This window comes from Oryzias latipes, chromosome 13 (genome assembly GCF_002234675.1).
Source record: "Oryzias latipes chromosome 13, ASM223467v1".
Lineage (NCBI taxonomy): Eukaryota > Metazoa > Chordata > Actinopteri > Beloniformes > Adrianichthyidae > Oryzias > Oryzias latipes.
The window spans coordinates 30,891,550-30,963,638 of NC_019871.2; the positions used below are offsets into that span (position 1 = coordinate 30,891,550).

Sequence of the window (72,089 nt, forward strand, 5' to 3'; positions counted from 1 at the left end):
CTCTGTGAAATAATAGATAATTGTAAACTGATAGCGCTGGCGCAGATTTTTCTCTCTAAGCACCGCTACTACTGCGCGCCTCTGGCATCGCATCGCGCACGAGAAGGACTGGTCTAATGAAAAAAAAAAAGTATAATTAAAGATTTGTCTGCGAGCCACATGTGACCATCGAAAGAGCCATATATGGCTTGCGAGCCATAGGTTCCCGACCCCTGCTTTAGACAGACATTGGCGTCTAAATCCAACTCTCCTTAACGATCCTGTGTTTGTTAAATATTTAGAAGACCAGTGGAAGCTTCACATCTCCAAAAATGATATACCGGAGGTCGCAGGTAAAGAATTTCTTAGAGGTTCCATCATTTCTTATACGGCAGTAAAAATGAAAAAAAAAAATCCTGGCCAAACAGCTGGAATTTAAACAACTCATTGCTTCTGTAGAGAGGGATTTCAAACAGTCCCATGCCATCGCGGTGCTGGAAAAACCAGATGCTGCTAGATCAGCTTTGGACCAACTACTACCTCAGAATGCACATACGGCAATATTTTACGCAAAACACAGACTATTAGATTCAGGTAATAAGCCAGAATGCCTTCTTGCCCGACTGGCACAAGGGAAAAACAGATCCTATGTGATATCTTCCCTCAAAGACCAAAGAAAAAAAATTTGAAATCAAACAAATAAGTAAAAATTTTAATATTTTAACGAACTGTATTCCTCCGAATATCAAGCTGCCAGACCCTGGCAAGACTCTTGACTGTATTAATTTTCCAACAGTATCTGAACAATAAAGATCAGACCATTGTAGACCTATAAAGACTCAAGAGGTCATAGAAGCAATTAAATCTTTACAGGCTTGAAAGGCTGCTGGCCCAGATTGGGGGTGATTTTATAATTAAAAAAAAATGGCCAAACATATTGCACAACCATATGTATTTGGAATCCTTTAGGCTGGATTCACTCCCACCCATGCTGAATCTTGCCCACGTTGCCCTATTTCTGAAAGACAACAGACCTCCAGATTTATGTACCTCCTTTAGACCGATTAGTCTGCTTGGTGTTGACTAATATTTTATCCAAAATCTTGCCAAGGAGATTGGAAGGGGTTCTGCCAGCGTTGGTGAAGTATGACCAGACAGGATTTATAAAGGGCAGATACTCCCACTCAAATGTACGTTGCCTTTTAAATGTTCTGCAATTTTTTTACAAAACACAAACTACAGCGCTCTATCAATCTCACTAGATGCTGAGAAGGCGTTCAACCGGGTGGAATGGGAGTTTCTATTCAATGTTCTGGACAGGTTTGGTTTGGGTTCTGAATTTTGTTGGTGGGTGAAATTACTATACAGGGCACCCAGCTGCAAGGATACTAGTAATCGGTTCAGTCTCTGTTTTTCCTGGGCATGGGGACACGTCAGGGCTGTCAACTTTAGTATTTGCGCTTGCATCGGAACCATTAGCAGAAACCATAAGAAGCAATCTTAAAATTTCTGGGGTCACATTAGGAGTTACAGAGTACAAAATCTCCCTTTATGCTGATGACGTGCTATTATTTATTACTAACCCAGAGGCATCTATCCCAGTGTTAACTTCAATAATTGGTAGATTTGGTCAGTTCTCAGTGTATAACATTTATATTGATAAATGTGAAGCATTTGGTTTACCTATTTAGGTATCAGAGTTACTGCAAATACTGCTGAGCTGTACAACTTTAACTTTGGTCCAGTCCTGGCTTCGGTGAAAAGGGACCTTGATAGGTGGTTTGACCTCCCATTGTCATGGCTAGGTAGAATAAGTTTTATAAAAATGAATATCTTTCTTAGAATACTGTCCTATGCAAATGTTACCTCTTAAAATTAATAGGAAAACAATTTCAGAAATGGAAAAATGTTTGTCCAAGTTTTCTGGCATGGGAAGAAATCTAGACTGAAAATTAGGACTCTACAACTGCCATTCGACATGGGGGGTCAGGCCCTTCCTCCAATTTTTTATTTTATTACTGGCCTTGTCATACGCGAATAGTGTCAGGGTGGCTGCACTCCTTTTTACATTAGTGTGAGTTACCTAAGGACAGTTGGTGTTGTGACCCATGGTCACCTCTGAGTCTCTTATTCACGGATGTGGTTGGACTCCCAGTTGAGGTTAAAATCAATGTTATGCTCACTACAATTAAGGTGTGGCATGACATTATGACTTCCTGAGGGCAAAGAATATTATATATAGGCTTAAGTATATATGACCAATGGTACACTAATGGCTCAAGATTTGGAAATGACTTTTTTGAAAATTGTGATTTTATGTCTTTTAGACAAATTCAAAGTAAGTAGAATATCTGGCAGAAAAACGTTTTGGGTTTTCTCCAAGTGAGACACTTTGTAAAATCATCTCTCACCTTTCCAGCTGATCAACCTAAATTGAATTCCCTTGAAAACTTCCTTCTTAAATTTAATGACAATGCGACAACCAAAAGGAAATTCATTTCAATTTTTTATGAACAACTAATGCTGCTAAACCTCCTCTCAACTGGAGGGTCCAGGATTCTGTGGAGCCAGGATTTGGGAGTGAAGCTCCATAGAAAAACATGGCCTAAAGCTTTTGTATTTGCCAAGACAGTATTCACCTGCAACAGACTTAAAGAAAATCAATATAGAATTCTGCACAGACTTTAATATACTCCACAGCTTCTGCATAGACTTAATCCTCAATGTTCCCGTCTTTGTATAAAATGTAAAACTGGTTTAGGAACCTTCCATCACTGCATCTGTCAATGTCCTCTGATCACTAGATTCTGGAAAAATATTGTAACAGAACTCAGCTGTATTTTTCCCAAAGCAATCCCTCTGAGCCCAGCGTTGGTTCTTCTTGGCGTGTCTGTGGAGAGGCGGCCTCTGTCTGGTCAGTAGATGGTTTTATTACGTAAGCTTTTACACCTGGCAAGATGATGCATACTGCTGCTGTGGATTCTGGGACAACCTCCTTCTGACATACAGTGGTATAGGGAGGCATTCAGAGTTCTTCCTATGGAACGCCTCAGTGCCCTCTTAAAGGGCAATTTTGATACTTTTTATAAGCTATGGCAGCCTCTGCTTGATCACCTTCCTGGTGATCTAGTCAACATTCATTATAAAGGAGGTCCAAACCTTGTCCTCTAATTGAGCGGATAAGGATCTGCTTCTCCATGATATATGTTACGGCCCCTGGCCTTTTGGTGTGTATATGTGTGTGGGTCTTGTGTGTGTGTGTGTATGTATGTGTGTATGTATGCTTTGCAGAAGCCTCCACCACATTACTTGACTTCACCTCCTGCAGGAGATGATTGCGGCCTCCCTCCCTCCTCCAATCACCAAGCTGGGCGGGAAGCCTAAAAGCCTCAAGCATCCCTTGTTCCAGTGGCAGCTGAATTCCTGGGAGGAATCCGTTTAATCAGCTGGCCCCTGTTGTTGGACTTGGCATTAGAGCAGGGGTCGGGAACCTTTTTGGCCAAGAGAACCATAAACGCCACATATTTTGAAATGTAATTTCGAAAGAGCCATACAATAATGTAGTGTCCCTTCCCCACACTGAGGCACGGAGACTTAACCTCTTTTAAAGTTCTTTATTCCGATTACTACAGACCGCAACAAACGCCGTACAATTAATTCAGCAACTCCTGAATCTCTCCCGCCGAGACGAGAGCGAGCGCTTCTCCCAACTTTATATTCCCCTGCTCCCGCTGCAGCCCTCCCATTTCCCTTATTCGGCCCATAGCTGAACCCCATTGGTCCAAACTACCTAACAACAGGCTGAGCGACAGAACTGAGAGCCAATCAGATCTCTGCTTGACGCGTTCAATGAACTCCAGAACTTTTAACGCGGCCCAACAGCCATCCAACTCAGTCCGCGACAATTTGTTTAAAACTAAATATACAAATGAATGTGTGCATTTGATTTAATTTCAACATTTTTAAAGTACAATAAGTCTGTGGATTCTTTTTAATAACATTGTTATTTGTTGCTAATAAATGATGAGGATTTCTCGTGGTAGTTTTGCTGATTGTCTAGTCTGGTTATGTGGTGAGTTTCTGCTTCATGCAGACGTTGAGACTTTAAACGTGATCGTAGGTCTGAATGTTCTGTAGATGTGACAAAGACTGATCACATAAAGACGGGGAGCAAACACACTCACACGCTGCAGTGAGTGACGGGCAGCGGGCTTTACGTTTTTACAATCCCTGCGCGATTCACCTGCTGTCCCCCCACCCCCACCCTCTGCTTTCTCCCTCACACATCCCGTCCCCGCATCTGCGCGCTCTTTCTCAGAGACGGGAGCGCGCAGTTTTAGGCACGTCAATTCACAGGTTTCCAGCTGGTACAAACTCTGTGAAATAATAGATAATAGTAACTGATAGCGCTGGCGCAGATTTCTCTCTCTAAGCACTGCTACTACTGCGCGCCTCTGGCATCGCATCGCGCCCGAGAAGGACTGGTCTAATGAAAAAAAAAAACTATAATTAAAGATTTGTCTGCGAGCCACATGTGACCATCAAAAGAGCCATATATGGCTCGCGAGCCATAGGTTCCCGACCCCTGCATTAGAGCCTGTGGAAACTGCCTTGTTTTCACCTCTGCTTGTGATCTTTGTTTTCGGCTTATGCTTTGTGTTTTGTGTCTTGGTGACGTCCATCTATTTTAAGTTTCACTTTGGTTTTGTTATTTATTGCTTTAGTGCCTGAGCATTTAAGTTTGTTACCTTCTTTACTTTTGCAGCTGTCATTCAAATAAACGGCTGCACTGACAGCCTTTAACCCTTACCGGCTTAATATTATTTCTTTATGTTATTTTTTTTGCCTCCGTGCTGTGACTTTGTTCTGCTGGAAATTTTTATTTTGTTTTCGTTTTGCTCTTTGCTTTTCTCAATATAACAATAGAAAATGTTAAAACATAAGAGTCTAAAACTGAAACTATAGCCTAAACTATAAGTTCAGTTATTAAACAAGTTAAGTTTTAATCGTCAAAATTGTGCAAGGACCAACAGTTGGCACTTAGAATGAAGCAACTTTAGAAAGATTTGACAAGACAGTTTTACACCAGATGCGCCCTTTTCTGTGAAGTATCTTCATTTCTGTTTGAAGGTTCAATTTTAGGCCCACCACTTTCTAATCTATATATGCTGTATATACTGCCACTTGGTGAAGGTCATCAGGAGGCATGGCATTTGTTTTCTTGGCTATGCTGATGACACACAACTCTACATCGCTGCGTCTCCTGATGACGAAGAGTCAGTCAACATACTTTTAAATTGTATTTTAGACATTAAGTCATGGATAGCAGAGAACTTCCTACGGCTAAACCAGGACAAAACAGAGGTTTTCGTGATCGGCTCTGAAGACAAGAGAGACCTTGTTTGATTTAAACTAAAAAATTACAAACCTTCTCAGTGTGAGAAACCTGGGTGTTATTTTTGATTCTGAGATGAATTTTATCCCACAAATTAAAAATATAACAAACACAGGGTTTTATCATCTTAAAAATATTGCCAGTGTCCGCCCATTTCTCTCTATTGCCAGCACAGAGATGCTGATGCATGCTTTTATTTCCAGCATATTAGATTATTGTAATGCCTTGGTCTCTGGTCTTCCCAGAAGAAGGATATCGAACCTTCACCTGGTGCAGAATTCAGCCGCACGCGTGCTGATGAAGACCGGGGGGCAGGAACACAATACACCTATTTTAAAATTGCTGTATTGGCTTCCTGTGAGCTTCAGGATTGATTTTAAAGTTCTTTTATTGGTTTATAAATGTTTTCATGGTCTCGGGCCTTCATATTTATCTGATATGATTTCAAAGTATGAGCCCTCGTCGACCCTGAGGTCCTCTGGTGCTGGCCTTTATCAGAACTAAAACTTAAGGCGAGGCCCCATTCAGTTTTTAATGGACGTCACCTGTGGTACCGCCTCCCAGCATGCCTCAGGGAGGCAGAGACTGTTCATACTTTTAAAGGAAGGCTCAAGACCTTTTTTAAACTGCTTTTATTAACTTATTAGATTTTTTTTCTAACTTGTCCTGTCCAACAGCTGAGCAGACAGATGAGAGCTGAAAGCCTCTTATGTTGGACATATTTTTCTGCTACAATAGGGCTTATGAAACATTTGATACACTGGGTGTATATTTAAGTAAACCCCTTTTGTAATTTAGGCTAAACTTTATTGACCTTACTTATACCTGTAATAGTCTTTTGTTGGAGCGTGTTAGGTTGAGTGGAAGGATCCCAAAGCAGAGACTGAAGCCGAGGGCAGGTTGACAATTTATTCCTCAGGAACAAAAAGTAAATCAGACAGAATGCTGAATTCACGGAGCTAGACTGATATACAGGCCAGGTGCTAAGAGCTACTGAATAGTAATCATCTGGCAAGGAGAAAGGAGATGGGTGCAGGCTTTTAAAGACATGGTGATGAGGTGAGAATCAGGTGTGCAGTGTAGAGAGGCAACAGGGAAAAGCGCCTCCTGCTCCACACTCCACATAACATGTTATGTGCTCCACATAACATGGAAAAGAAAAGAAGGGAAGAGAGGGGGTGGAACGGTAGAACCGTAGAACCGGTGAAGCAGCATAAGGCAACAAGTTGCTGGATGTTTACAAGCATTACAGTCAGGTTTATAAGTAATATAAATCCAAAAGGGGGCTGGGCCTGTCCACACACCCACCCAAATGCCACAAACATACCTGGTCGATCTAAAAAAAAAGCCTTCATACAAACCATGTCAACATGGTCAAATCACAATACAACTAATGTTTGCACACACGCATACTTATGCTTTCGGACTAACACGTAAAATATTTCATTTTGTCACTCAAACTATTTGTGCAAAGGTAAGATAGCACCTGTGCTCAAGTGGATCTCTATGTTCTTCTACGGTGGATGATGGAATGTAAAAAGAAGGAGGGAGAGTGTCCAGTCACCCCCACACCAAGACACCCCTCCCCCCCAAAAAAAGACCCCCCCACCGCACGGTATCAGAATAAGATAGAGAACAACCGTCCGCCGGGCAGTCACATCTTCCACCCAGGCCAGGGCCAGCAGGTCCGCCATGGGGGCCCCCAGAGCCAAAGAGTGGGGAGGGACCTGGGGACAGAGAGTGCAAGCTCTAGCCCAAACAGAAGAGCAGCCCCACCCCCCCATCCCCCCTGCAGCGCCGGTAGTGCACAAATCGGGGCCCCACCGCAGGAGAGCACCCCTAGCTCCAGACAGGCAACCCACAGTCACCCAGGACTTCTAGGCATCCCCCCACCCCGACCCCGGGTATGGGCCAGGGCACCCCAAGGGAGAGCCGCACTACGGTCCAGACAACTGCCCACACAGTCCACGGTTGGCCCAGGTGAGAGCAAGGCACGGGCCGGCCACCTCTGCCCAGGAGGAAGACCCTTGGTGATGAGACAACCGCCCCCCCCCCCCCCCCAGCATTGGGCCCAGGTCTCCTCAGCCTAGGGGCCCCATCCCCCCAAAGCGCCCCAAGACCCCACACAAGGAGAGAGGAGCCAAGAGCCCCTGGGATAACTCTGGTCAGGTCTCGACGAGACAGAGGCTGCCAACTGGCTGTCCAACTGGACCCCCCCCCCCCCCCCCCCCAGGCAAACCCCTTCAACAGGGCCGACCAGCCTACCCGCCCACCCTTTTAGACCCTGTGGTCATGTGGGCATTACCCGGAGCGACTGCGGGGCTCCAAGGGAGTTGCGCCGCCTTGTCCCAGAGCCAGAGAGGGAGCGACCGCAACACCAGATGCAGATGGGAGTCCATCTGGCGCAGGCGGACCCCCCCAGGGCGGACCCCCCTCCAGCCCCCCCAGCACAGGCAAAAAGACCCCCCCCAAGCCATGCTGGATCGCCACCCAATCCCCCCGACCACACCCCCCCACCCCCAGGCCGGGAAATCCCACGGCAACCCCCGCCTGCAGGTACCAGACCCGAACCCCCTACCGACGGGGTCCCCACTGCCCCCCACCGCGCACCAGAAGGCCCTGACCCCACCCCTAAACCACGGCAGAAAGGCAAGGAGCAGGGACGACCAGGCCCCCCACCCCCTAAGTCATGGAGTTAGCTATGGGAGACCAGAGAGACTGAATTCTTTCAAAGTTACTTGAACTTTGGGCTGACATTTTTTCCAAGCTGATATGATAAAACAGCAGATTTCTGTATTGACTTACAGTAATATTTTTATTGTTTTTCCAGTTTATTAAAATTGTTTTTTAGCAATACAAAGAGATATGAAAATGATAGATAATAATCCTCCTTCTACATCGATGGCACTCATGTCAACAAGCACACAAAGTGATGGTAAAGCAGTGATTGAAACCTTAAGCCAGACTGATAGATCGGCACATACCTGCTGCCAGAGAGCCTGGACAGGTGTGCAGAACCACAGTGCGTGTATGTAACTGTCGGGTAGATTACTATCCGATGTCTGAGTTACTGAGACCAATCTTGAACATCCTTTGTCCAGTGTAGTAAATTCTGTGAAGAGTTTTGAATTGGATTAGCTGCAAGTTTGGACTTTTTTGTCAGTTTAAAGGTGTTTGGACAAAGTTCTGACTAGGAGCTTTCATCTGTGCTGATGCTCAAATCTGCGTCCCATTTTATTATCGGAAGTGAAATATTATTATCTAGGTTGCATAAGAGTTTGTATTTTTTGGAGAGAGTTTATTCATTGTAAAATAGGTAACTAGGTAAGAGGAAACTAGTTTTTTAGGTCATTGTCTTTGTATTTAAACTTTTTAGTAATTATACATTTAAGTTGCTGATATTCCAAGAAGTTATTTATTCCATGCTTGTCTTGTAGTCAAAGTGGCATTTATAGTAATACTTTGGAAACAATCCTGTTTTTTAACTGTTTGGATAATAAATGGTAGATATGACAGGTTGATCTTTCCACATAACACCTGTTCCAAGTCTAACCAAGAGTTGGTTTCTGGATTGTTTTGTAATCATTTTAAGATGTATTGATAATTGATATTTTTTGATCCCACAATGGGGAAATTTTTCTCCGCATTTTGACCCATCCTTTGGGGGAGCGGTGAGCTGCAGCTTAACCGTGCTAAGGCAGTAGCGTTAAGGGCCTTGCCTAAGGACCCTCACTGATGTTCATTGCTCGCCATTGATATGGTAATTGACCCAGTACCATTGTTTATCACCCTCCAGGAATCGAACCCTGGATTCCTGCATTGTAGCCTCTCACCTTACCAACCGAGCTACCCAGACGCTTGGTAATTCTAAGCCTCCATAGGTTTTTGCAGATTTTAACGTTTTTAGACTAATTCTTGCAGGTTTATTGTTCCATAAAAAGCTTAATATAGATGGGTCTAACGTATTGAATCATTGTAGTGCCGGCTTATTTGATATTTTAAATATTTATTTTCTCTCTATTTTTTTTTTTTACCAATTTGATATATGTGTATGTGTATCTATTTATTCTTTTTATTGTTCACATGTCTTTATTCACATTTTCAATTTTATATTTGTCTATTAAGGTTTATTTATATTCCTTTCATTGGTTATTCATCTATCGTAATTTTTATTTTCTTCCTTTTCCCTTTCATTGTAACTCCAGTGTTTTCTTCAGAGGGATCCTCCACATCGGTGACTGACCCGTCTCAGCAAACAGGGTCACTGCAGTGAGATCTCCCACTGTGGTAGTGGACTCTGTGAACTAGAGTGGGGGGTCACTGATGTGGACATGTCCCCAAAACATTGTTTCCCCACCTCAGTACAAAGCCTACATTGCATCATTCTTGTGTATGTGTATGTACGAGTGAGATCGCACTTCCACAGATGTCGGATCACTTAACCGCAGTGAAATTCTGGCTGTGGTCGGCTACAACTGCAGCTCCTAGCTGCCACATCTGGGCGGCGGACCTTCAGCTCCTGACTTTGTTTAATGTGAATGTGTGGCCACTATGGGGGGAACCCATAAAAACACACAATTTACTGTGCAAAAAAAGAAAAAGTTTTTTTTCCCTGTTGAAGTGTAGTGAACCTACATTCATACTTCAGAGGGAGAATACACACTTTTTTACAGGTTTCAGTCAAAAAAGTTGAACAGAATGCTGACCAAAACAAAAGATTTATGAATAAAATAGTTTGTGACAGATTAATGTGGCATATTTTGTGCACCACGAGTGAATTGCATGGAATTTTTCAGAAGAAATATAATTATTTTGCTGCCAAAGGCCACAAAATTTATATGGGTGGTTAATTCAGACTTCCTTTGATGTGCTTGTAATGTGACCATTTTCTTGTCTTTTCAGTTTCTTTATTCCAGCTCCAGGTTTCCCAGCCTGCCCCAGAAGCACCTGATTGAGGAGGGTTTAAAAGGCCCTTTTTGCCCCCCCCCTTCCCATGGCTGGCAGCCATACTAGCAGGATGACTTATGCTTGTCACAGCAGCCTTTTTCCCCTCCACAGATAACTGTTGTTAGTGTTTCCACGTTAGTGGGAATAAACCTGATTGCTTTGTACTGTAAGCCATTGGTTGTGTCTTTTATGTTGCACCCACTGAGCCTGGATATAACAGTGCTGTTGAGAAGCAAGTAATACTAATCAGAAATCAGAGTAGATTGGGTTTCAAGGTTCTGCTGAGATTTGGACTGAAGCCACTGGATTCAGAGTCCAGGGTGCTGACCACTACACCTTAGAACCCTAAACTTAATGAAGAAAGGATGCAGCTGGGAGTCAAACATGTGCCTAGTTTCTATGAGGTTATACTAAAGACTACATCCCTATGCAGCCTAAATTCCAAAAACTTTACGCAAGATGCAATTTGTTTCAGATAAAGAAATAAGTTTAGTTTCCTTTTTTACATTTCCCTCTTAAAATAGTGTAGCATTACAAACAAACACACTAATGCAGTCCCAATATCCTACAACATCCTAAAAACAATCCCCATTTAACTCCAATGTTATTTAAAAGATCTATAAAATTCCACATTACCAAAATGATATGGATGATATTAAAATAAATAAAATCCTAACAAACATAGATAGCTTATATCTTTTCTGATTATAACAGGTTTCCTCATTCCCATGCAGCAACATTTTAAAAATCTTTTTAAAGGCCTACTTATTTTCAAAATCATCTAAAAGATCTAGTCCTACTTTAAGTACTGATGCTGCTGCTGTTCCTACTACTAATGCTAATAATAAAATAAAAATCCTAACAAAAGAGTTTAATATCTTATTTTTTTATAGTTCCCCTTAAGTCCCATTAAGTCCTCCCCATGCAGCAAAACCTTTTTTTATCCTAATATATATCCAATATCAACAAAAAAATCTACAAAAATATCTTGATGTTCATCTACATCCATCTTGACAATCCTACTTTTTGTCCTTGATCTATCTTGCTAAATAGGATGAAATTGGTGCCACTTTACTCCCTGTTTGCCGCTCTTTTTGAGGGATAACAGGTAGGCGTAACGGGTTAGTCTTCTTCTCCGGATTCCTTTGCACTGGATCATTTCTTAAAAACCTGATGTTGATACTTGTTGGTGTAAGACTTTGTGAATACGGTGAGGGTATTGCAAGCCTGGTGTTCCTTAGTTTCTCTTTTTCTAGGACAGCTGGACTGTACATTTGGCTGTTTGTCCTCACTGACGTTTTTGGCACCTCACAAGTTTTTACAAGGCCAGTTTTAGTCCTTGATAATCTTGTGCTGAGAGCATCAGGTGGGTGTGGGACAAGTTTGGTCTCTACCAGCCTTTTCTTATCTGAGACAGTTGGAATGAGTGATGGCCTTGTTGTCTTCTCAAGAGTCTTTGGGGTCCCTTCCGATTTTACAAAGCCAGTTTTAGTCCTTGTTAATCTTGTACTTGGAGCAACAGGTGGGTGTGGGACAAGTTTGGACTCTACCAGCCTTTTCTTATCTGATACAGTTGGAATGAGTGATGGCCTTGTTGTCTTCTTAAGAGTCTTTGTGGTCCCTTCCGATTTTACAAAGCCAGTTTTAGTCCTTGTTAATCTTGTACTCGGAGCAACAGGTGGGTGTCGGACAAGTTTGGTGTCCATCAGACTTTTCTTAACTGAGACAATTGGAATGAGTGATGGCCTTGTTGTCTTCTCAAGGGCCTTTGGGCACCCTTCCGATTTTACAAAGCCAGTTTTAGTCCTTGTTAATCTTGTACTCGGAGCAACAGGTGGGTGTGGGACAAGTTTGGTGTCCATCAGACTTTTCTTAACTGAGACAGTTGGAATGAGTGATGGCCTTGTTGTCTTCTCAAGAGTCTTTGGGGTCCCTTCCGATTTTACAAAGCCAGTTTTAGTCCTTGTTAATCTTGTACTCGGAGCATCAGGTGGGTGTGGCACAAGTTTGGTCTTTGTTAACTTTTCTTTATGTACGAGCATTGGAAGTTGTGACTGCCTGCTTGTCTTCTTAGGACTCATTTGCAGTTCATCATTTTTCGCAAAATTGGTTTTGGATTTTACTGATCCAGTAGGTTCCTTGGTGTCAGTTCCTCTAATCGGCTGCTTCTGCGGCTGTGCTTTCAAGTGTACTGACTTCTTTTCTTTCTTCTTTTTCGGTTTTTCATTGTCAATGCCCATTCTCATTTTTAAGCGCTCTAGTATAGCAATAGAGTCATTTATTTCGTCAAATCTTTTTTTTATTTTCAATTCTTCTTTTCCTAATTTTTCATTTGTTTCCAATTTCCGTCTACTGCTGTCAATTTCATCCTGCTTTTTCAACTCTTTTCTGACTTTGCTCTCAGGGAACATTGAGAGACTGAGATCCCATGTGTCCTTCATGAAGGTGCCTAAAAAGTCCCCCTGCATTGTCCATATTTTGACATTGTGATCCTGTCCTGCAGATATTATATTGTCAGAGTCAGGGCAAACTAAAACACACGCAATCCCATTGTTACTACCTTGCCAAGATCTCAATAGTGGAGGTGCACAAAGTGATGTATGCCACTCTTCAAGGGTTTTATGTTGTACAGACTCACTCTGTGTTCTATCAGTAAATCCCTGAATGTCCCACAGACAGAGTCTTCCAGTGCTGTCACCAGTCAGTAGTATCTTTTCTGTTTTATTAGTTGTCATGCAGGTAATCTTTGCACTGTCCTTTGTCACTGCTCTAAATTTTGCTATCACTCCTCCATGTCTTTGAATTGACCAGGCAAAGACAAAACCACCATGTGACACAAGTAATATGTCTGTCTTCCTGTTAGTTGTCCTTTTTTTTAGAGAAGTAGAGACAACTCCACCCATGCTTTTATAACCTGTACTCAAAGGCAAACTTTCTGGATCATGCAGGTCTTCAATTAACGGCTCCCTATCAAATATGGTACCTTGGTTTTCAATCCCTGCTGGTTGTACTTTAGGACTGTCAAAGATGTGGAAGTAGAAGCAAACTCTGTAGTTTTCTAAATCCCATGCAACCGCATTGCCATCACTGGATATTGTAATGAGTGTGTCTTTATGGAGCTCCATGGCACAAGTGTCTTTTAATAAAGGGTGCTGCAAATATTTGTGATTTCCGTTCTGTAAGTCCAGCGCAAAGATGGTTTTGCAGTTCAGTGCTGAAATGAACAACGTATCCCTTTCTTGGATCAGGCCTGTCACATGATTTGGGACTTTCAGTGGGAGAACTTCAATCTCTTTGCCGTTGTTAAAGTTCCAGTATGCTATTTCCTTATCTTTAGAAAGTGCCAATAATTTGCGATTTGTCGGATCAAACATAATAGCAACTGGCTTCATAAATACATTTGATAAGGCACTGAATTCCAAAAGAAACTCTCCTGTCAAAATATCCCATACTCGTATACAAGCATCAAGAGATAGAGAGACAAGCTGCTTGAACTGACTGTTGTAAATAACATCCCACAATGGCTGGTCATGACTTGGAATTCTTTGCTTGAAGACATCTGTTCCTTGTCCAAGGCATCTTGCTAATTCTTTATCAGCCAAAACAAGCTCATTGTTGTGTTCCTCGTAACACACAGCAGAAATGGTTTTAGTTTTCAAACAATCAACAAAGAAACTCTGCAAACAGGTCAAATCTAACTCATTCCAGATTCTTACATTTTTGTCAGTTGAAACACTGAAAAAGGTTCTCTCCGAAACACTATACTTGACACTGACAATGGGACTGCAGTGTGCTCTGAGTTCATGCTGACAGAACTTTTTGTCCAATACCCAAATTCGCAAAACACCATCGTCTCCACCAGAAATCAAAAACTCTCTTAAATGTGTGAAACCGGCACAGTTGAAATGCTTTAAATGGCTGGCACATTTAAATGTCATAGATTTTGCCTTGGTATAGTTCAGACAGGATGAAATTCTGCAACCAACAACACTCATGAACTTAGCGGAACGTCCACAGACAATATAGGAATTTAGAAGAGGAATGTACTGTAAACTGTTCAATATGTCAGAAAAAACAGAGATCTTGAAAGAATAAAACTCAAAGGACCTGTGTTTTAACAGGGTTGACACACGCACACATTGATAGTCTTTTAGAACCATGTCACAAAGCAATTCTTTTTGGAAGAGGCCTCCTTTTAAAACATCTTGACTGATGCAAATGATCAAGGATCCTGTTCCATCTGCCATCGAAAACATGGCTTTAGCGCCAATACGTGTGTATTCCATAGCTGTAACTGGACACTCATCATTTATTATACAGTATTTTGTGCGAGAAAAACCTTGATAGAGCGTCGTGTAATCAAAGAATAGCACTTCCCCTTCAGATGTGGAAACAGCTATCTCATTAAGGTCATTAATGTAAATCATGTCATAAACATGCAATGGGTTTTTGTTATGTGAATGAGGAATCTCTTTTTTTCTTTGGTTTCTAAGGAAACATCTGTGTGAATTCTCAAAACCGTCAGTCAAGAATGTCAGAACCCCGTTTTCAGTCAAAGCAACATATTGACATCTGTTGTACGTTTTGAGTTTCTGCAGTGTTGTGTTAGGATTATCCCTATTGGGCAAGGCAACCGGCAGGATTTTTACAATGTGTCTATTCAGTCCAATAGAAATGAACTCAGGAGACAGAGGGAAAGGACATAGATCAGTTTTAGTCCGACTGTTTCCATGTTGGAATACAAAAAATTCCAAAAGTTCTTCAAGATCAACAACTCCATCACAGTTTGTGTCAATTTTCATGTGTAGTAAGCATAGATTCTGTTTGCCAGCATGTGGAAAAACCTCTTGCATTGCCACAGAGAATTCATCCATATCCAGACCTCCACTTCCATCAACATCTGCCCTTTTGAAGAGCTCAATTACCTCTGAAACAGGCCAAGCTAAAAAATCTTTTTCTGATATATTGACGAACTTACAAATTTCATTAAAGTCCTCCGTTTCAAAACTTGTTGACATTGTAGACTCACAACTTGTCAAATCACAGTGTTCAGAGCTGTCTTTATCACTGTTAGTGCGCTCTGGCATCTTTAAAATATTACCTAAAGGCAACCCAACAAAATGCCCTTTTCTTGTAGTCACAAACTTCCTTGGGTCGCAGACAGTTACAAAAGTCTCTAAAGGGATTCCTGACTAAGCAAAGTGCCTCCCCCTATTTAGCACTTTTCATCTCATCCCAGACACAGTCAATTGATGAAATTTGATGCCAATTTTTATCAGATTTGATCATATCGACATCGGATGATGTCATCTGATGTCACCATCTGATGTGATCACATCAGCAAAGGGATGTCATCAATGAGATGACATCACAGCACAGTGATGTCATCTAATTGATTACATCACCGTGCTGTGATGACGGTAAAGTTGCCTTCAGATTTTATTAGCACCTTTGTCAGCCGCCTTTATAAGAAAAGGTTAAAGGGAAATATATTTGTGACCTCAAAATGCTCCTAAAATTGATTTTTTTTCAGTGTATGACATTTGTGCAAGACAGGATTATTCTCGACTTAACCACTCAGGCAAGTTAAACAGATTAAAAAAACTAGAATAGGAGGAAAAGAATACTATACATGTATTAAAACTGAAGAGATTTAGTATTTATGAAAATTTGAAATCGTTCTAATGTTTTGGTGTTTAAAAAAAAGCACCCACGGGTAAACGGGGAGGCGGGTTGAGGGAGGAAGTTTGGTCTGGATCTGTGATTTACTTTAGCTGTTTTTTTTATCCCACTTTGCGAGAAACTTTCTCGAAAATCCAGAAATTTGGAAAAAACGCATGTTGCAGTTTTTAGAGATGGGGTTTATGTATTTTAAAAAGGTCGACAAAAACATTGGTAATCCCGTCTCTGTGTCTGGGTTCATGAGATCATCCAGAGTCTCTCCCGGTGTGGTGGGCCTCCCTCCTGCTGCAAAAGCCGCTTTCTGCCACCACTTCCGTGTCTCTGTGAGCCACATTAGTTCAGGATGGCAAAAATAAAAACTAGAATCAAACTGGGGGATCTTTGTACTATTGTCTCCATGAAAAATATTATAAGATTTAGGAGGCCCCAGCTGGCTGCCTGACCATCTTGCACCTGTTTAGCGAGCAAGAACTCTTCACCACATCCGGCGTCTCCTCGAGAGCGTTCAGAGATGGGCGGGTCTGTAGGTTTACTTAAAAGCCTTGCATCAAGTGGTTGCAAGCAACCACACTGAGTGACTGTTGTAAAGAATTAGTGGCACTTATGTAGTACAAGCTATGAAACCCATGAGGATAAATCTTCTAGTATTCTACTCAACAATGTTGTGTAAGCCATTGCCTAAATCTTTGAGTAATGCACAATATTAAATGCATTTAGTAACATTTAGGCAAGCATTTTTAAAATATGTGAAAAATCAAGAGTTACATAAAAATAACAAAATGCACTTTAGTAAAAATAAAAACAGGTGTAGTTCGTTTTGCTGTGTGGACGGCGGAGTATCTGCCGGTACCCCCTAACATTGCTGGATCGGGAATAGCAGCTGCTAGTCTTCAGTTTCAAGAACAAAACAGTTTTTATATTCCATTATTTTAGAGTTTTAATAATGACATATTTGTGAATATCAAGACCGTCTTTCTGTTTCAAGTGCAAAACAGCTCATTGAGCAGAATTGTTTTTCAAATTTCCCCTTAAAAACAGCGAGTGTTGCGCTTGGAATAATGGTACAAAAATGCCTCCATAGAACGCAGCTCCTACAACAGGAGTGTACCTTTAAGCTTATGAACAGGAGAGGTGGCCGATATGAGTAGGGCCTGCTGAACCCCCCCTTCTTACAGACATTTAACATCTTCTGACTTTGACAGATAACACAATTTAAAAGTGCAATCCATTGACAAGACAATCTTAGCATCGTCTGAATATGCGCTTCTACTTTAATTAATGGAAATTACATTTGACATAGAAATGAATTAGCAGCTTCTTACAGTCATTTAGCAACCTCTGAGCTACTGCAGAGAAAAAAATACTGGAGCAGGAAAATCCAATGGATTTTAAAAGCACTTCAAACAGCAAGCTCAGTCCTTTTCTATTTTAACAGCGAAGATGACGTCACCGATTTCAAGTGGAAATCCAATAAATACGAGCATTTTACGAGCATTTATGAATCCACTGTCATCTGAAGATGAAAACGTTGATCATTCAAAAGAACATTTAAATACTTTTTCTTTTTTTTGCAGAAAAATATTCAAAGGCAATGCAATGTGGTCTATATCCGCCGATCTAGTGAGCATCGATGCACGCTGGTTTTTCACAGAGACATCTGGGAAATTCCTAGAACTCTCGATTTTAGAATTGTAGATTCAGACAGAACCACAGAATGATGAATGCCCTGTATAGTGCACCATGTAGTGCGTAGTGAAGGAATCTGCACCTGACCTTGGCTGGGTGGAAGCTCGTCTTATTTGAGCCTCTACACACCACAAGTGTTTCCAGTGAAAAATCGCCAGATTTGTCGACAATTGTTTTTAAGGAAAATAATGCAAAGGTTTGCAAAGACGTTGGAAACACTGCGATGAACGTGAAACCATAGACATTATATACATAGACGCCTCATGGGCAGTCGCTGCCTGTTGGAGGTCACATCCCAGCGCACCGCCATCTTGAAGAGGTCTAAGCGCCCCCGCAGGGACATTAGTGATGCAGGTGCATTAATCATTTTTTGAAAATACAGTTTTATTTTGCTTTCTTACATAATCTGACATATTATGTACATATATGTATTATTTTACAAGTGTGACTCTTCATGATAATTTTTTTCCCCCTCTCTTTTTCCATTGAAAAAAGAAACTTCCAACAAAACATGATTAGTATTACAGTATCGTAATAAAAGAAAGAATGAATTTTAATTATACAAAAAATAGATAATCTTTTAATTTTGTAAAACATCTAAAACATGATAACTTTCACGGAGAGAACAAGGCAGGCAAAGTTGTGAGAAAAAATGAAAAGGGATTGGAAAAAACAGGCATTTGGTAAACAATCTAATTAAAGGATTTATTTTTGGTTTTAACAAACAAAACATATAATTTTTTAAATTTTAAAACATGGTCAAATAAAAACAAACATATAGAGAAACTTTGCTAGTTCTCCAAGGGCAATTCAGTTAAAGCAGTTCTCTATACATGCACGAATACATATATGATAAAAGCACATGTGCATTCTCACTCTGATATAAAAGTTTTATGAGATTTGGAATAAAATATGTCTGTTTTACTTGCTGGTAGAATAAAATCACGGCCTGAAGGCAACACTTAAAAACTGCCGGACAGGAAATGTTGACATCTGCAGATCTAAATAAGCTGAAGTATTTAGTTGTGAACAAAAGATCATCACTAAAATCAAGAGAAGAATTTTCCTGCACAGCCTCTTGCATGTGATGAAACTCTGAAAGTCCAGGTAAGACCATTTTGTCATGTGGTGCAGCCTTATTTTTGTAACCCAGAAACAATAAAATGTCAAAATGATGGTTGTTAATCCCGAATTGGGTTTCTATGATCTGCTTCCTGAGTAAAAACGCATTTCTGAACCAGTTTCAGCTGAAACAAAAAGATTGACAATGGACACCCTGACACCTTTCTCTGAAAGGTTCTGACGTGTCACACGCTCTGCTGCTCCAACCACCTTCACCGCCCTCTGAGGGGCCGCCAGCCCACCATGGGTTTGCAGGTGAAGGTAATGGTCACTCTGATCATAGGGTGAGCAGCTGTGACTAGGCTTGGCCGGCATAGTTCCCAGGACAGCTTTTCTTAAGTATTTTTCTGACAACAAATCCAGAAAGGACATTGGCCACAAGACCACCAAAGCGAGCGGGCAGGTAGCTGTGGTCACATGAGAGCAAAAGTACATGCAAGTGCAGCTGGGAGATCTTCCTCTGATGCATGTCTGCAGCTGGCATGGAGACCGTCTCCTCCTGTGCTGCAACGCTTCCTGATCCACCGCCAACCATCCTATGGTGGAAAATGACCCAGAACTGCCCTGCAGTGAGTTGGTTACTCCAGAGATACAGACACCCAAACACATTTTCTCATCATATTTCTGCTGCTCATTTAAGTTTACATTGTACTTTCGTTGTTAATTTTACTGTTTTGACAAAGACAAATTGCCAGCTGTCCAGGAACATCAGATAAAAAATGGCTTATGGTAGTTATTGTTGTTGTATCTACCTGATGCCTTGATGGAGGAGAAGAAAAGCTGGTCTTGAAGCCATGTGTGCAGACTTAACACTGGACCTGGAGATGTTCATGAATGTGGCCACACAGACCACAGAGCAGATGACTGACAGAAAACGTCAAAAGAAAATGTTTTAGTAATATGCTGATCAAAATGACTCAAAAGTCTGCTAGCTTGATGCTAACATATAATGGAATTTCCCATGGAACGGCCAATGCTGACAGTCGTCCAACCTAAACATACGATGCTGACTAAATAAACAGCTTTATATAATCACAGGCAGAAATTTTCCAAACTCTTTTAAGGAAAAATTTTAGAAATAACCATTTGTGATTTAAAGCACCTTTTTTATGGATCTTCATGAAGGCCTCATGAAAAACGTCTGCAGTGTAATGAAACATTGCAGCTTAAAAAAAGAAAACGTATTTTAAAAAAAGTACGAGAATAAGGGGATTTTAGAGTTGACTACTTTCCATATTTTCATTGTGTCCTTGCTGCTATGAAGCCCCTCCCACTGGTTTCAGAGGAGCAGCGGCTTTCTCTTGCTGCTGACTGATTTCATGAAGCCATACATCAGAGACGTGTGCTTAGAGCTCTTCCCTCATCATCGACGTCCTCCACGATGAGGTCCAGGAAAGCTTTTGACACACGTTGCAGGAGCTTCGGGCTGGCACACTTTTGGACAAACGTCAAGCATCATCTGTTAAATCAAAGACAGTGTACGTGAATTTGACGCACGGATTGCGTTCGGTGTGAATGGACAGTTCATTTAAACTACGTGCGCACGAGGAACAGGAAGGGCGGTACACGTGTGTGCGGAACTGTGGCCAGTGATCCGTTTGTTCCAAAACCTAAATGAAACGTTTAAAACTTTTATTGATTTCCACTGTGATTTTTAGAGCATGCCTTGCAAGCGCATTAAGTGATCCTCGTGGGCGGCCATGCGCCCACGGGCACTGCGTTGGTGACCTCTGCCGTATGGTGTTTTAGTTTTTTATTTCACTAATAAATTTGACAGTATATGAACAGCATCCAATGAATATAACATCTTCCAAACATAAATATTATTACTGTACTTCCATACAAATGTGTCCAAACGTGTGAACAGTAGACATTCAACATGGATTAGAATCGGGTAGATTGAAAGAATAGAAAAAGAAAACAGTGAATCCAGCCAATTTGATTAGATTCTGGATACCCAGCCCTAATACACAGAGATGGGTAGTAATTAAAAACATTTACTAGATTATCCTTTTGGATAAAATATACTTTTAAAGAGCCACTCCAATGAAAATTGTTTTTAGCAATGGAAGACAAATATAAATAATTCATGTTTAAAACTGATAAATACACCTCCCTCTTTGGAGACTGACTTATGAAAGGTATCTGGGATCTACTTTTCACAAGTGAGTTCCTTTTATTTGATTTTTTTTAGATGTTTTTTTGTCTTCAAATGTATTTATACATGTACACACACATTTTAAAAAAAGGTTCCATTTGCACATGCGCGTTTTATTGTAGATGACGTCACTACCTCAAAGTAAATATAGACGTCATCAGTGAGCGCCGCGGACGTTAGGAACGGTTAAGGTTTCACTGCTCGCAGACGCAGTATGACGCAGCTCTCTCCGGCGCGCGCGCGCACACGCACGGCTGTTGTCATGGACTCACGCAGCTGCTGACAGGTAAAGTCAGCGGCTTCCGCTATGTTAGCCCGGCGCTTTCACCAAACACTCGCCTTATTCTTTACCGCCGGAACCAGTAGCCGTCGGCTGTGACTCAGATGGCCGACGTGGTGGGCCAGCGGGGCCTGCTGGCTCTGGGTCTCCTGCTGGCCTGGATGCTCCTGTTCCACCTGCTGGTCAACATCTGGCTGCTGTGCGTCTTCACCAGCCTGCTGGTGGTGCTGGGGGGCTGGCTGGGCTCGCAGGCCGTCCTGGAGTCCGACAGCGTGCTGCACCTGGAGAGGTTCATCCCGCTAGAGCCGGTGAGCTCTGTTTTGTGTTTTGACAAATGAGTTATATCGCTAGAGTAAACAGTACGCCCGCTTGGGAAGCCTGGCCGACGGTGGCGGAGCGCGACGCCATGATGATCTTGGTGAGGCCGTCGGTGCCCACATGACAATGATTTCTATAGCCTTTGGTGGCATCTAGGTAACTTTTATATAATTTATACACCTTCATATTTCTATATATTTATACAGATATAGAAATATATAATATATGTGTATATAATTTATACACAAACATCATTTGTTGTTGTTAAAGAAGAGAAACAGTCAGCCTTAAAAGCTCAAACTTTAATGAAGCATAGTTGCAGGACTTCTTAGAAAAAGAAAATTATTACAAAGAATTTTTAAAAATAATTTTTAAACATGTAAAAGTTTTAGACATCTTTGACACGTAATTTAAATTATTCAGAAAAGCCCAACAATAAGTCAATAGTAAGTCAATAAGAACGATATATAATATCAATATATAAATAATAAGTCAATAATATTAATAATGAATCAATAATAAATAATAATAATAAATCATTAGTAAGTCAATAATAATAAATGATAATACATCAATAATAAGTCAACAGTAAGTCCACACATTTAACACATTTACCCTTAAAAAAAACAATAGATTCACTGATTCATGTGAGTGATCAATTTGTGTAACACAGATGTTATGGTGTCGGGGTTCAAGCAAACAGTCTGCCCTCTTATCAAAATCTGTTTCCACAAATGTTGAACATATCCAGACTGTATTACTAGTTGGTACCACAGTGATCCATCTGGGTTAACTCTTTTTATTGCTAAGGCCCACTTTTTCCTGAAGACTGACTCCATTGGAAACCTGCAAGAAAAGTTCAGTCACTGAGTCAGAAATGTATAAATTTATATTAATATAATAGCCTAGTCCTAGTATACTGTATATGCGTTTAACAAAATAAAGTATACATTTATGTTGACAGCAAATTATATGTACATCATGCAGCATGTTGATAACAGCCCTGCAGCATCATACATGTCAACATGTGTAGCATTTAAAGAAAAAAATTATAATACTTACCTGTGAAATGTTCTGCCTTCCTCCTCTGTGGAATAATTTCTCCGATTTTGGCAGTTGAAACCCACACAATGAACTGGCATTTCGCACAAAATGAGTTCACATGCATTCCCTGCAGCAGTGACTTGACCTCACCAAGATGGCGGTGCTCTCCTCCCATGAGGAATTACGTGATGTCTCCTCTAGCGATAGAAATCATTGTGTTTTGACGTTTGTGTTTGTTCGTCTGGTTTTAACCCCCCCCCATGCTGTGCTTCAGGGCCCCCCCTCCCTGGAGGACGAGCTCCACCTGGATCAGGAGATCCGGGACACAGTGAGGAAGATCATCAGGGACTTCGTCAGCTCCTGGTACTCCTCTGTGTCCTCGGAGGGACGCTTGGAGGCGGAGCTTCATCAGGCCATGTCCTCCATGGCCGTGGAGCTGAAGCTGCGAGCGAGGAAGGTGGACAGGAAGGTGGGAGGAGTCACTTCTCTGTGCTCAGTCTGTGTAATCTGTTCCTGTGAGCCGTCGTGGAAACCCTGAATGTAACGGTCGATAGGGTCTGTTTTTGGGACAGATTATTGTCTGATTCTGTTTTGAAGATGAAAGTCTCTATGTCCTTCACCAACAAGCAGGACACAAACCTGAAGTCTTCCAGAGACAAATGCTGAACTTTGGACCTCAGGATTTAAGGGAGCTGCCAACAGTGCAAACGTCCAGCCCGCCGTGTGTTTCTAACGGCTCAGTTTGCTTCCAACCCAGATCAGAAAAGCTAATGTGTTTATTCTCAGCATTGAGCAGCAGGTGGATGTGTTCAGACTGGCTGAAGATCAGAATGGACGTGGAAGTCTGCAGTCTCAGTCCAGATGACTGATGCTCATATGAGGATTTTCTGAATGGACTCTTTTTGGGTTGTGTTTTTTTGTGCGTGTTTGTCTGCTTAGATAGTTTCCTTCATTCTTGCTGCTTCCACGTCGTTCTCACCGAACTCTTTCCTCTGTAGGATCTGGCAGAGAAGGTCCTGCATGTGTGGGGGGGGCACCTGCAGGACTTCCTGGAAGCCAAAGAGCTGCAGGTGGAGAAGTCCAGTGGTGAGCTGCAGCCGCTGTGGGCAGCCTTCTCCAGCATCAGCAGCCCCCACCCTGCCCTGAACAGCCCCACAGAGGAGGTCCACTATATCAGAGCCGTGGCGGGTCTGCTGCTGCAGGTTTTGGTACCCCCCCCCCATTTGGAGACGCGCAGCGGCCGCTTCGTGGTGGAGGAGCTGGTTTCCTGCGGCGTCCTGCTGCCTCTGGTGGAGAAGCTGTCTGATCCCGACTGGCTCAACCTCCTCATCATTGACGTCTTTGGGGAGGCCAGCGTCCCTCTGGAAACCGCTGCAGGAGATCCCACAAGTCCCTCCCAGCATGCACTTTGTGCTGAGCCTGAGCAGGACCCCATGGCCCCCCCTGAACAGGCAGCAGACCCCCCATATGTGGACTGTGAGGCTCCTGGGGGTAGAGTGGAGGACGGGTCAGATGCAGCCCTTCCTGAGGCAGCGCCCTGTGATGTGGTGGACTCTGAGGGGGGGGAGTTGACCCACAGCCTTACTGAAGACGACCCCCCCCTCTTTTTAAGACATTTCTTGAGAAGCAGCAAGGCAAACCCGTTTTATCTGGAGAACGACTCAGACTTGGACTCTCCTCTAGCCGAAGACAAACCCGGTTCTATGGATTCTTTGGTCATGGTGGGACAGGGGGAGGGGCTGTTTGAGGGGCAGCAAGACTGTGCCCCCCTCGCTGAAAACAGCCCCAGACTAGAGCTGGAGGAGAAAGTTACGGTGAGTCTAGAGTTGGTGGAGGACCAGGGCTGCAGCAGCGTGTCATCAGCAGGGGGCGCTCACAGCAGCCGGCAGGACCTGGACCAGCCCGGTTCTGGTGCAGGAACCCCCCACAGAGAGCTGCTGCTGAGCGTGGAGCAGGCGGGAAACGAGCTGTCCGTGGGCAGTCCTCTCCAGGGGGGGGCCTGCATGCCAACGTTCAGCTTTGAGCCGCTCTGCAGCCCAGAGGGGCCCGTCCTGATCCAGAACCTTCGCATCACAGGCACAATCACAGCCAAGGAGCACCGCGGCACCGGGTCCCACCCCTACACCCTATACACCATCAAGGTAAGGAGCTGCAGAGCTGATGCAGTGACGGGGGGGGGTCCAGCTTCTGAGAGGCTTGACACACCTGGGTCATGTGACCAGGTGTGAGCGGGGGAGGTATGTCTGGAGAAAAAAGCAGTGTGACCCCCCCCCCCCCCCCCTTCCTCCAAATACATCTCCTTTATACCTGCAGTGCAGCAGCTACAGCCCCCCATTCATGTAAACGCCTGTTTTGGATGTAAATGATCAAATCCTTTAAAAAATGCAACATCACTTCATTCATTCATTCATTCATCTTCTAAACCTGTTTGTTCCCCTTCGGGGTCACGGGGCTGCTGGAGCCTATCCCGACCACTCATGGGTGAAGGCAGGGGTCATCCTGGACAGGTCGCCAGGCCGTCCCAGGGCCACAGTCACACACCCAAGCACTCTCACATTTACACCTAGTGACAATTTAGATCAGGGGTCCCCAGACCTGGAATTGGAGACCCCTGATTTAGAGCAACCAATTGACCTATGAAGCATGTTTTTGGACGGTGGGAGGAAGCCACAGAAATCCACACATGCACGGGAGAACACGCTAACTCCACGGAGAAAGGTCCCCCATTGGTGTTCTGGTTCAGGTCCCGCAGCCGGGACTTGAACCTTCTTGCTGTGAGGCAAGAGTGCTAACCACTGCAGCCCTAAACCCATCAGTCTCTAGTTTCCTATTCATGCGTTTATCATGACAGCAGCGCTCTGGAACGACACCATGAATGTTAGCAGCTTTTGTTGCTGTTTTCCGGCTCAGAAAGGAGCTTTCGGTGACAAGTCCCTGGAAATGAGCGTTCTAGGCTTCCACATCGCTGCACAGGTTGTTTAGACAGTTTCTGGGCTCTACGTTCAGGACACTGATCGCAGAGGAACTTTGACCAATCAGGGGCTCCGATTTGGTCGTGACGTACGGGTAGCGTCCTCTTTAAAAGACTGAAGTGCTACCGTGTGAAAAGGGATCATGGAGGAGAAAATGGTGGTTTGAGCCCGGCTGGATTTCTGACCCCAAGTCTTTCATGTATCGGAATAGAGCTGTGAAAGAAAAGGAGCAGGATCCACCAGACTTACTCCACTACCACATTTGACACCAAGCCCCTTCCAGCTGTGAGTCCAAGCGCTAGCATCACGGAGGGACTGTCCAGTTCTTCAAATCAAACTTTATTAACAAAGGGCTTTTTATACAACGCTAACGTAAAGCGGTTTACCACGCTCACCCAACATAATCCAGCCTAAAATGTCACATGACTAAAAGTCCACATTTAAATAGAAACATGTGGAGTCCTGGCTGGATGGTGATGTGAGGGGAACTGTCCGACCCAGTGATGATCAGAGCACGTCGCCATGGATACCGCCTGATCAACGCCAGCAGCCAGACTCGGGAGATCCCACTGCATCGACCTCGTTCCATGAGGAGGACTGGTCGGTGTGTGGGAAAAGAGTCAGATCAATAATCAAACGGATCAAAAAGTAAACCTTTATGGAAATCAAAAGTAGATCTCCATCGACACAAAGAAAAATCACAAATAAAACATTTAAAAAACTTTGAAATTAATAAAACTCTAGAAATATCAAATATTTTTCTAAATTTCAGCTACAAGCCAGATTGAAACACACTTCTTAGTAGAACAAACGGTCATGAAAATGTTTAAGTGAATCTAAAAGGTTTATAAATACTAAAAAGGGCAGTGAGGGGTTTCTTTGATACTCAGACAGGTTGCCGTAGTGGCAGTCCCAGCGGTCGGCCTTAGGACCGCCGAGACATGCCTCACGTTGTGTCGTCCTCGCAGTACGAGACATCGGTGGCCTGTGAGAAGACGGGAGGTCTGCAGTCTGTCTCTGAGAATGGCGAAGGCCTCCAAACCGACGAGAACTCGTGTCCTGGTCAGCCCGTGGCCTATCACATGGTCAACAGGAGATACAGCGAGTTCCTCAACCTGCAGACCCGTCTAGAGGAAAAGCCCGAGCTGCGGAGGCTCATCAAAGGTAGGCGGTTCTCTCAGTGGGTGGCAATACTTTCCCAGGATGGTTCTGACTCTTTATTCTGGATGGTTTCAGGTGTCAAAGGTCCAAAGAAGATGTTCCCAGAGATGCCTTTTGGGAACATGGACAGTGAGAAGATCGAGGCCAGGAAAGGCCTGCTGGAGACCTTCCTGAAGGTTTGTACCGTCATGAGGTTTTTGGCTGACTGGATCACCGCTCTGACCGCCGTCTGCTCGGATCCTCGCAGCATCTGTGCGCCATGCCTGAAATAGCCAACAGTGAGGAGATGCAGGAGTTTCTGGCCCTTAACACAGACGCCAGGATCGCCTTTGTCAAGAAGCCCTTCATCGTCTCACGCATCGACAAGGTCTGGTCCGAGGAGCGTCCTGCAGTCTGAGCGAGGGCTCCTCACTGAAAACAATGAACGTCTGTGTGCAGATGGTGGTGAGCGCCATCGTGGACACGCTGAAGACGGCCTTTCCTCGTTCGGAGCCTCAGAGCCCCACAGAGGACAACGATGGAGAGCTGGATGGAGGGAAGCTGTGTGCAGACAAAAGGAACAGGTTTGCTTCTTATTCGTACAGAATATCTTCTCCTCTAGCATGAAGGTTCATCAAGCAAACACCTCTCAGCCGTTCTGACGAGCTTTTTCAGCAGTTTGGAAGAACAGAACGCTGTAGATCTAGGTTCAATGTAGATCTCAACCTGACAGGAGGCGCTAAAGTGGCTCTGAAAGCAACTCAGTGGATGCTTGTCTGAGTATCTGGTCAAGGAAGATGGAAGAATCTGTTGTTCCTTATAAACATACCACACTGACGGTCTCCATCTGCCATAGGTTTTTCAGTTTCTATCCTTTTTACTTTTCCTTCTGCGGCTTCCTCTCACTTTATGATCTGATGAACAACCCGCTGTGTCTCGTCAGTTCTGCACCTGACATGGGTTTTAACCACCAACCACATCTGTGCTGTAGATTTCCAGAGGCCATTTCCGCCCTGCAGACCTGCCACGGTGCTTCCATGACGTCACCGTGCTTTAGAGCAGCTCAGAAGGACCAGCAACAGCTTCATCCGTGAAAGTCCAGAAACACAAAATCCTTTCTTTCTTTTCCCTTCTTCCCATTTTGCTGCCGTTTTCCTTCAAGATCTGATGAAAATGGTCTTTAGGTGGTTTTAACATGTTCTAATGGCACTTTTCTGATGGAGGACATGTATTAAGAAAATAAGATCAAAACTGCATTTGAGTTTTTGTGTTCAAATCGATGTGAATCAGGAGGAAAGGAAAAAAAGAACCAGCATGAGTCAGCTGGGACTCATGCTGGTTCTGTTCTGATGGTGGAGCTGCTTCTGCTCAGCTGGGACTCGTGCTGGTTCTGTTCTGACGGTGGAGCCGGTTCTGCTCAGCTGGGACTCGTGCTGGTTCTGTTCTGACGGTGGAGCCGGTTCTGCTCAGCTGGGACTCATGAGGACTCTCTGATCTCTCACAGGTCCCGTCTCAAGCTCTCTGGTAAGAGCGTCCCCTTGGTGAACGGGTCGGATGTCCGGGCTCCGGTGCTGTTCAGCTGGGACCACAGCGCCAGCGTGAGGAGCCGCCGTCCCGGCTGAATGCTGGACTCTGGGTTTGTGCTTCATGCCTCTGCTGTGCTCCTGCAGATGTTTCACGGGATGTCTCTGGAAGATCTGGACGCATTTCTGCAGAAGCAGGAGCAGCTGTCAGCGGGGGCTGAGGGGGGGGAGCAGGTCCATCTGGGTTCAGGACAACAGGGAGGCGGTGCAGACGTCCAGAGAGGAGAGCAAAGACACGGTGAGACCTTCAACAGCTGAGATGCAGGTGTGGGGGAGATTGCCCGTCAGCTTTTCCCCAACAGTCTTTTGTGATTTGGTTCAAAAATTGAAGTCCACCTTAAGGGAATAGAACCGGTGACCTCCTAAAGTCTGCTTCTTCTGGGTAAAGATGTGAAAAAATGGGTTTTGCTGGAATGAGCCCCTCACTCCAGTCATTCACAGACTGGAGTGAGTGTTGGGTTGGATAGTCTGCTGATGTCTTGTCTCAGTTTGACCACATGAGGGCAGTGTTGATGCTCCCATGTCTGCAGAAAGGCTGCTGAAGTTAGCCAACCCTCTGCAGTTCTGCTACAAAGTCATGAGCAGGTCTGGAAATGACCTTGGTCTATCCAAACGCTGTAAAGTTTGAACTCTAGACCAGACAGACGTCCTGCTGCTGAAAACCCCACACAGGCTCAGACATTTGCTCAGATTTCCTGTGATCTTCTCAGTTGTGAGGCTCCCTCTGTGCGTTTGTGTCTGCTTCAGGGGAGATGCTGCTGGCCGACGTGGCTCTGAACCTCCTTTGTCTGCTGATGAAGCAGCAGTGGAGCTGGCTGTGCTCGGAGAACGTTCAGAAGGCCGTCAGGCTGCTGTTTGGGACCCTCATCGACAGGTGAGCGGCCCTGTAAAGACGTGCTCAGTCACTGGAATGTCCGTGTGATTTAGAGAGATGCTTGACTGATCCTGCTGATTGATGTCCAGCTATTTTAGCACATATGAAAGACAGAAAACAAGTGTTGGATAAAACTTGGCTTCATCATTTTCCATCAGAATTCTTTTCTTCCAGACTTTGGTCCAACAGGTTTAGTGTTGTAAAAAACTGTGGTTGAATGCTATAAAGTATTCAACCATAGTTTTCCTGTTTCTCTTTCTTTATTACAGTATCTTCCTCCATGTTTTGCTGCTTAATTCCTTCTACAATCTTTCACCTATTTCAACCATTCAACTATTCAAATGTTCTTTCCAGCTGTGACTTTTGGTCCTTCAAATCCCTGAACCTTTTCAGATATTCCAGAATTTCCAGGATTTTGCCTCCATTGAAATACACAGGGAATCCTTGGTGCAGAAGCTTGCTGGTTCGTACCCGGCTCTGGCAATTTGACAAAAAATATAAATGTTTTGTTATTGTGCTGTTTTCACTTTGTTTATGGTCAACTTTGATCATTTCTTTATTTTATTCTATTTTTTCCAATCATTAGCGTTTAGGTTTCAATTTTACTCATCGATACAGCATACAACCCACATTTTCTTCTGCAAATGCAGCTCCTTTTAGTTCATTTTGAGACATCTGATTCTCTGTAGCAGCTAGACAGATAAAGGGTGAGAAGACAGAGCCACATTTACAGTCTGTGAGAGGTTTTCAAGCCAACGATCCTCCTGGCAGCAGTCAGTCTGTTCAACCTTTGCCTCATCCCCAGTGTTGTCTTCATTGGACTTTTGCCTTCACACTTCTCACAGGTCTGAGTGTTGTTCCTCCCCTCATACAGCAGGGGGCAGTATTCCCTGTTTTCATCGTTTTATCATCCACAGACAGTGGGTGAAAAAAGAGCATGTGGGTGCATAGATGGGGGTTTTACAGAGCTAGAAGTCATGTTTGGCGTCATGGTCTGTCTGGTAGAGCACAGAGCTCTTTAGTTTGGTTTTACACACAGACATTTTCAGGGAAGAGTCATGACACAAAGGGAGCTGACCCCACTTCCATGTAGGAAAGCCCCCCCGTGGAACCGCTGAAGGCAGAATGTGAGGGCTTTGAGATTGATGTCAGAGGGGAAAATCTACACAAAGACAATGTGCAGAGGGTGTTGTTTGTCAAGCACAGTGATCAGTGAGGATGAGGAAGATTACCTGAAGGCTGTTGGTGAACCTCAGACGGAGGAAGCACACCAGAGATCAGCTGCCATTTGAAGATAGATGTGTTGTTGTTTTGAAGGCAGCCCCCTCCCCTGGTAAATCAGCGCCTTGGGTTCAAGGATTTCTTATTATGTCTACTGTTTATGGATCAGAAAGTGGGACAGCTGAAGATGAAAATAGTTTCTTTCTGAAAGGTGATGGTCCGGATGGAGAATCCAGCTGCGTCCCTGTCATCTCTGTGGACACGGACGCTCGGCCCTAAATGAGGAGGAGCCCCACGCTCATTATGTTTGAATCTCTGGAGCCCTAAAGGAAAACGTGTTTGTTCAGTTTGTATTCTGGGTTTTAACCTTTAGGCTGCTGAAATGCAGAAACCGTGTGATTTGACTGCTCAACTGTCAATCAATCATCAGTCCTTCTATGTGTTGAGCCCCGTTTCATCGACAAGGGGCTTGACAGAAACGTATAGAAACATGAGTTAAGATGATAAAAAGATTAAAAAGCAGCAAAAGACTGAAGGAAACTGTGTGACTAATCGTTTGAGACGAGCTGTAACGATGTGGAGAAACTGGTGGGGGATGTTGGTAAAGCACTTTCATGATTGAGTCATGCTGCATGTTGTGGGTCTGATCCTTTTTTCTGTGGAGAAATCCTTCTGTGGAACCAGGAGGGCATGTAGCATCTGCTTTGAACCCATTTCCATGAGTTCACAACGGGCTCTAGCTCAACCAGAGCGCAGTGTCTCCCTTTAGCCTTGTGCTGCACCTGTCCAACCTTGACACAATGTTTTATGGTTGCCTTAGAAAGTATTAATACTTTTATGCAGCAGCAGATTTAAACCCTGTCTGCAGCCTTTCTGGCTCTGCTTTGGCGTTTGTCACACTGTTAATTAACGCCCAGGAACGTCTGTCATCCCTGCTTGGTTTTAGCAGAGGACAGCAGGTTGGTGGGTCCCAGCGGCCTCCTGGGTTTGCTGGTGTACTGTTTCACAGATGACCTTGGGCTCCGTTGGTAGAACATTCTTCAGGAACGGTCAGAACGTCAGTGCTAAGAAGGTATGAGCTTTACTGAGCTGAACCCAACAGGCCAGAGAAGACAAACGGCAGGCAGACTGCATCCAACATGTCCATGTGTCTCATTGGTCCTCTGCTCACAGCAAACTACATGTGATAAAACAGGATTAGTGTTGAAGTGGGGATTTGGTCCATAAGAAACCTGGTGGCTCAGTCCTAGATGGTGCATGCGTGTCCTAGTCACATTAGTCCAAACCCACCGAGTCCGGAGTGCAGATGTTTCCTCTCATAGAGTATGTCTATGAAAACTCTCATTCATCCAGGTTGATTACATCATTGTAGTAGGTTTAGGGGCTTCTAACTTTAAAAACTAAGTCCAGATGACAGCCCCTAAACCTACTACTATGATCTCATAGAGTAGGTGGAAGTAGCCCTCCTTTCATCAAACTACCATCCATCAACAATCAAAGGCACAAGGCGCTCGTGATTTCATAGACAAGGTCTCATCAGGTGGAATTGTCTCTTTATTGTTATGCACATTTTGTGTGTATTTTGGTTCATGTTGAGGTTGTGCGTCAACTCATTTTGAGTGACTGATAAACAACTCGATGTTATGTAACTGTCGTCATGGAGAGAATGGTGCTCCGGCATGTTCAGTACTGAACCACACTCTTGATTTGATTTGATTTATTGAGTTATTTCAACCATTGCAGTCAAAGCAATAAAGAACTTACACATATTTATCAAATTCATTACAGAAATGTTGAAATGCATAATTAAAAATACAGAAAAATAAAACAAAACAAAAAAATCACTTAAATCACATTTGCTTATTTAAATATAGTGATCATCACTAAAGTCAAGTAGAGCTTGATTTATTGCTTGAAAAGGAGTGGGAAGAAGCGAATTTATATAATCCCACCCCTACTGGGTTCAGTCATTTGATAGTTTTACAGAGTTTTTACAAGTTTTACAAGTAACCGAATGATGGATTATCTTCAGAAAACCTTCATTCATGATTTCAGTAAAATAACAGTAACCATTATGTAATAATCATTGATTATCATTAGAACACATGATCACATTAAACCAGTAACTATTGCTGCACATTGCAGATCAAGTAAACAAAATCAATAGTTTATTGGTTGTAATTCAAACCTTTCAGTAATCATTATTGCACATTACAATGTAACACTCAGTGGTTGTAATTGAAAGAGCTTTGATTATTTCACCACAATCAAGTTCACATATGTACATGAAATTATTCAAACACCTGTTGATCCTGAAATAAGAGTTTCTCTATACATTTTCTTGAAAATGTGGATGTTACAACATTGTTTGTGCTCATTACTTAAACCGTTCTAAAGTTTAGTTTCACACACCGACACAGAATCTTTTCTTTGTGGTTCTTATCAATTTGATCTTGAAATTCCTACATCCCCTCAGTTTGTAGCCTCCTTCATTTTCTAAGAATTGTTTCTGGATATTGAATGGTAACGATTTCCCACTGGCTCTGTGTAACAGTTGTTGGTGTAAAAACCAACAAGGTCATAAAGGTTTAAAAGTCTAGATTGATAAAACAAATTGTTTGTATGATCAAGATATCCAGCTTTATGTACAATTCTGACGGCTGGTTTTTGAAGTAAAAAGAGAGGATGTAGTGAACTCTTAGAATTATTCCCCCAAATTTCTATACAGTAGGTCAAATATGGTAATATTAAGGAGCAGTAGAATAAATATCTACTTTTGTATTCTAATATATGTTTAGATTTATTTATGATTGAAATACTTTTTGAGACTTTAGTTTGTATGTGTCTGATGTGTGGCTTCCAACTTAGTTTGTCATCGATAAAAACCCCTAAGAATTTGATTTCTGTAACCGTTTCAATTAAGACATTATTTATTTCAATTGAGAGCTCTTTATTTGCATTGTAGTTTCCAAAAAACATCACTTTGGTTTTATCTAGGTTCAAGGATAATTTGTTGTAATCCATCCATGATTTTATTCTGTTTAACTCTGTGTTCACCACCTTTATAAGTTCCCTATGATTGTCTGTAGAATAGAATATATTTGTTTCAGCAAATAATATGAGTTTCATAAGCTTTGAAACATTGAATATATAATTTATGTAAATATTGAATAGCAGCGGGCCCAGAATTGATCCTTGTGGGACACCACAACTTATCTCTTTGGTTTCTGATGTAAATTCATCAATCTTGACAAATTGTTTTCTTCCCGTTAAATAGCTTTTGACCCAAGTTAGTGCTAGTCCTCTTATCCCATACACTTCCAGTTTGTACTGATAAGTTTCATATGTACCTTAGAGGCTGAGATACACTATAAATGACCTTTTTCACCACTGTCATATCTACATCCCTACAATCTTTTGAGTTTTTACTTACTTTACTTTACTTTATATACAATTGATATCAGCTCATTTTCGTTCACATTAGAGAGAAAGATTGAGTGTTGAATCCTTTTGATGGTGGATTATTGTCTTTGCTGGTTTTGCATTTTGGAATTTCTGCTGCCAATTCTGGATCCACGTTTACAAAATAGTTATTGAGACCGTTTGCTGCTACATTGATGTCATAGCTTTGACCCTTCTCATCTGTAAAGTAATCTGGATATGTTCGCTTTTTTGTCCCATTTTTAATGATTCAATTTTATGTGTGATGTTATTTATGAAGTTATTTAATATTTTCCGAACTAACTTTACGTTGTTTTTATTTTCATTCAGTAGATTATTGAAGTACACTTTTTTACTGTAACGTGATATTTCAGTTAGTTTATTTTTATATGACTTATATCTTTGTTCAGTTTCTCTCGTCCTCTTTTTAAAGAATTTTTTATGGAGGTTATTTTTCTTTTTACAAGCATTTTGTAAACCGGTGGTTAACCAAGGGCATTTGGCAAATTTGTTCTTGAATCTATAAATTGGGCAATTCTTATTGTAAAGTGAGTTAAATATTTCTAAAAAAAACATTTCTAAGCGATGTCCACATCTTTCTCTCTGTACACAGAGTTCCAGTTTTGTCTGGATAAGTCATTATTTAGAGCATTCATGTTTTTTTCGTTTCTTAACCTTCCGTAGACTGGTTCTTTTATCATTTTCATTGTCTTCACCTTGATGTCAAATAGTGCAAAAACTGGTAAATGATCAGTTATGTCATATGTCATTAGTCCACTCACATGAGCATATTCTATAGTATTTGTAAATATTATCAATAAGAGTAACACTTTGAGTAGTGATTCTGCTGGGTCTTGTTATGGTTGGATAGAAACTCCTAGCATACACACTGCTGATAAAGTCATCAGTTGCTTTATGTTTACTGGGGTTTATCAGATCGATATTGAAGTCTCCACAGATGTTTAATAATTTGTTATTTAGAGAGGTAAACATCTTTTCCATCCAGTCACTGAACACTTCTAGGCTTGACCCTGGCGACCTATAAACACAGCTTATAATGACATTTTTCCCTGAGTCGTTACATATTTCAATTGTAAGACATTCCAGTATTCCATCCACTGCAACCGTGCAACAATCACTGCTAAACGTCTTGAAACCACAATGAACACACATCAAGCAGTTTTTCAATCTTCTTGATGAAATCAGAGGTCAACAGTTTATTTCTCCTTCAAGGTTTGTGTTTCTTGACAGCCAAACATCCCAGAGTTTGGTCCAAGTCATCTTTTTAACTGAAACACTTTTCTAATAACGTCTGGATTATTTTATATGATAAACTTATGAAGAAGTAATAACAATATTTAAGAAACAGGATGAAGGTGAAGTGGACAGAAACAATTAAATTAAATTGAAACAATTTAATCATCTAAAGAGAAATAAAACATTTTTGTTCAAGTTTTCAAAGACTTCATCTTTGATTAAGACAAAAGAAAAACTAATAAAACTTCAACAAGTTCACTTTTTCTGTAGCTACAGAAAACATAAATATGCTATTTTTTTGTGTAAATTTTATCAAACATATTGTGATCATACAATTGTTCAAAAATTACATTTGCCTTTGCACCAACATTTAAAAAATTAATGACTATTTAGAAAGAATATTTGTTTTTTTGTGAGGTTACATAAAATTACATGTTAATAAACTGGAGGGAAAAACAACTACCAGGGAAAAATATCAAAAAAATTATTTGAACATTATTATGGAAACCTAACTTATTACAACTTTTAGAAAAAACATTGTGGAGGGACTGAACATCAATACAGACTTTAGAGTTTCTCCTTTATTAATTTTTGGATGCTGGTGTACGGCGGGGTTTTTGTCAAGGAGAAAGTATACCTTGGCTCAGGAAAGGTTGAAAAACACTGGTCTAGAGTAAAGGGCTTTACATTCAGTTTTCACCTCATTCACAGGATAAAGATCCTTTTTAAATGTGTTTTTCTGTAAGTTGTTTGACATTTTTTTAGTTTGGCACTTCGGGTATTTTAAAAATCCAACCATTGTTTAACACACTCCATAAAGAGACGTGTTTACATTTGAAATCCTTTTCAGAACATGACATCTGATTCTTTCTTACGTTTCAGAATCACTGCCTGAACCCACCTGTAAGGTTTATAAGGCTCATTTGCCGCCGTTTGGTTTAGGTTCTGGTCCTGGCTTGATGGTTCAGCAGCCAGGAGCGCTTCCATAAGCTTCTATAACACTGTCAGTAGTAGTTCACCACCAGGTTTTGGTGGCCTGACCAGACACAAGTGGTGTGAGTTGGATGAAGACGTCGCTCATCTCCACGTGACACGTGGCGATCCTACATTTCTGGCTGCCTGTTTCCGAGGTACCACGACCTCAGACCCGCTCTGGCGTTGTAATCCACACCGTGTGAGGGTCTGTGTTAGCTTTCTGTCAAGTTCACACGTTGGTTCTTTTCAACAGGCTATCCAGGGCAGAAATGTAATCTATGAACAGCCCTACAGAAATGTCCTCAGAGGTTATCATGGTTTATACATGTTTACACGCCAATTCATTCTGCAGCCCCACCTTGGTGTGCCATCCCTCTAACCAGCCCGTCTTTGCCCCACACTCAAAGCCTCGTGACTGTTAGCAGAGTGGACGGAGCTGGGTGGAAGGCCAGTGCTGCGTTCTTTCACACCGTGGGGACCATGATGAACGCGTGTTTAAATAAAGACGGCCCACGAGGAAACCTCCTCACGTCCTTGGTGTAGGTTTTCAGCAGTCTAAAGACGAAGGATGTACTTTGTGTACACTCACACTCGTCTGCCTCGCAGCACCTGATGGCTGACACTCCTGAGGGAACTGGTGGGTGGGGCAGGGCTGACATGTTTTCTAAAATGAATCCCATTGGGTGTAGCATCACGTGTTCATGTCTTTATTGGACTCATTGAGTCACATCGTGATGACTGATCAGTGTTCACACATTGACAGAATGTTCTCGTATCCCACATATGTAACTTGGTGAGTGTGGGTCAATGGTGTCCCCTCGTTCATCGTTATAAAACAACACACAATAAGCAAAATCCATAAAGTGGTCATCTTCAGTTTCTACAATTATTCTAGAGGTTTTCAGGCATTATAGGCCCCCACTACACACTTTATCAGACAGACAGGAACATTGCCACACTCTTATGTTCTTTTGCGGACTACCAAAGCTCAAACCTTCATAGAAAAGGAAGTGTCATGGACTGAAACCACAGATCTACTCATGACCGAATATCTATGGATTTTGACCCACCGATTGCGTTCAATGTTGTGACTCTGCGTGGAGGAGATTGATTTAACACAATGCTATGGAAATAACAAAAAGGCGTGTAAATTCACACTGGAAAAACAGACCAGTGAGGCCATGAAAGCTGAACGGCATTCTGGGAACACTGTTCACCAAGACAGAAAAGAAAAATCTTACAGCCAAAGCGAGACAAAATAAAATAAATGACATTCAAAGTCTTTTAAAAAGAAGAAAAAGAGCCACAACCGTAATCACTGACTTAAGGTAAGAGATGCTGCAACCTGACCCTCTTTGTGACTGTAAAGGGGCCGATTGAGGTCGAGTTCTAATGTAGGCTTTGACGGCACAAGTTTCTTTAGGAAAAGAAACTCTTGTCAGAGTTATAGATACGAAGAACTCAATTTCTGTTTCATGTACAGTAACTAGTGAAGTCCACAGCTGTAACTACAACTTTCTGAATGTGAAGTCAGCCTAGAACACCTTGTAACTCCGCGGGACGTTTGCAGTCTCTCATTTACGTGGGACTGAGGATTCTGCGTGGAGGGTTAACTGTCGAGGGGAAGGGCCCGGCCCTCACCATAACAGGAGATGGATGCCGCATCTTTTGGTTCCAGCTGCTGTATCTGATGTCAGCAGTGTTCTCTTCGTGACCACCTCCACCTTTAAACAGATGCTTTCAGTACATTGTGTGGAGTTGTGACATGCTTCGTCCTGTCTACTGTGCTGCACAAAATATTCAGGCTGCTCGGCATCCTGTTTGCTCTGATTCTTCAGCTTGAAATATGTTTGGTCTTGGACATAGCTTTAAAGACCTACAGGTATAGAGTTACTTTGCTCTGATCTGCCTTAATTATCTGAAAGTGTTGTGCTCCCTGTGAGGCGTCAGTGCAGCCGCTTGGACGGTCTTACTGTAATTCTCTCTGGGCGGTTTGGGTTCAGATTCTGGCCCGGTGTTGTATCATTGCATGTCTGTGGGGTGATGGTGCCACCAAGACCTGAGCGGACACATGCTTTCGCATTCCTAAACCGGAGATGGTAGAGCGCTCAAGGGTCTCTGACAGCTGGACCGAGGCTCTAAAAGATGCATGTAAAGGACACTAAGATGAGGGATCAAGGTTCCCAGTTTGGTTCCCACTTCTGAGGTTTGGAGTCCACAAGGTCATTAAAGACTTAAATTTACAATCTACAAATAATGCCTTGAAAAAGCTCTAAAAAGGGCAAATAAATGTGATGTGTGGTGACCTGAATGACAGCCTATTACAAACCTGTTCTCTGTACTGTGCTAGCATAGACACACAGACAAAGCAGCCGGCCTCCTCAGTTTCACCTGTTCCACGGTCTCAAACATCAGAGCTTTAAAACAATTACAGCTAGCTACTCACTCCCTCTGAGCACAGCATTTCCTACCAGAGTCTGCACATATGCAAGAATAGCTGGATGCCAGCCAATCAGACGGGAGCTCATGCTTACTTCTGATTGGCATAGACCAAAATACGTACGTGTTGCTGAACCGCGGGGATCTGGTCAGAGGCAACGAGGTGTTAGGATGCTGCCTGGGATTCCTATTGGGAAAGGAGGTCGCAGGTGTGTCTGAATTGGTTGGCCCAATTTATGTGGACAGCTGCTGAAAGTAGGACCCATTTGTTGGGACGTGGAAGCCTCCTCACATGTGCGCCAATGCTAGTGCCCAGTGACGTGACCTGGCTGCAGAAAGTTTGTTCTTTTACTGAAGTACAACTTCGTCAGATAGATTTTACTCAGCCCAGGATGTCCTGCTTTTTCTACAGTATGTAAGATTTGGAAACCATTGTAGTGGTTTTAGTTTGTAGCCCGAAAACGTCAAATTTATAGCAAATATTTTTTTCAATTTTCCTATTGCTTAGTAGCCATAGCAGCCCTCACAAAGTGAAAATCTAAGATTCAGTCCATGTTTACAACGGAGCAATGTTGTCAGCGCGGACTTACAGCTCTGTGTTTGAGGTGAAGGAGGGGGGGGGGGTGCTTCGTTACATGAGCGCTATGTGTGGGAGACTTAGGATTGCGATCCGTCCCGCAGCTCTAGGGGAACGAACTACCGAACTCAGAACCGGGTCAAAAAGTCTGTGTCTGAGCACAGCTCGGATCGTCAGCACACACAGCGCTTTGGGGCGGTGTGAGCTTCAAAGCAGAAATGTCGCTCAGTCCTTAGAAAACGTTCAAACAATCACGTGGATTTGTGTTTCGAGTCGCGTCCCGACAAAATAAATCCTGATGTTATTCCCACATGTTTACGTGCAGCCAGGATGCAGATTGCAGAATTTCCAGATGGATTTTATGTCCACCCAAAGCTAATGTTGTTAGTCCGTGTTAGCATACTGCTAATCCTGGCTTCTTTCCAGCTCCGCTCTTCAACAGAAAAAGCACTGACCACACGGATTAAAATTAAAATGATGAGCGAACAGGCGCTTCAAAATAACCGTAACATTAATAAAAGTACGTTTAGATGATCGTCTCGTATATTACCGAGCTGACATGTCAATGTATATAGCCGCTCGGCGGAACTCATTTCCTCTTCCGGTTTTTCAAACCCTACTGCGCATCTGCGAATGATTTAGTCCGACCGAAAGTGTGACCCATGTGAACGTTTGTTATATTCTGAAAACATTTTTCTGGAACCATGTACACGGTTGGATTCTAATCCGACCATTGATCCGATCAAGATATTGATCCGATCAAGATATTGATCGGATCAATGGCCGCGGTTTGCACATGTAACCGCGGCTTTTGGTGTCGACTCGCAGCGTTGCGGGGGCGTGGCATCACGATGGTGTCTCTCCATCGTGATGTCACTCACCCATCACAATGGACGATGGTATCGTCCATTGGCACAACCCTAGATTTTTATCTTTTATGTATATTTATCTGAGCTCAAATGCCAGCCTTCAGGTTAGGCTTCCCTTCGGGAGTGCAAACATTTTATAATATAAATTTGAGATGGGCCAGCTGCTGAGTCATCGTATGTGGACAGGAATGCTGACTTGGCTCTTTCTTTGCATCAAACAAACGATCCCAGCAGAAACGGTCAGATCCATGAAGATTCTTTGGGGTTTGGAGAGTCCTGACAGTTTAAGGAGAGCACCTCTGTCCCGTGCAGGTGGCTGGACGTGAGCGTGGCCAACCTGACCTCCACCAGGTACTGGGTGGCATACCTGCAGGTCATCCAGGAAGCCGTGTGGCCTGGGGGGGTCCTGCCCGCTGGTCCTGGACCCGAGCGCAGCCAGCAGCAGAAAGAGCTCACCAAGCAGCGGGCTCTGGAAAGTCTGATGAGACTTGTACCAGGTTTGAGCCGCAGAAGTCAGAATGTTGTTGGGATACAGCAGGCGTGTCCTCTAAAGGGGCGTGTCCGTCTTTCTGCAGACGCCGTCTCAGAGCTGCTGGGCTCTGAGCCGTACAGGCTCAGCTGGCAGACGGTTCTGGACTCTTTCCAGGACCCCTTCATCAACAGGTAAGACCACACCAGCAGGTTTAGTCCTGCAGCCTTCAGAGCACAAACATGTCTGGATGCAACAACACAAGGGTTCTTTTCTCCTAAAACTCTGAAACTCTGACCTTTTCCTGTAATGTTGATCTTTGAGCCAGTAAAGTTAGAAAGTCTGCCCTTTCTGTACTAACGGATTAAAAACAGGAAACTGTGGCGAGTTGAGGATGTTTTTTTCTTCCGTCTCATACCAATGTAATATCAGAGCACAAAGAAGGCAAGGCATCGGGGCTTTTTGACTTTCAGCAGCGCATCAGCAGTCCGCCAGTAGCGAGGTTCTGGTTCCAGTTCACATTTAAAAACCTGCTTCTCGGTTGTGCTGGACTTCTGTGTTCTTGTGGTTCTCACAGCGCCACCTGCTGCTCTGTCTGTTCTCAGACACCTGGTCTTCAGCCTTCTGGATCTGCTGCTGGACGTCCTGGTTCCTGAAGCGGCTGATGAGGCGTGGCAGAGGGCCGTGCTCCAGGATCCCCCAAAGAACCCAGAGAAGCTGTTGGACTGATGGGCGGAGCCTCCCCGACGTCTGATCACACGTCATCCTTTCAACATCCCGCATTCTTCTGAGCTCCTGGTGTCAGCTGCGCTCTGCAGATGATGAAGCTCACTCCCACAGAATGACTGACAGACGCAGTGATTGCTGGCCCCGCCCCTTCTCGCCATTAAAGGAGGAGTTCCTGTTGGAGTGGAGGCTCTGACACCAATCTGTAATGTTCCTGAAGGGCCTTTTCCCAGAATCCCCTGAGTGAGGATGTGACCCGATGATCCACACCTCCTCCCGGGTTTCTGAAGACCTCCACTTCCTGTCCTCCCCCTCTGTGAGGTCTGAGCTGCTGGAGTCTGACGGTGAAGCTGATCTGGTGTCTGTTCTCACTGCAGAAACTTACAACAAGCTCAGATGTTCCACTGAAAAAATCCCGTTTACAAAACAAAACCGGTCCTACATTTAGTTCTTTTTCAGTCAGGGATTTTTTTCCTCCCTATGACGAGTACAAATCTGAAACATTTAAGACGTCGTTCTATCTGTGCGTGTAACCGGGTTTCACTAAAGTACGTTAAGTTGTGGCAAACACACCTCAGGACTTGTGGCGCTGCTGCTCTTGTCATCTTCGACTCTTTTCCTGAGGAGGGAAGCTGCAGAGAAGATGCTGCAGAAAGGAGCAGCTCTGAGCATCCTGGAGCTGTTACAAACCGTGAAGGAAGAGGCGGGCTCTGTCTGCACACGGGTGAAGTTGTATTTATTGGAGTAAAATGTTACTCTTGAGTCCGTCCATGGGAGAAGGGGGGCAGGTTTTTGCCAACATGCTCACTTCATCTTTATAATGAGATGAGCAACTTTGTTATTATAGCCTTTGGGATTCCTGTATTTGTTGTTTTGATTCTCAGATGCTCTGGATAAAACCATCAGAAATATGTTTTCTTCTGACTTAAAAGCACATTTACTGCTTGAAATGTGAAACTTGTGCTTTTGGGTGTAAACTTTCTGCGATGCTGCTTCTGTGCTGACAACAGCAATGATCATTGTGATGTCATTAAAAGGTCAACATGAGCTTTTCCTGTGAATCCTGATGGGACAGAAACCTGCCTGACTCCTTGTGGGCTTGCGTCTGTGATCCCTGACTGCATCTGCGATCCCCACTAGCTTTCCCTTCCTGCGTCTGCATTCCCCGCCTGCGTCTGCGCTCCCTACCTGCGTCTGTACTTCCAGTCTGCACTCCCCACCTTCATATGCGCTTCCCGCCTGCAACTGCGATCCCCACCTGCTTTCCCTTCCTGCGTCTGCGTTACCCGCCTGCGTCTGTGCTCCCCGCCTACAACTGCGATTTTGTCTGTTTTCTCATGCGTCTGCGTTCCCCTCCTGCGTCTGCGGTATCCCGCCTGCGTCTACACTCCCTGCCTGCAACTGCGATCCCCACCTGCTTTCCTTTCCTGCGTCTGCGTTCCCCGCCTGCATCTGCGTTCCCCACCTGCATCTGTGCTCCCTGCCTGCTTCTGTACTTCCATCTGCGCTCCCCGCCTGCATCTGTGTTCCCCGCCTACAACTGTGATCTAGTCTGTTTCTCTCATGCGTCTGCGTTCCCCTCCTGCGTCTGCGATAATCCGCCTGCGTCTAAGCTCCCTGCCTGCAACTGTGATCCCCACCTGCTTTCCTTTCCTGCGTCTGCGTTCCCCGCCTGCGTCTGCGCTCCCTGCCTTCATCTGTGGTCCCTGCCTGCCTCTGTACTTCCCGTCTGCGCTCCCCACCAGCGTCTGCGCTCCCCGTCTACAACTGCGATCCCCACCTGCTTTCCCTTCCTGCGTTCCCCACCAGCGTCTGTGCTCCCCACCCTTCGTCTGCGCTCTGTGCCTGCGCTTCCGGCCTGCAACTGCGATCCCGCCAATGTTCCCCTCGTGCATCTGCGTTCCCCTCCTGAGGAGGACCAGTGGTCCCGGTTCTTTTCTGCTGACCACACACTTGTCTGGTGCTGCTGGCGCCCTCTAGAGGCTGCAGTTGGCACATCATCTCCTCGGACATTCTCAGCTGCTGCAACCACTGAAGGGAAACCTGGGTGCAGCTCTGCTCCACCTGCAGATGACAGCCGAGTCTAACAGCTGATTTCAGCTTTATTTAGCCAGCCACCACAAGGGGGCGCAGCAGGACCTGCTAAAGATGAAGGAGCAGCTGCTGGGAGGTCCTCCCCTGAACGCCATCTGATCCTGACTTGTAGCTGTTTTCCCTCAGTGACATGCTAAAACAAAGTAAGCAATAATGTAAACAAACAGTCTGTGGGGGGTTCCTGTTTAAAGCATCAACAGGGCTAAGCTGATGTATGAGAAGATTCCTTTGTCATTCTATTCTAATTCTGCTGCAAAAAGAGCTTTTGTGGTGTTTTGGCTCCTTTGTTGTTTCACATATTCCTGGACTGGAGCAACAGAATGACCTCAAACCATATGAACCATTTCATAACTCAGGAACTCCCAGAAGAAACCATGAATCCAGAGAGATCCATTCAGTCAGTACCGGGAGGCCCGTGACATCACTTCCTCTTCATGACTGGACGTTCTCCTTCTGTAGCTTTCCTCCTGACGTCCTTGCTTAGAATGCAAGAATGTCACAAAATCTGCTGGCCAGAGACAGAAACTAGTGATTTGGCTCAAAAATACAAACAACAGTCTGTTCATTTCTTATTTTGGCATTCTAGGTGGTGTAAATTAACCAGCCAAAGGTAAATACGATGTTTGGTTCTGGAAGGCGGACGTTCTTCTGCCTGAGCCAGAAATGGGTCAAAGAAAGCCAAAAGTTTCTGTGAGTGATACGTTGACCTCGGGGTCATGACGCCGTTTGACCCCATGGGAGTGGGGCCCTCAGGGGCCGACAGCACGCAGCTGGGGTCAGCAGGAACAAATGGGAGCACGACACAGACAGGATCCGGGTTGGAGCATCTGATCCACCTTTGCTCAGTCAACTGAAGGTGAAATGATGCAGCTGAGTGAGGCCTCTGCTGCTGTGTCTCTTTCTGCTATATCCTAGGATTTAGATCCGTAATGAGTCCCAATCATATCTATTTTTTTAAAATAAACCAAATAATGTTTAGGGGTAAGGAAATGACTAATCTGGTGACTGTGTTGACTGCAGAAATGCAGAGCTTTATACTTATCCTTTCCAGTCTACATTCCTCTTCCTCCTTTAGAGTTCTGCAGCTGTCAGTCTGCTGGACCCAGAAACCCGTCAGCCTCACCTGAACTGGACCAGAACCGGAGTTTGAGCTGCTGTTGCAGGTGGGAATAGAAAAAAAATTCTCTGAAACTCCAGACTGAAGGAGCGATTCGGGTCAAGCTCACCTGGATCGACTGCAAGCAGGGCTGACCCAGAGTGTTGCAGGTTCAAGTCTCAGGATAGATGAGGTTGAACCTAGACTGTGTGGATGTGCTCATGAAGAATCATTTGGAGTGTTTTCTGACCTTCACATGGAGAAAGGCTTCACACCTTCAGACCCCTGACTGAAAGAGTAAGCGTGACGTCATCCAGAGAAAGCGCCTCCATGTTCTCGTACTTCCAGATCCAATCCAACAATATGAAGTCAGTCTAGTCACCATTTTTCCATGATGGGACGCCGTAACCAGTGATTGGTCCCATCAGTGTGAATCCTCATGAACTACAAACGTAGTTGGCGTTGTGCACTTTTCCCTTCATCTGTCAGATCTGAACCTGTGAGATGCTGAGCATCTCAGGCTTGATTGTCTTTAATTAAATCCAAAAGCACAAACCCGAGGAGAGTTTCCACATTCATGGCCCCGTTCAAAAGAGGGCACACAGGTGTGAATGCCCGATAATGAAGTGGTTTGTTCTTGTCCTGCACGGCAGAATGAGAAGAGCTCCTTTCATTTTCTCCTGATTGGATTGAAGACAGCAGCTGAGGCCCGCCGAGCTTCTCCTCTGGGGAGGACGTTCGGGAAAGACGGGATCCGTGGAAACAAACAGATGAGCTCAGCGCTCAGAATTCTGAAAGCTGGGGGTCAGCCTCAAACTGACGAAACAGACGGATCTGTCAGAGAAATGATCAGCAGTCACTTCTTCAACATTCAGGCAGTGATCCAGGAGAGACAGACAGGATTTCTGTTCCAAACTATCTTGATGACAAACATTGTGTAACTCCATGTCCAGTAGGTGGGAGGAGCTTCTTTTGTGTTCAGGGTTTACTGTCACCACAGGGATTGCGTAATCTAAAGCGGTGGTCTCCAACCCAATGGTTTGACGTCAGGCCATACTTTCACGGACCAGTCTGAACGGGGCCAACGGTTTCTGAGAAACCTAAGTTTCAAAGTAAAATGCTACTACAAGAAATTTTGTTTAAAAAGATCTAACAACAGTTTTAGATTTTTACAGATGACAAAGATTCAATGAAACAATGTTGTAGAATTGCAGAAGTTGTTTCTGATTTGTCAATCATTCAATAAAAACAGAATTACAGTTTTTTTTTCTTCTTCATAGAACACGTTAGATCACTGAGAACTCGACCCAGTCTCAGATCACGCTGGATGCTGGGAGTCCACTGGTCTCAGCTGTGGAGCCTGAAAATGCTAGATTTCAATTCAGATTGCAATTTGTTTCCTACAAGCTGTGGTTAGCACTCTAGCCTCGAAGGATAAAATCCTGGCTGGAACATTTCTGTGTGGAGTTTGCTTGTTCTCCCCAAATGTTTTAGCACAGATGTAGAGAAAATAAACACAGGAGCATGATTACATGTGTGTAATGACATGTAACACCTCTGCAAGTGCAGCCATGAAAACCAAAGAGCTTCATCTCAGATGCTACAGGCAGCACTTAAAAAGTCAAGGGCCACCACAGGGAAACTGACAAAGGAGGTGAAAAAAACGACACAGATGGACACTCAAACAGGAGGAGATCTTGAATGACAGGCAGGCTCCGCCATGAGAAGCTTCCACAGATGATCTTCAGGCTGCCCTGGTCTGACAATAAAAATGTCAGATGATGTTTGTGAGAACAGTCTTGTGTTGGGGACAGCTCAGGAACAGTTGAGACTCTGCAGATGTTCATGGGGGGTCGGCGGTCAAAGGGGAAGAGTTCATTTACAAGATTCAACCTGTCCACCTGCAACCTGGCAAACAATAAAATGGGGGACTAATATGTGCACCACATGTGCCTCAAGGGCTGCAAGACACACCTGCACTCCCCCTGAGAGGCAGCAGTTCCTCTCCATGACCGTCCACGGCGCCAGAAGCCCAAAAACCTTCAGCACTCGTACGGGTTACCCCTGTATTAATTATGCAACACTTCATTGATTTGAGGTCAAAATGAAGCCAAAACACAGAGAAAAGCCTGACAGCCCTCATTGGTCACTGCTGGCACCTGATGACTGGTCCGACCCCCCAGCCGACTCCGACGACTGGCCTGACCCGCCTGTCCCAGACTCCAAGCCTGACTACTGCTATGATATGCCGGCCCTCTTGGCTGACGACTGGCCCGACCCGCCAACGCACCCTGACTCTGCCACGCCAGCCCCAAACTCTGTGCCTGACCCTCCACCAGCTTGGGACTTCTCACCAGCGCATGAACCCCCGACGGACCCTGATTTTGCCATGGCAGCCCCAGACTTTATGCTTGACCTGCCAGTTGCGTGTCTGCCTAGTCCCCTAGGCCTGCCTTGCCGGACAGCACGGCCTCCTGGCCGTCCCCCAGACCCGCCTCCTCTGCCTCGCCGGTGTACCCGGCCTCTTGGACAGTTTCGCAAGAGTGCCCGGTCTCTGTGGACTTTGTTGGGGTTTGCACTTTGGGTCCTACATGCTCATCAAACCTCGGACCTGACAGTCTGATCTGTTGCATGAGGAGGATGAGATGGGAAGCGTTCTAGTCTTGAGATAGTATTGTGGAGTTTCTGCAGGTTCTCCCAGACCAGAGCTGAATTCTCATCCACAGAAGGCAGCTGGAACTTCCCGGTTTACAACTGACCTTCTGGGTTTGACAGGGCTGTCTTGTAAAGTCAAGTTAGGAGCAGAAGGAACTCCAGCAGAACCAAGACACAAACTATTCCATTTTGTGATGTTTAAACTTTCTCAATGAGACACTAGACTTAATGTGTGAGAGATCCAGCAGTCATGCAGCTGGATCATAAATTCACCACCTACAGCACCATGTTTAGATGTTTACCTAGAATTTCTATTTTCCCTGTAATCTTAGTTTTGGTCATGTTCTGTTTTCCCTCTGTCACTCACATCAGGTTTAGGATGTCAATCATCCACAACTGTCTTGATTTATGTTAATTACCCTGATTGTATTTAAGGGTGTATTCAGACTGTAAAAATCATTTAGTCCAGACCGAGTCCTGAACTTTGCGTTTGCTCTGTATTCAGTCTGCCGTCACACATCAAAAAATCTCTTCAGTCATTGGACAGGAGTTGTGAGGGCGGGGCAAAGCCAAGAAAGAAAGAACCATGGGAGTCCTTTCGGGATAGTTCACTGATTCAGACTTTATTTTGAATGTCTGCATCAACGTCAGGTCCAACACTTTACTTTGGTCCGGGGGGGGTCGTGCTGCACGGCGGTTACCGAGGAGACGACGGCTATGAAGGTACAGAGAAGTACCAGAAGAGAAGTGTCAGAACACGAGATCCAGTAGACTGACCCCTGTGCAATGAATTCTGCACAGCTGCCTGCAACAGCTGGATTGGAGGGTCAAAGTAAACCCAGAGAAGGGCCTTCTGATCGCTGCAGTGTGATGTGTGAGCGGATGTGTACAGTTGCAAGAAAAAGTTTGTGAATTTGATTTCTGCATGAATGGAACAGAAAATGTCTTCTGATAGTTATCTAAATCCCAACAAGAGAAATCTACTTCAACTAATCTCACACAAACACTTGTTTTCATGTATTTTTTGAACACAACATGTACAAATTCACAATGCAGGATGGTAAAAGAACCGTATTTTCACGGCCAAAAGGCGCCCTCCTGTGCGGTGCGCCTAATGTGTTGTGTGACTTTGGTAAAGAGGACGTTGGAAAAGACGGCATGAGAACGGTGAGGAGGGAAGTGAGGACGTGAAAGAAGACCCCCCCCCTGGATAGTACAAAAGTGTGTGAACAATGCTGAACCACATCGTTTTGGAAACCCTGAAAATGCTGATGAAGCTATCAGCTACATGGAGGAACATGGGATGGAGCAGCTGCAGAGAAGTCAAGATGAATGAATCCATGGTTCACAAGTGGAGGAAGCTGGAAAACAAACTCCGACAGTCAAGATGACGCAGCTGAGTTTCCGTGGAAACAAGGCGATACAGCCTGATTGGAAGACGGACTAGAGTGATGGATTAACGACCAGCTGGGAGAAGCGTCTCTACAGCCACCGTTCCACTGAAAGCAGGAATGCTTAAAGAGGAAATTAAAATTGTACCTTTTCTAGGAGGTCCATCATGGAGTTTTCTTTTTATGAAACGCCGGCGTCTTTCCATCCGGAGAAGGACTATGGTAGAGCAGCAACTTCCAACGGATCACAAGGAAAAGCTGTCCATCTTCCACTCCTACTGCGGTAAAAAGATCGCCGACACACACACCTCCAGCCCAGCATCCCCGGCATTGATGAAGTGCCGCTCACTTTTAACATCCCGGTAAGTCACACTGTCGAGAAAAGGAGCAGCATGGCTTTTACTGTCCTGCTTGGCTGCCATGCTAATGGACAGAAACTGCCACCTATGGTGTTTTGAAGAGGAAGACTCTTCCTAAAGAGACGTTTCCAGCCGGAGTCATTGATAAGGCCAATGAAAAGGGCTGGATGGATGAGGAGAAAATGGAAGAGTGGCTGAATGAGGTGTACGGAAAGAGACCAGGTGGTTTTTTGCAGCGTACTTTAAAATGTATGTGTATGTGTTCAATACAGAAAAAGCCCCCATAACTGAAACTGCACCCTATAATCCAGTGTGCCCTATAGTCGTGAAAATACGGTAAGTGACACTCAACACAAATGGTTTGACTTTAAGAATTCAAGTTCATTTTCTGCTCAAATGTTCCTGTATACTGTCTCAGCCACCTGGTTGTGGCGCTCCATGTGTGTTATCCCTGCTTTCGTGTCTTAACATCCGTGGTCTGTATCTCTTCCTTTGGCCGTCTTATTATTCCTGCAGGGTATCTGATAACTGGCAGTGCGTAGCTGTTTATTGCTCGGGTCTTAGCTCACCAACCAGATACAAACGTTTTGAAAGTTTTAGTAGGGGCATGTTTTTTTCAATGAGGACTTTGCAATAAAAGTGTTTCTCTGTTGGTTTTTGTGTTTATATGTTGTTGCTCTGGTCATGAAGGCTTGTCTTCTGCCATGCTGAGGTTTACAGCAAGCTTTGGTGGTCTTCAGGAGAGCAGCGCTATGATGGTCTGGTCCTGAAGTCATGCAGTTCCAGGGATGAAGAGCATCACAGAGCAGCTGAGATTTCTCTGTTCCACCTGGAGAGCTGCCAGCTGGACGACAAGCAAATGTTCCCGGAGGGAGCAGGTCTTTCCTCCTGCACAATTCCTGTCAGGGAAGGGGGACAAGTTAATCAGCTGCACCTGTTCAGACAGGGACCACATGGTGGGAACAGGCATGCCCACATTCCCGAGTGCGCAGACATGAGTATGGAGGGAGGAACCGGCCTGCCGTGCAGAGATGGAGGTACTTTCCAGCTAATCCAGATCCACGAAAGACATCTGTGATGTCATCCCTGCACATGTGGAAGTGTTTAAGTCTGAGCGCACGCCGTGGCTCACAATGTTGCTGACTTTTTCCAGAACTTACTGAGATGGGTGACACTGGAGTGGAGAATTCCTGCTCCTGATTTATGCTCTGATGGGATGGAGCCACATGGCAGCGAGGAGGAGGAGGCATCTGCATTGCAGGATTCCCTGTGTTAATACAAGTGGCTGATGGGGGCCAGTGCCCCCCCCCCCCCCCCCCCAAATTACTCCGATTACCTGATTGGCCATTGGGCTGTTTGTCCCAGGAGATTAACATTCCTCTTCTGTTTGACTTAACTGTCACCCTGGATTCTGGTCAGACCGTTCAGGTCAAGTGCAGAGGAGTGTTTAGAGATGGAGGGGCAGCTGTCCCTCCCGTTGAGCATCAGCATGTCTGAGGTTAAAATGAGGGGGTAAAACTGCTGCAGCATCTCTGATCTATGCAGCAACAAGCAGAAGGTCCCTGCAAGGACCAGGGCAGAAAACAAGCTTTGCTCATGGCTTTAATGCAGAACATGTGCCCCCCTTTCATAACGGAACCAGAGCCAGGATGATGTCAGTGGGCTCGCTAAAGAGAAGCATGCAATGCAAACAAGGGGGGGGGCACTGCCTTCATGGAACTGTTGGGACCAATCAGGCTGCTGGAATACCGACAGCCGGGTCCAAGTGTGCCGCACGTGCACACACACACACCGACAAATACCTACACATACACACACACAGGCACACACACACAACCACCCACATATACACACATACACGCCGTACACACACCCACTCACTCACTTACTCACGCACCATTACGCACACTCACCCACTCATTCTCACTCACACTCACTCACTCACTCACTCACTCACTCACTCACTCACTCACTCACTCACTCACTCACTCACTCACTCACTCACTCACTCACCATTACGCACACTCACTCACTCACTCACTCACTCACTCACCATTACGCACACTCACTCACTCACTCACTCACTCACTCACTCACTCACTCACTCACCATTACGCACACTCACTCACTCACTCACTCACTGACTCACTCACTCACACTGACTCACTCACTCACACACCTTACGCACACTCACTCACTCATTCTCACTCACTCACTCACTCACTCACTCACTCACTCACTCGCTCACTCACTCACGTACACACTCACGTACACACTCACGTACACACTCACACATACACAACCACCCACAAATACACACACACACGCCCCCACACACTCACACATACACAACCATCCACAAATACACACACGCTCCCACACACTCACTCACTCACTCACTCACACTGACTCACTCACTCACACACCTTACGCACACTCACTCACTCATTCTCACTCACACTCACTCACTCACTCACTCACTCACACTCACTCACGTACACACTCACACATACACAACCACCCACAAATACACACACACACGCCCCCACACACTCACACATACACAACCATCCACAAATACACACACGCTCCCACACACACACTCACTCACTCACATACTCACTCACTCACTCACACACTCACTCACTCACACACTCACTCACACACTCACTCACTCACTCACTCACTCACTCACTCACTCACTCACTCACTCACACACTCACTCACTCACTCACTCACTCAATCACTCACTCACGTACACACTCACACATACACAACCACCCACAAATACACACACACAGGCCCCCACACACACACACTCACTCACTTACTCACTCACACTTACTCACTCACTCACTCACTCTGTCACTCACACTGACTCACTCACTCACACACCTTACGCACACTCACTCACTCATTCTCACTCACTCTCACTCACTCACTCACTCACTCACTCACTCACTCACTCACTCACTCACTCACACTCACTCACGTACACACTCACACATACACAACCACCCACAAATACACACACACACGCCCCCACACACTCACACATACACAACCATCCACAAATACACACACGCTCCCACACACACTCACTCACTCACATACTCACTCACTCACTCACACACTCACTCACTCACTCACTCACTCACTCACTCACTCACTCACTCACTCACTCACACTCAGTCATTTTCACTCAAAAGTAAATGTATTTTAAAAATATAGCCTCAATATGACATAAGCCAGTGTCACATTTTTGCCTGTCCCAAGCCCGGTAAAGCAGGGGTGCTCATTACGTCGATCGCGATTAACCGGTCGATCTTCAAAGACATGAAGGTAGATAGCAGGTCAGCAAAGACAGATAACCCAAAAAATAAAAAGTGACTAAAAAAAATCCGTCAGTGAATCAGAATCCTCATTGAGAAGTACGGCACTTGATTGACATGGAGAAAAGCCGATCAAACATAGTCTGATACATACGTCACTGTACATGCGTGTTTAAATACACTGAGCGCAAATTCTGTCATCAGATAGTCGCTACTTTCCCAGCGGCACGTCAAGTCCCCGGCAGAAGACCACTCCGGACAACTGGAGTTTTTCGCCCTGTGAGTGTCCTCCTGCTGCCTGCTCCGTAGTCCACCCCCCTTCTATGGGATGCGCTCCTCACGGAGACAGCAGGTTAAAAGCCACGCTCCCCCCATTGCACGGTTTACAGAAGAGCATGATAGTCGCTGATTTCTGTTTTTGTAATAAAACGCCTCATCTGTTAATACAAAAGTATCTTTCACAGATACTTTCTATGTTCACTGAACAATGTTCTATACATATATATATATATAGATAGAGAGAGAGAGAGATAGAGAGAGAGAGAGAGAGAGAGAGAGAGAGAGAGAGTTCAATAAGTATTTGATCACCCAGTGATTTAGCACTTAGAAAACATGGAGGGGTCTGAAATTTTCATCATAGGTGCATTTCCACAGTGAGAGACACATTGTACAATTTTTTTTGTATATATATATAAAGTATATATATATATATATATATATATATATATATATATAAAGTATATATATATATATATATATATATATATATATATATATATATATATATATATATATATATATATATATATATATATATATATACTTTATATATATATATATATATATATATATATACTTTATATATATATATATATAGGTGCCACAACTTGAGATTGAAGCGGTACAATATAATTGCAATACCACCACGGGGGAGCCAGAACAGCAGGTCAGAGAGGAGGCTATACCACACTCCCACCCTGAGCTTGGGTACACAGCCCCAACAACTACAGATACGCTGAGCGAGGCAGCAACTGACCTGAAAGACAAGATAATGTCTAGAATAACCGCTAGGCAACCCCGACACCAGCTACGATGGTTAAGTGATGTACCGCCTGAAAGTCTTCTGGAAACTGTGAATGAAGCATTGAGGGCAATTCCTACCACAACAATCACAGAAACCAATGAAGTGGTTTACACCTCAGCAGCAGTGATCCTTGAGATGCTTGGCTATAAGAGCAACCGTAGAAGAAAACAATACCCACAATGGAACCAACGATTAGAAGCCAAAATCAAGGCAACTCGGAAGGATGTGAGTAAGCTGACAGAGGCTCAAAGAGGTACAATGAGAAAGCAAGTACCTAAGAGATACAGCCAGATGCCCATACCTGAAGCACTGGAAACTGCCAATCAAAGGCTCCTAGCCTTGAGCAGCCGCCTAAAGAGGTACACAAGAGACAATGAAGCCAGATGGATAAACAGGCTGTTCGCAACTCAGCCTGCAAAAGTATAGGCTCAATGGTAGGGTCAAAACATCCGAGCGGACCCACCAAGGCTGGAAACTGAACAGTACTGGAAAAGCATATGGGAGAAAGAGGCAGCACATAACAGCAATGCCCAGTGGCTGGTCTCTCTGAGAAAAGAACATAGCAAGCTCCCTGAACAGAATCCAGTAACCATCACAGTGGCTGACATCCAAGAAAGAGTCTCAGGTATGAAGAACTGGACATCACTGAGCCCTGACATGATTCAATTCTACTGGCTAAAGAAACTCACCACACTCCACGAGCGCCTGGCAGCACAAATGAACCAGCTGCTAAGAAATGGGACTCACCCCGAATGGCTAACGGAAGGGCGAACGATCCAGAATGATCCCTCAAAGGGTGCAGTCCCATCCAACTACCGGCCAATAACCTGTCTGTCCACAACATGGAAGCATCATTGCAACCAAGATAAATAGGCACATGGATCAATATATGAGCAACACACAGAAGGACATTGGTAGAGACTCCAGAAGAGCCAAACACCAACTCCTGTTTTACAGAACAGTCGCTCAAGGCTTCAAGTCACGACACACCAACCTGTGCACAGCCTGGATTGATTACAAGAAAGCCTATGACTCAATGCCACACACGTGGATCACTGAATGCTTGGAGCTGTACAACATCAACAGGACTCTAAGAGCCTTCATAGGAAACTCAATGAAGCTGTGGAAAACAACCCTTGAAGCCAATGGGAAGCCACTTGCACAAGTGTCCATCAAATGTGGGATATACCAAGGTGATGCTCTGTCCCCACTGCTGTTTTGCATAGGTCTGAACCCCCTCAGCCAAATAATCAACAAGACTGGCTATTGATACTGAAATGGGGCCAACATCAGTCACCTCCTCTACATGGATGACATCAAGCTATATGCTAAGAGCGAGCGTGACATTGACTCCCTGATCCACACCACCAGGATCTACAGTACTGACATTGGGATGACATTCGGGCTCGAGAAATGCAACCGGATGGTGACAAAGAGAGGCAAGGTAGTCCACACAGGAGGGGTCTCACTCCCAGAAGGAATAATAGTACCTTGAATTCCGCAGGCAAATGGCAACCTGGAGCAGGCAACAAGGAAAGCTGCAACAGCTAAATACCTCCAACGAGTAAGGCAAGTCCTGAGAAGCCAGCTCAATGGCAAAAATAAGAGCCGGGAAATAAACAGCTACACATTGCCAGTTATCAGATACCCTGCAGGAATAATAAGATGGCCAAAGGAAGAGATACAGACCACGGATGTTAAGACACGTAAGCTCCTCACCATGCATGGAGGGTTCCATCCCAAATCCAGCACCCTGAGACTGTATGCTAGCCGCAAGGACGGAGGCCGAGGACTAGTGAGCATGGAAGCCACTATCCAGGATGAAACATCCAAGATGCATGAGTACATCAAGCTCAAGGCCCCAACTGACAGTGTGCTTAGTGAATGTCTCAGGCAATGGAGAACAGAGGATACAGTGCTGGAGGACAGATCCTCATGGGAGGACAAACCCCTGCATGGGATGTACCACCGGACCATAACTGAATTGGCTGATATCAAGAAGTCCTACCAATGGCTAGAAAGGGCTGGCCTACAGGACAGCACTGAAACACTCATCCTGGCAGCTCAGGAACAAGCCCTGAGCACCAGAGCGATACAGGCTCAGATCTACCACACCAGACAAGACCCAAGGTGTAGGCTGTGCAAAGAGGCGCCTGAATCAATCCAGCACATAACTGCAGGGTGTAAGATGCTGGCAGGTAAAGCATACATGGAGCGCCACAATCAAGTGGCTGGAATACAGGAACATGTGTGCAGAATATGAACTGGAAACCCCAAGGTCAAAATGGGAAACACCTCCGAAGGTGGTAGAGAATGAGAGGGCAAAGATCCTGTGGGACTTCCAGATCCAGACTGATAGGATGGTAATGGAGAACCAACCAGACATTGTAGTGGTGGATAAAGAACAGAGGAAAGCCGTTGTGGTGGATGTGGCAGTGCCAAGCGATGGGAACATCAGGAAGAAGGAACATGAGAAACTGGAGAAATACCAGGGACTCAGAGAAGAACTGGAGAAAGCATGGAAAGTGAAGGTGACAGTGGTGCCTGTAGTAATTGGAGCACTCGGGGCAGTAACCCCCAAGCTGGAGGAGTGGCTACAACAGATACCTGGAAAGACCTCAGACCTCTCAGTCCAGAAAAGAACAGGAACAGCTAAGATACTTCGCAGGACCCTCAAGCTCCCAGGCCTCTGGTAGAGGACCCCAGTTTGGAGGAGAAACCACCCGCAGAGGGTGAGAGGGGCGTTTTTTTTTTTTTTTTTTTTTTTTAACATATATATATATATGTGTATATATATATACATATATACATATATATAAATATATACACACACAGGTAGATCTTCAAGACATTGTCGTCTCAAAATTAGCTCACATGCCAAAAAAGTGCGAACACCCCTGCGGTAAAGTGTCATGAATGGGATCCTACATGAAACCCTGAAGAAAGTGGATCACAGGAGACAGTAGTTATAGCATAGTTTTTATTATGCATTTTAGGGGCTTGGAAGGATTTCAAGCACCAACCAGGTTGAGCAGGTCGGTCAATGATCAAACCCCAACCTCTCAGTGTACCAAACTTGCCCCCCCTGATTTTCCGTCTGCACCCCCACCATGGGCGGGCTAGATCCAGCCCTGCTGAGGAGTCTATTTGTGGTTGTTCAAACAGCTCCAGCACAGTGCTGAGAAGGAGCGGGATTGTCTACACATGTGTGTTTGGTAATGTGTTTTTAATAGTGGGTGGGGCACCATATCCATGCTCCTCATTCATCTCATACTGGATGACATGTGGACCATGTCATGCACTTGTGTTTAGACAGCTGAACACCTCTCTTTCCTTCTGCATGACATCACGCCCTTTTCTACCAGCAACACCATTGAAAAAGGTCTGTGACGAAATGCATGTTTGTTGGAGGCTTTTAAGGGGACAGCGCAGGGCTTTGACCTTTGACACTGGATCAATTCTCATTCAAAGCAAACAGGAATTTTTCTCAATCTAACCTCTAAATCGTGTTACACTGGAAAAAAAACAGACCAAGTATGATAGAGGTAAGTTTAGGAGGCCCAGCTATCCACTGACATAAAATAATTATCCAAGATAAATGAGGAATATTTCAAGACAAGGAATGTTCACAGCAGCCAAACATTTCTGCACCAAAAATAAGTGCTGGAAATGAAAGATAATCTAAAGAGGGTTCGAAATGTTTGGAAGAAATGAGGCACATGTACTTGTTGAAGTATTTTGTTGTGTACATGATGACAGCAGAGCAGTGGCACTGAAGTGCTAATCACATCAATGAATCATGAAAAACCAATGAACCTGTTTTCATTTTTACAACATTTCATATTTAGTTGTCCAAGTTATTTTTAGCAACCACTCTTCTTTTTGTTTTTCTGGAATTTTATTTCATTTCTAAAATGTCAAGGTTGTTTATTCATTATCTGTTTGGCTTTTTAAATTTCTGATACGATTTGTTGATGTGATTTGGACATTAGGGCCACTGTACAATAGAAACATCCCAAAAAACCCTGATCAACAGTAAATGGAGTATTCCAAAAAACAGTTCTAACTGGTTTAACAGAGAATACAGCAAATTTTAAAGCCAGCTCTGGTCACGGAGGCCTTTAGGAGGTTTTGGATTGACTGAGCTTGACTGTTTGAAGGAGTTGTGAAGCAGACACAAAGACGTAAGTTGGTGGAATGGACGGCCGATGGTGGGAAAAGTCTGACTCAATGTGAATCTGAAGGTTGTTATTCAAACTAAATCCCCAAAATGATGACGTGACCCTCCAAACTCTGTTGACACAGCTACAGAAACATGCAGCCGGTTCTCTCTGCGCACAGATGGATGATGAAAGCTGTATACATTAGAAACACCTGGAAGTACCAGCTTCAGGTTTCACGGCTGGCCTCATGAATGAGTAATAGTATGGAATTACACATGTATTGAAAAACCTACGGCACCTTGTGTTTAATAAGAGCCTGTCCTTCTGTCAGGCTGATAAATGAAGGCCCTGGATTGTTGAAAGTGTTTTCAGGGATTCTTTAGGCCCCTAAATAACACCTCCAAAAACTGTTACGCAATCTTTCTGAGGGTGTCAGGAAGAGTTCAGTCGTATGTTGAGTTGGAGTTCTTAAAAACAGAAACCCACCAGAGAGAGGGGCAGATTCAAACATATCGACTCTCAAATCTGCAGTGCAGGAACAGATCCATTCCCCATCCATTCAGCAAGTACGAAGGACAATCCAATGTCATACAAAAGTCAAGAAACCTTTATTTCTGTGTCTAATGCAAAGGAACATGGATTTGTATTCCGTTTTATTGGTGTTGACATGAAGCCTGGAGAAAACCCAACATCTGAACATGATTGTCTTCAGGCCAGGAAGGAAGAACTCCTCCTCAGCCTCATTCTGTTTCACGGTTATGCAAAATAATGGAAGCCCTGATCGCTTTCATTGGATTCTGCAACCCAAAACCCGGATTCTGCTTGGTTTGGTTCAGTCCAGCCTGAGCTTCTGTGTGAGAAGCTCCAGAGGAAACAGGCCGCTGCCTCCATGGCTGAAGAAGTGAGCAGCAGGTCAGGAAACCCTGATCTGTTGTTGTTCCCCCTGTACCTTTCAGGCTCTCAGTAAAGCTCAGACTCATGCAGGGAGCCTCGATTCCTGTTTAAAGACAAACGCAGTTGTGGGGACATTGATCCGTATAGGGTAACATCAGGTTTACGCCATCACACACCTTTTATTCTTTTGTTACATCGCACCAGCCTTTGTATGAGCCGATTAAAATGCTTTTTTTTTTTTTTTATGATTGGATTTATCTGCGCTTTTCAAGACACCCAAAGTACTTACATTGTGTCCATTATTCATTCACTCCTCATTCATACTTGGTGATGGTAGCTGTGGTTGTAGCCACAGCTGCCCTGGGGCAGACTGACAGAGGCGTGGCTGCCAGTTTGCGCCTACGGCCCCTCTGACCATCACCAGGATCATTCATACACATTCACACACCAGTGGAGCCACACTGGAGGCAAGGAAGGTGAAGTGTCTTGCCCAAGGACACAACGACATTTTGGCTGGTGGGAGCGGGGATCGAACCGCAACCCTTCGATCATTGGACGACCCGCTCAACCACCTGAGCCACTGTCGCCCCTTTTCTTCACTGTTGCTTGCTCATTAGCAAATTTCAAAACATTTTTTTTACGTTTTTCTTTATTGTTGTCATTTTCTTATATGTGGATCCAAACTCGAACCAAAACAAAACGGTGACCCAAAAGTGGAGGTTTGAACTGAGTCATGGGTATAGTGACTCTTTGCACCCCCAGTGTCATGCGTCATGTCTTTGGGGAACAGAAGATCGAGGATTTATAATCCAGGACAAGCTTGAAGAAGTTCACAGATGGATGCTGGATGATGGAGCAGGCAGTAATATGAAGGAAGAAACAGCAGCTGAAGCTCTGGACCAGCACAGAACTGAAGAACCTGCATGGGTGTGTTCAACCGTTCACGCTCAGCCATCTGAAAACCTGTTCCTCTGATCATAAATCCATCATCCAGTTTACATCAAGAGTTAGAAACAGACCTAATGACCTCATACACGGCTGTGCAAACTAATGAAATGACAGACAAACGGATCTGAAGCTCATATTCCAACTTTGGTTGGTTTATTTTTGGTCTTTACTTTGGGGAAACAAATGGACTACAGCATGTGGAGAGCTGTGGCAGCATCTCCATGATATTTTCACAAACATTTTTATGACATTCCTGGAGATTCTCAGTCTTCCAGGTCGTCCTATCATGGGATTTCTAGACATTAACCCTTTAACACCAGAGCTTTAGCTCAGCTGTTGGCGTCAGCGTGTGATGTTTAGGCATCAACATCTCAGGGGTTAAAAGGTCATCTAGAAGACATTTCACTACTAATCTTGGTTTTGAAGCTCACTATGAAAAGTGAAAGGCTTTCTAGATGAACCTGTGAAGTTCTGTTGCCCCGGGGGGGCAGGAGTTTCAATAAAACTCTTTTCTAAGTGGAACCTCTTTTTGCTTCAGTTGCTGATTTAGAAATGAAAAAATGTCTAAATGTTATTAAATGATTAGGTTTAAAAACAAAAGCACTGTTTTTTACCGTACTTAGCAATAAAGAACAATAATCAGAGAATCCCAGCTGGTTTATAACACGTCCAGCAGGTCACAGCTGTCCCAACATCTGCAGGCTGAGACTTCTGCAGCTTTTCTTAAGTGACACCAAAAGTACATTGGACTTGGTCTGACTCTTCTAGTCTGTACCGTCCGGATTAATTGGGGTTGACAGTTCTGAACCCGAGAGGTGACCCGGTATGGAACAGCACCTCCCCGTGCAGACTAAACACACGGATGCAGCCCCTCCGTCAGTCATGGAGGCTTAAAACGGAACGCTGCCACTCAGCTGGCCTTAAGTGACGCATCATGCATATGTGTGAGAAAGTCAGAAATGTGTTTGACAAAAGGAGAAAAAGGGCAACAACAAAGTCCCAAAGCAATGCCAACGCTTGAGCGTTTTTGTTTTTGTGTGATTTCCTGTCTATTTGGGCCTAAAAAAACACCTTACAATTTTAATTTTTTTAAAAATATTTTTTATTTTAATTTCCCAACATGTCCACTGTAGAGGACAACAGGACGATATTTCTGTGAAAATAGAACTCAATTAGGAAAATCAGAAAAAAGGAGCAGATTAAATCTTTAGAGTGATATTCACCCAAAAAACATTAAATTTTGTTCTAAAACAATAAAACTCTATATCACTCTGTTGTCACTGGTTGGACCATCTGCTACAGAGGAAGATTGACCAGTAAATTGAGAGCTTTGCTTATTGGCTCAGCTCTCTCCTCACCACAACGGACCGGCACAGCAACCACATAACTACGGACGCTGCTCCAATCCGCCTGTCAATCTCACGCTTCTGTCTTCCCCCGCTCATGGACAAGACCCCAAGATAAACTTCTCCACCTGGGGCAGGAACACTCTACCCACCGAGAGATGGCAAACTACCTTTCTTCGGTTAAGAACCATGCCCTCAGATTTAGCGGTGCTGACCTTCATCCCAGCCGCTTCACACTCAACCCAACTCACAAACCACCCCAATGCACGCTTAATGAAGCCGCCAGGACAGCGTCATCTGCAAAAAGCAGAGATGAAATCCTATGGTCCCTAAACCAGACCCTCCGGCCCCTGCCATAAAAACTATGAACAGAACTATGATAAAAAGCATCCCTGCCGGAGTCCAACATGCACCGGGATAAGGCTTGATCCTCAGTAAGGCTCCCCGGACCCCGTAATCCCATAGCACCCTCCACAGGGTATGGGGGACGCGGTCGAACACCTTCTCCAAATCCACAAAACACATATGGACTGAATGAGTGAACTCCCGCAATCCCTCCAGCACCCTAGAGAGGATATAGAGCTGGTCCACTGTTCCACGACCAGGACGGAAACCTAACTGTTGTTCCTGGATCTGAGGTTCGACTATCGGACGGACGCTCTTCTCCAGTACCCTGGCATAGACTTTCCTAGGGAGGCTGAGGAGTGTGATTCCCCGGTAGTTGGAACACAACTAGATCAAAAACAGATGTTATCAATGTACTGTGAAAAGTAAAGGATTGGACACCAGTATTCACAAACTTTAGCGTCATCTCGATAGGCAGGGCGCCCTGCTAGCACAGGTGCAAACCTGCTATGATGGACGTTTAAAAACACAAAAAAATCAAGTTAACTATAAAAACAAGTTATTTTTTCCTGAATCTCATCCTCATCCTTTTTACCATCCGAAAGCTCCAAATCTGAATCTTCTCCGACTATCTGGCATAGAATCCTCTCTGCTTCACTTTTTTCTCCAAAAATCATGTGCAGCCATCAAATACATTAAAATGGTCTCGGTGTCCCCTACAGTGGACATTCCTTAAATGCCTGCTGTTTTAAAACAGAAACCATGAAACTGTTTTCAGATCTAAATATATTGTTCCCAACATGTTTATGACCAAGAATATATATAATTATCATGGTAAAAAAAGGAATAGATACAGAATATTTGACTTGCCTTTCACCTTTCCATAAAAATAGGTAAATGGTCTGGTAGCCATCTTGGTAGAGGTAAAACTGAAAGTTCCCAGCACGCAAACTCATCACATGACACATCACTGGAAAGCCCAGGATGTCCTCTACAGAGTAGAGTAGGATTTTGAAAAGTATCTCTTAAATCCTTAAAAATATACAGGTAAACAAAATGCCCATTATAGAGGACATAAATGAATGGGCCGGGTCTCAGGAGGATATACATTTGATTTGATTCCAGTGGCTCAGGCAGTTGAGCAGGTCGGCCAATGATCAAAAGGGTCAGCGGTTCAATCCTTGCTCCCCCCAGTTTTCTGTCATCGTGTCCTTGGGCAAGACACTTCCCCCTCCCTGCCTCCAGTGTGTCCACTGGTGTGTGAATGTCTATGAATGTCCCGGTGATGGTCAGAGGGACCTTGTCGGTAGCCCCGCCTCTGTCAGCAACGCCTCTATCAGCCACGCCTCTGTTAGCCCCACCTCTATCAGCCAAGTCTCTATCAGCCCCGCCTCTGTTAGCCCCACCTCAGTCAGCCAAGCCTCTATCACCCACGCCTCTATCAGCCAAGTCTCTATCAGCCCCGCCTCTGTTAGCCCCACCTCTGTCAGCCACGCCTCTATCAGCCCCGCCTCTGTCAGTTGTGCCTCTATCAGCCCCGCCTCTGTTAGCCCCACCTCTGTCAGCCAAGCCTCTATCACCCACGCCTCTATCAGCCAAGTCTCTATCAGCCCCGCCTCTGTTAGCCCCACCTCTGTCAGCCAAGCCTTATCAGCCACGCCTCTATCAGCCACGCCTCTGTCAGCCCCGCCTCTATCAGCCACGCCTCTGTCAGCCCCGCCTCTATCAGCCACGCCTCTATCAGCCCCGCCTCTGTTAGCCCCACCTCTATCAGCCACGTCTCTATCAGCCACGCCTCTATCAGCCACGTCTCTATCAGCCACGCCTCTATCAGCCACGCCTCTATCAGCCACGCCTCTATCAGCCACGCCTCTGTCAGTTGTGCCTCTATCAGCCCCGCCTCTGTTAGCCCCACCTCAGTCAGCCAAGCCTCTATCAGCCACGCCTCTATCAGCCCCGCCTCTATCAGCCACGCCCCTATCAGCCCCGCCTCTATCAGCCACGCCTCTATCAGGCCCGCCTCTGTTTGCCCCACCTCTATCAACCCCGCCACATGCTAAATCAGCAGTTACTATTACCAAGTATGAATGAATAACGGACACATTGAAGAACTTTGAGCGTCTGGAAAAGCAGATCAATCTAATCCATTATTGTTATTAGAGTTATGACTGAAGCTGTGCTAGAATTGAGTAATAGCTGCTCAATTTATGACTTGAAGGGGCAATTGTGGGATCCAAAATGCCTTAACTGAGCTTGTTACAGCCATTATAGATATTTTTCCAACCTATTTATCAACAATCACAAAGCTGATAAACTGCCTTAAAATCTTCCAAAGCATCATACCAACAGGTGAAATGACTACAGGGTTTTACATTCTATATGTTAATACTTGACATCAGGCTAGTTGTCACCTGTCAGCGATTATCATCACATATGAACTTTTTTAAATTAATGACCACAAACAAGGAAAAACTAAAGGCCCGTTCACACCGGGACGAATTTCGCGCGCGATTTTCGCTGACGTTTAACGCCTCGTGACTAAACAAAGGGCAACAATGTGAGTGTGCACACCGACGCGAAAAAACGCCACGCGTCAAAGCGTAAAAAAAAAAACGCCTCGGGTTCGTTTTTTTTTTTTGACGCGTCGCATCGAAATCTATTCGACCAATGAGAATGGCGCTTTTGCACACGTGTCTGGAGCTCCTGAAGTTACAGTAAAACACAACTTGGGGAAGCTCAAACACAAAATTGCCTTGCTGAGCACACATACCAGCGAAGAAGATAGACGCCGAGTTGCGTCTACACTGCCGCGAAGAAATAATGACGGACATTTTAAAATATCCCCGAACCAAGCACCAGTTGGAGCTACTGGTGCTTGAAATATTCATGTTTTCTTTGTATGATTCTGACAAGCGCGTAAATACTTGCTATCTTCTTCTGAGGGAAAAGCGACTTTAAGAAGCGTAAAGTTGCGCAGCACCACCTTGTGTACAGGAGTATTTCTGTTTTACATTAAGCACCATCTAATGTCAGGGAATGAAATTGCATGTTCACTCGGCTCATCCTCAGCGAAAATCGCCTGGGTGTGAACACAAAAAACGTGTTGAAAAACGCTGGGAAATAATGGCTGGCGAATATTCGTACCGGTGTGTACGGGCCTTAATGCTCAAATAACATGCAATGTTGTATGACCCAAGCATGGCCTTTGCTTCAGAAAGGACAAGAGAGGAACAGCAGCAGCTCCACCATCCTCCTTTGGTTCTGGGGCAGGGAGCAGGCTTCCTGGGAGCAGCTCTGCGCTGGCGAAGCGTCTGCAGGTCATGTGACACAAATGGCTTTTTTCCAGAATGGGTTCATTCGGAGCGAGTGAGCGTGAAGGGAAAAACACTCCCTCAGAATGACATCATGAGAGCTGTGAGGAGCGTGTTTGATGTCCTGCACGTATCGTGTTCCCGCACCCCCCCCCACTCCGTCAGCAGACAGAGGCTTGCTCTCTGCCTAGGCTACGGTCATCGGTACCCCCACGTTAGGTTGCCATGGCACCGGGATACACTGAAGGGAAACAGAGCTGCAGCATGAGGCGTGGTGTTTGCACATTCCTGCAGACCAGCATCCAGAGCTTTACCTGAGTCAACAGACGGAGAAGAAACCATCCTTTCTGTCCTCAGGCTGGAGCAGATCTCTTTCAAATAGCAGCTCTTCAAACCAAACTCACAGACCTGCAAAGGTCCTCCTGGAAGGATGCGTAGACGCTTCCCTTCCCTAGAGTGACCTTTTATAGCGTCTTTCTCTCCTTTAGGTTTTTTCTGGACAAAGAGCAGGAGACGGCCTCTGACAGGCGTCCACATGAACACCATGATATTAGAAGATGACATCATGCGCCATGAAAACAAACCAGAAAGGCTTTGTTCTCACTCTGAAAAAGTTGAGGTCCTGGTTTCAGCAGATGACGAGTGAGGCCCCCCTGAACCCCCCCTTACAATCTGTAAATGCTTGCTTGACATCTCAGACACTGCGCTGTGACCATAATAAGCTGTGCTGTGAGCGGCAGACCGGCTCTGCTGGGCATCAGTGTCACGCAGATGTGCAGCTCTGCTCACATCTGGTTTGGGGACATCTGAAGCCATCCACTCCTCAACAAAATAACAAAATCGAAGACGAAGAAGAACTTTTTCTGTAAGTCTGTTTAGTTTTTGTCATGTCCACCATAGGTTCCCCTCGGGGGGACTGTCAGTGTCCACACTGGACAGATAAATTCCAGCCCCTTCCATGTCTCAGGCCTTTTTAGGGCTAAACATGAGAGACTTTGATTGCTATTTCTTTCCATCAGAAATGTTGACCAAATTACAATCCAGTAAGAAATGCAAAAGAACTTTCCTGAAGCCTTAGTCACATGCACCTACACGGGGGCTGCAGGGTTTTGGGTTGACCCATAGACGGTCGTAGACAGCAGCAGTTCAATCTTCAGGGCAGCGCAGGTGTGTCTTGCAGTTTCATTGAGGCTCACACGGCCATCGTGAAAATGGAACACACCATTGTCGTGCGTGTGATAAGTGTATTGTGAAGTATTTGTGAGGCTAATGGAAGTTTCACAGACTTATAACGTTTGGGTGATGCGGTCATACGAAGTGACATTAGTCGTTAGTGCAGTGTGCACATGCATGGGCTACTTACTGACTGCACAAATGCTGCACCCATGAGGTGTGCAGGTGAAGCATACATGTAAGTACCCAGTGCGACGATCAGGATGTCTGTACAACCTACGCTCTGATTGTCTGATTTCCTAAACTCTAACCCAGAAAACTCCTCTTCAGTCAGCCTGGTTTGTATTTTCTAATATTTCTTTTTATTTTCTTTCTTTCTCTCTATTTTTCAGCGGATAGTTTCTGCAGTGAGGTCAGATTCCAGAAATGATTGACATGCTGAAACGCTTTTTGTGGGTTGGTTGTGTTGGTGTGTCCGGGTTGCCGCTGGAGAACAAGTGTTCTGTTCTGTTGGCCCTGTTGCTGAACTAAAACACAGCCGAGCTTGAGTCATCCACCAAAAATGCTCCTCTGCTTTCTGCAGCTCCAGTCAGCAGAGAAAGTAACAGAAAACTGAAATCTTTCTTTCTGTCCTTCCTCAGGTGCTGGCAGACGTTCTGAAATGTGGACACAGCAAAGAAAGTGACCTCACTTTGTCCCTGCTCACCGGTGGCACTAAGAGCTCCTTCAGTTTGACCTGGTTTTGACCTGGCCACCCAACAACACTAAACTACCCCATAACCACAGCCCCACAGCTACGTTCACTGCAATGCTCATCCAATGAAAAGAGTATGCAAATGTGTTCAGCATATAAATTCTAGAGTTCGGGTTTCGCTGCTCGAGTTTTTACGACTGTTTTCAGCTTCTGCGGAAAAAAAACCTGTGACTATTGAACATGTGTTGTTAGTGAGACCCTCCCTGCTTGTCCAGTGTGAACACTATTAAGACTAAACGCTGGTTTAGCGCGTTTTAGAATGTGGGTCAAATGCCCAGTGTGTAAGTAGCTCCACATGCATGCACACACACACACAAACATGCACACATGCAAACAAACATGCACACACGCAAACAAACATGCACACAGACAGGATGTACACACACAAAAATGCACACGCAAACAAACACGCACACACACAGGCACACACACACACACAGGATGTACACACACAAACATGCACACGCAAACAAACACGCACACACACAGGCACACACACACACACAGGATGTACACACACAAACATGCACACGCAAACAAACACGCACACACACAGGCACACACACACACAGGATGTACACACACAAACATGCACACGCAAACAAACACGCACACAAACATGCATGCGCACACAAACACTCACATACACACACAGGATGTACACACACACGCACACAAACATGCACACGCACACAAACACGCATGCACACACACAGGATGTACACACACACGCATAAAAACATGCACTCGCAAACAAACATGCACACAAACATGCACACGCACACAAACATGCACACACACTCAGGATGTACACACACACGCAAACAAACATGCGCACAAACACACACACGCACACAGACACCCAGGATGTACACACACACGCAAACAAACACACACAAAAGATTTGCCCACACACGAGCGCATAGACACATACAGACACACACAGGATGTACACACACACACACCCACAAACAGACACACACGCACAAACATGCACCCACACACAGGATGTACACACACATGCACCCACAAACACACACGGACCCACACACACAGACATACACAAAAGCGCTCATACACACACACGCACCCACAAACACAGACACACAGCATGTGCAAACTAATCTTAGCTTTACTTGTAAATGCAGTCCAAGTCTTCTTGGACGCTTCTCCTCCTAAACAGAATTCTCAGTGACGTTGGCGTAAACTCCACATCTTTGAAACTTTTCCTGTGCTCAGCCCAGTTTGGATGGGATTTCGCCATCGTGAGGCAGAGCTATGAGCTTCATCTCTTCTCAGCCTACATTGTAATTGAACATGAAATGCTTAAAAAAACAGACATTTTGATTATAAAGAATAAATGCAATAATTAGAATCCCACAGACTGGCATCACTGGCATAGATCAGTGCTCTTATTAGCATACATCTCATGATGGCAGGTAGGGATGATGACTGTTTCTGATATGAAGGTGGTAAAACTTTCCCGGGCATGGAATCATTGAGGCTCTAACCGGCTTTATTTCTCTCATGCAGAATGCTGAGTTGGCAGCAAACCGCAGCAGGTCAAACATCTTCAGTCACTGAAACGAGTCCAAAGACAAGATCAGAAAAAGCTTAGGAAATGATGCAAGGTGAATCACTCAGCAGGATCATAAACTTTGAGGCAAGATAGACCAGGAAATGTTACCAAAATAACAGTCTGGGATAGGAAGCAGAGAGAAAGCTTTTGAAAAATGAAAGATGATAAGTTATATAAAGGCGTCTAAACGTTTGGTTAGCCATACATTCCACGTTGTTCCACCAACAATGTTAGTGTTTCGTGTTTTTGTTGCACATTTCCCATTCCTGCCAAAAGTAAGATCGGTCAAATTTGCCGTGCCTCTTTTTTTCTGTGAGGTTAAGGTCAAAAATGTGACGCAAGCTGAAGGACAAGCAGAAAGGAGCTGCAGGATAAGAATGTAAAACGGGAAGTTTCTGCAGATGCAGAGGGTTAAAGATACAAAGAAGGAAAACAACGTCAAGCTACAGCATCAAGGATGTGCAGAAATACAATGACTGTAGAAAAAAGCCGCCAGAAAAACTATTTTTACAGGATTGCTGATAAAAATGAAGAAATTTTGACAGTTAAGGAACATTCCTGGTTTGCTCCCATTGCCTCTGTGATGCTCTGACCTATTCCACCCATCCATCTTCAGAACCGTCTTCAGCTAGAGCCATTCCAGCCACTGGTAGCTTCCACAACCTTTGATGGATGCTACACAACTGAACATGCTCATTTGTTGAATCTGCTGCATTAGGACATTAGAGCTACTCTAATCAAAAACATCTTCATAGGTCAGGTTCCATCTTAACATAGGAGCTCTTATTCTGGAGCAGCTTCACAACTCTCTCATCCATAGAACTTGTGAATTTTTAGAAAGCTTATGCTTGAATATCTCTGCAGGATGTCAGGATAGCCTCCCAGAGCTGCTGCTTGGATGGGAACTGCCCCCCACCCTCAGAGATATTCAACTTGAGGATGCTCCAAAGGTTCTCAATAGGGTGGAGGTCAGAGGATGATGGGGCCACCATCAGTTTCTCTCCTCTTCTGCCCATGGCAGCCAATGATGCAGAGGTATTCCTGCAGCATGAGATGGTGCATCATCATCCATGAAGATGGTTTGTTACAGAAAGCACGGATTTTCTTTTGTCCCATGGAAGAAAGTGGTCAGTCAGAAACCCCGCCCACTTTTCAGAGGTCTTCCTCAACCCAACCTGCAGACCAAACAGTAAAGGCTGATTTCCTCTGGTCCGTCAGTGGTGCATCTGCTTTGCGCTGTGTTGAATGTTTACAAGGCCTTGGTCATGTCTGCGTCTCACATCCGTCGCTCCGCACTGCAACGCAACGCAACGCAACACAAGCTTTACCCAGGAGTTCTATTTACAGTCTGTTGACACATGAATGTTGCAGCAAAAAGCTGGAGAAACAGGAAACAAACCAAAGACCAAAAACATTCTTTGTACTTTCAAAATAAAATGTTATCAAATTTAATTTTGTATTTAAGGTGACATGCCCACACTCACATTCGTCCATTTTCCTCATGGATGACAAACGTTTAATAATGGCAATAAAATAAAATAAAATAATAACTCAATGAGGAAGGAGAGGGGGCGGGGCCTGACGGTTTAAGTTTTAGATGAGTGAAGGGAGCGGGAAAATCTACCCAACACGCAGGACAAACCACTCCGGGACGGGCCGAGACGCAACTGAGACAATGTAAACGAACATCCGGCCCACCCAACGCAACGGAGATGCAGCGCAGACGGCGTGTGTCATTTAGGTGTCGCTGGCAGCATCTCCAGTGTTAAAAGGCTGAGAATCACGCTGCTCACTGATGTGAGGGTTATTGGTTTGTATGTTTGTCTCACCTCAGCTCAGAATGTGAAGCTGTGAAGTGTCAGGGTGGAAGGTTCAGATCCCAAATCACTAACATGCTCTCATTGACAGATTTTACTCCTGTGACATGCTCGCTGGGCTGCTGGAGAGACAAACGAGTTTTCTAATGTAGATTATTGCTACAGAACAAGAAAAGTTAGTCAACTTTAGGCAGTTTTGTTTAATTGTTATAAATCAACTAAACAAAAAAAGCAAAGGAACAGAGAGAAACTATTGGCTTCTTGTCATTGATTTCCAATACCTACAGCACTTTTCAGTCTCTTTAGACCAGTTCTCTCCAGAGCTAGACTTACATGATATTTACACTCAGCTGCTAGAGAAACCAGAAGCTGTGATGTATTAAAAACGTGGCTGTACGCTGAGGCAGCTAAACAGGCGACACCAGCCTCCATTAGGTCTGTCAATGGGTGAGAGCAGCTAAAAGAGCGTGCATGTGAGATAGCTGCACTGGTGCTGCATGCTGACTTCAGATGCTCCGTTATGCAAACGCTGTTCCACTGACTCATGCTCCTGGCAGCAGATTATATTGGGGGTTTTCAGAGACATCCCAGCAGAAAAGTAAACTTAAAGACAGAGTTACTGCAGGTTTATGGGTTAAAATGTGTTTCAGCTGAAACTTCTGGACACACGGTGTCAATGCGCCGCCAAGTCCAACCTTCCCAAACGACGAGCAGATGTTGTGTGAGTGAGCACAAGCGCGTCAAGAAGGGTGTAAGGCTCTGTGCGCCTTCAGTCATTGGTCTGAAACACACAAACCGCTGACTGAACTGTCATCCCACACCCCCTCTATGCTCCCACAGATCCCCTAAACCACACACAACATGGTTCAGGCTGACTTTGACCAGTCTGCACCACTCTGTGTGGCTGTAGACTGTGTCTGAACTGTACGATCTCGTGCAAACACTTCATACACAATGCATGAGCCTGAGGGGTCTGGGAGAATGTATGACATAATTCAGAATTAACTGATATGCATGTGTAATATCAAAAGATGCATTTCTACTCATCACAAACTGTACATTTGATCCACCTGCACTTGTTTCTTACACACCGATAAAGACCTTTGTTCCTGGGCGCCAGCGTGTCGCACCCCTCCCCACTCTAAGATGAATGGTAATGTGCAAATCACACAGAAATGGAGTGTGTATTCACATGTGGGGTGACAATTTAGCAGCTGCAAAGACATCCTGATAGAAGATCAGGACGCCGTTGCGACCCTCCAGGGAACAGCCGGTGACACATTATCTGATGCTGGATGAACGGTTTTTCCAGATCCAGATCCAGAACCATGAAGATTCCTGCTGACCACCTCCTCTCTTGGATGTCCTGTTGGGGGCGTTACCAAGTCTGACGTCAATGCTTTTCCCGATGCTGACCACTCAACATTTTAGACAGCAAACTACTTCACTAAGGAAGGTGAAGTTCTCTCTCTGTTGCAACGACCTGCTTATCTTTTCTGCTGTGTTGCACATGCTTTCAAAATCTTGAGTTTCTTTGTTTTCATGTCGTCTCTTCATTTTAGTTACTAATATATCTCGTTTGTCTTTTAACGGAGGTTCTTTGGGCTTCATGGCTTCACTTCTGCTGCGCATTTGTTTTCATCTTCCATGTTTTGTCTCTTTACTGTCCTTTCAGAGCCCAGCCAGTAACGTCAGACAGTTTCTTCTTTTACATTCGGTTCTGCTGGTGGTCTCTTTCAAAATCTTCCATTCAAAGGGATTTCTCCTCTTTGCCGTCACCTTTTGCTCAAACAGTGTGAAGAAATCCACAGAATACCCTGACAGTTGTTGGAGTGACTTATGCCTGAACTGAATGACATAAATGCTTTTTTGTGCAGTTGTTTCATTGATGGTTTAAATTCAAAAATGCTGACTGAAGATTGATCCACAACAATGATTATCTGCAGTGTCAGAGGATGGGGGGGATTCTTCAGAAAAAACTGTTTCATATTGGTAAAGAAACGTTTGGCATGTAAACCAAATGCTAAAGGTGAACAGGGTTGATTTGCACAGGTGCTGTGGGTTTTGGGATGTTCACGGCCGTGAAGGGGCATAGAAAATGAGCAGCCGCTTCTTAAGAAAAGCACAGGTGAGTCTTTAAGTTTCCTTAAGGTTTCTTGTAAATGGAACCTATGGTTATTGTGTATAAATGGTGTGTACTTCCATAGCACTATCTACCTTCCTCAAGGCCCAAAGCACTTTACAGTCACAAACCCAATCACCCACTGATGGTGGCTCCGCTGCTAAACACTGGCGCCAACCTTCCTCCAGAGGCAAGCTAGGGTTCAGTGTCTTGCCCAAGGACACTTCGACACATGGGAGGGCAAGGTGGGAATTGAACCTGCAATATTCTGATCACAGGTTGACCGCCCTACCGCTGCACCACAGTCGAAGACACCTAAGTGGGTATAGGCCCCTCGCTCAGGCCACAGGATTTGTGGGAGTTAAAAAAAAAAAGGAAAATCTTTACGACATGCCAGCATCTCACCTCCTTCATCCGTACTTTATCCAGCGTGTTGCATAAGTGTTCATCACAACCTGTCGCTTGCCTGTAG

General features: G+C 44.5%; 1 protein-coding gene across 3 annotated transcripts; it reads left to right on the plus strand.

Moving 5' to 3' along the window:
- The first annotated feature begins 21,137 nt into the window (after positions 1–21,137).
- snx19 (sorting nexin 19) lies at positions 21,138–42,201 on the plus strand. 3 transcript variants are annotated; one of them, XM_023961516.1, is made up of 14 exons: positions 21,138–21,255; positions 21,336–21,557; positions 22,886–23,080; positions 23,610–24,752; positions 26,552–26,747; positions 26,820–26,920; positions 26,992–27,111; positions 27,183–27,307; positions 28,228–28,321; positions 28,394–28,544; positions 29,054–29,180; positions 40,272–40,456; positions 40,535–40,622; positions 41,034–42,201. In XM_023961516.1, the coding sequence occupies exons 2-14, from the start codon at positions 21,354–21,356 to the stop codon at positions 41,155–41,157; spliced, it is 2,853 nt and encodes a 950-aa protein (XP_023817284.1). In that variant the 5' UTR covers positions 21,138–21,255; positions 21,336–21,353; the 3' UTR covers positions 41,158–42,201. The 3 variants fall into 3 exon arrangements, with proteins under 3 accessions (XP_023817284.1, XP_023817283.1, XP_023817282.1); XM_023961515.1 differs by having other exon boundaries at positions 21,150–21,255; positions 21,333–21,557; XM_023961514.1 differs by having other exon boundaries at positions 21,180–21,557.
- Positions 42,202–72,089: the final 29,888 nt, after the last annotated feature.

Excerpts from the sequence above, each read along its gene's own strand:
- snx19 (XM_023961516.1), top strand. The coding sequence starts at position 21,354 with ATGGCCGACGTGGTGGGCCAGCGGGGCCTGCTGGCTCTGGGTCTCCTG. Across the intron at positions 21,558-22,885 it reads GGTTCATCCCGCTAGAGCCG|GGCCCCCCCTCCCTGGAGGA; the intron begins GTGAGCTCTGTT and ends GCTGTGCTTCAG. Across the intron at positions 28,322-28,393 it reads GCTGGGACCACAGCGCCAGC|ATGTTTCACGGGATGTCTCT; the intron begins GTGAGGAGCCGC and ends GTGCTCCTGCAG.